Source organism: Helianthus annuus, chromosome 7, assembly GCF_002127325.2.
Source record: "Helianthus annuus cultivar XRQ/B chromosome 7, HanXRQr2.0-SUNRISE, whole genome shotgun sequence".
Lineage (NCBI taxonomy): Eukaryota > Viridiplantae > Streptophyta > Magnoliopsida > Asterales > Asteraceae > Helianthus > Helianthus annuus.
The window spans coordinates 99800370-99872458 of record NC_035439.2 but is presented as its reverse complement, the minus strand read 5'-3'; the positions used below and the strand labels follow the sequence as shown (position 1 = coordinate 99872458).

Below are 72089 nucleotides of genomic sequence, written 5' to 3'. Positions count from 1 at the left end.
TATATGATTATTTGTGATTTATGATAAATGTTATTTGTGGATATCTGATACTTGTTGATGGAGTTGTGAAGAGAGCGTTTGCAGGATTGTATATTGTAGTTTTCTCTTGGCAGATGCTTCCTAGACACCGGATTGTAAGCCCGCATCACTCATTTCATAACTCGCAATGATATCTGATATTTGCATCATTTTGAAGGTCTTTTTGTGAGATTATTGTATTTTTTTAAAAGATAAGCTGTGTTATTACTTAATTTTGTTGATTTGGTGTTGACTTGTGATTTGGGTTGTTGATGCAGGTTTCGGTTGTGGTGAATACAGCTTCGAAAGACAAAACACATGTCTGTTTCTATTTGCTAAATAATTTGATATGACTTGATTATCTAACTAAGTAGGTCAAATTTGATATGTTAGCTAATGAATCATGATTCGCTTCGGTCTGTAACTGGTTCAATTACTATTTCACAGTTACAGATTAGTAGTTTAAAATATAATTGTGAAGGATAAATTTAATGCACCTAGAATCCTTGCTACATGAAATTAAAATCTCAAAACTATCTTACTGTGTTTTGTCTTTTTAAGTGAAGAACACTTATTCACAACCATAAACTTTACTTAAGTTTACTTTATTCAGGCAACATATGTGTGTGATTACATTCTTGGTGGTAAACTTAATGGATGTCTTTTATTGTTTTACTTAACTTTGGCATGTCTTTTATTGTTTTACTGTACGCAACTTCATATATAATTGCTTATTTTTGCTTCTAGGATACCACGAGCTTTAGATGGTGTAAAGCTGGTAAAAAATATTTTCATTGAAGTGTCCCTTCTTGAGCACAATATTGTTTTATACATCTTCATGTCTGCAGTGACACATCATCTGCCACAAGTACACTTTTTGAGGGCACCAACTATCTTTCCAGTATCTTGTGAGAAATCTTCTAAAACTTTACGTTGACATCGAATTCAAGAGACTTGCCATGCCCAGTTCTATGATAATTGAACATCCGACATAACATCGCCGAACTTCTAGAGTATCTTCTGCAGGTTCCTGTACACCAAAATGCTTGGAAACAGGTACTTTAATTTCAGGTTGCTACATTATTATAAAGGTTGTTAATACTTTTTTTAAAATGCCCTAAGTTTAATAGTTTGATCGCACTGATGTATACTTTTATAAAATCTGTTTTATGTTTCAATTTATTTTTTTGTTTCGATTGATTTTGTAGTTGATTAAGATGGCGAATATCAACCATAGAAAATGACGTCGTGTTGAAGAAGAGAATGTAAATAAAGAAGAGATGTGTTACGAATTTAAGGGAGAATTTCATACAAAGCTGTAAGTTTAATAGATTATTATTTTTATGTATTTTTTACTTATGTTTATGTAATTCGAAGTGATGATGTGAAAGGAATTGAGCTCGCCAATGGCGGCGGATCCGCCGGAGAATGCCGCCGTGAGCTACGGGAAGGACCGAGAGGTTGCATTTGGATGTTTTTAGATAAGGTTGAAAAGAGTTAGATAAGGTTGAAAAGAGAGAAGGAAGAGAAGGGAACCAAGAAAAGATACAAAGCAGAGGCTCATCAATACACTATTATAAAGGTTGTTAATACTTTTTCTAAATGCCCTAAGTTTAATAGTTTGGTCGCACTGATGTATACTTTTATAAAATCTGTTTTATGTTTCGATTTTTTTTTGTTTTGATTGATTTTGTAGTTGATTAAGATGGCGAATATCAACCATAGAAAACGACGTCGTGTTGAAGAAAGAGTGTAAATAAAGAAGAGATGCGTTATGAATTTAAGGGAGAATTTCATACAAAGCTGTAAGTTTAATAGATTATTATTTTTATGTATTTTTTACTTATGTTTATGTAATTCGAAGTGATGATGTGAAAGGAATTGAGCTCGCTAACGGGCGAATCCGCCGGAGAATGCCGCCATGAGCTACGGGAAGGACCGAGAGGTTGCGTTTGGATGTTTTAGATAAGGTTGAAAAGAGAAAAGGAAGAGAAGGAAACGAAGAAAAGATACAAAGCAGAGGCTCATCTATACACTATTATAAAGGTTGTTAATATTTTTTTTAAATGCCCAAAGTTTAATAGTTCGATCGCACTGATGTATACTTTTTATAAAATCTGTTTTATGTTTCGATTGATTTTTTCTATTTCGATTGATTTTGTAGTTGATTAATATGGCGAATATCAACCACAGAAAACGACGTCATGTTGAAGAAGAGAGTGTTCTTACAATAAATGAACAAGGATTAGGTGTGTACCAGCCAAAAACAAAAGAAACTGAAGCGGCATATCAAACAATGCTTAGTATCATCCAATAACAGTTAGGTGGTCAACCTATGAGCTTATTTACTGCTGCTGCACATGAGATTTTTCGGTTGCAGGATGAAGTTGCCAAAGAGTTAGGCATACCCGTTCAATTTTAGCGTTTTTGGTTATGGGCGAAGAGGAAGAACCAAACATATTGTCTGAATTGTAGATGGTGATATTAGAATCGTGTATTTGTTTGTTTGTTGATTGAATGTTGTTATGGAAACAGGTGGAAAGAAGTTTTCCACAACTGTTGATTGAATGTTATTTGTATCCATGTATTTTGAATAAATTATGAAAATAAAACAGTGGTTTACACATCTGTTGACTTTGCTCAACAGATGTTTGAAGCCACTGTTGGGTTAAAATAGTATTAAGTGTTTTGTGGAGAAAAAGTGAAAACCACTATTACCTAAAACAGATGTTAGAAAATAAAACAGTGTTTGAAACCACTGTTGGGTTAAAACAGTGTTTTAACTACTTTTAAACCATTGTTGGGTTAAAACAGATGTTAGAAAAACTGTTTTAACTACTGGTTAAAACCCATGTTGCTTTAAAACAGATGTTAGAAACAGTGTTTTGGGTTAAAACAGATGTTAGAAAATAAAACAGTGTTATAAATAGTGTTTCAGGTTAAAGCAGTGTTATATAAAGTGTTTTGGGTTAGAAACAGTGTTTTGGGTTACAAACACTGTTTTGGGTTATAAACAGTGTTTTGGGTTAGGAGATGATGTTTCAAGTGAAGTGGTTGATGAATTTCAGAAGACAGCGGAAACGGAGTCGAAAGAGCAAACTGTATTTACCGACTCTACGAACATAAACTCTGACCCGAATTAAAAACAAGGCGAGTCAACGTAGACAGAGTCAACGGAGCATACTGAAAGCACAGGCTCTACCAACAATGGAGCAAGTTCAGCGGAGACTAAGTCAACTCATACAAAGATGAAGGAGCAAACTGAAGGTACCAACTCTACCAACAACAAGGCAAGTTCAAATTCAAACTCAATGCAAAATGAGTCAACACAACAACAAACTGAAGGTACAGAATTCACGAATAGTGAATCAAATTCAGATGTGAATTCAACACCAAATGAGTCGACACAAACAGAATCCAAGGAGCAAAGTGAAAGTACCAAAAATGAAGCAAATTTAGATAGTAGACACTCATGAAATAGTTTAAGGCCAAACTGGATTTTTAGTTAAAGTGTGTAATCGTATGCATAGTAGACATTCATAAAATAGTTTAAGGCCAAACTATATAGTAAAAGAAACCAATAAAGGGACACATGTCATTTATTGAAGCCATCTATTTTTTAGTTTTTTCTCTCTATCATACTTAATTATAAATAATTAATATTAATTAAAAGATAATTTAAAATTAAATTAAGATAAATTTAAACAATTCGTATAGGAGATAATATAATATTTTGAAATATTTATTAGATTTCAAAATTATTTATCCTGAAATTAATAAAAGACGTACACTAGATATAAACTAATATAATGTACATACTTTATTTATTTTTATTAAAGTAAAGTAGTTAAGAGTAGAATCTATTTTAAAAATGTTTATAAGGGGTAAACAAAAGCATTAATCAATGTTTATTGGTTCTATACTTTTATTTTCGTGTTCAATTCTCAGCTCAAATACGGTATTCACTTACGTGACATTTATAAGAACCATCACCGCAATCACCACATCCATCATATATCGAGTATATCCGTTAGTTTTTTTAAAGAATATATGTTTTTATTAGATTCATTCGGCCCGTGTAATAAATGAGGTTTTTTAAAGATATAATATTTATTATTATTTACTATACAAAATTACATTTATCCAACTCATGTAATACAACGAGTTTCTAAAAATATAACTTTTTTTTATTATGTGGTATATAAAGTTAGATTTATTCAATCCGTAGAATACAAAGGGTATATAAAGATATAACAAGATATAACTTTCTATAGATTGGTATATAAAATTACATGTGCTCAACCCATACAATACATGAGGTTCTTAAAAATTTAACTTTTTTACATTATTTAATATATAAAATTAAATTTACTCAACCCGTACAATACACGGAGTTCTTAAAGATATAATTTTTTATTATTTAATATATAAAATTACATTTATTAAATCCACGTAATAAACGAATTTTTAAAGATATATTGTTTTATTATTTGGTATATAAAATTACAGTTATTCAACCCGTGAATTACTCGGGATTCTAACCTAGTACTATATAATAAAAGAAACCACTTTAGGGACACTTGTCATCATATTAGACTATCTCTTATAGATAATTATTATTTTAGTTTAATCTCATCAAATTAATTATAGATAACCATTCTACTAAATATTATTTAATTTAATATCTTATATTATAGATAACCCTCCTAGTAAATATTATTAGTTTAATATCCTATGAATGATTAGTATTTAGTTTAATCTCCATCTCATTTATAATATTATTTATTTGAATATTTAATTTAATATCTTATATTATAGATAACCCTCCTACTAAATATTATTAGTTTAATATCTTATGGATAATTAGTATTTAGTTTAATATCCATCTTATTTATAATATTATTTATTTGAATTAATTATATTTGAACGTTTTTTTTAGTTTGGTATCAAATAGATTTTACGAAACTTAAAATAAAATTAACTAATATTATTTATCATTTATACATTTACGGAGTTTAAATAAAAGGTTAAATTTATTGAGACTTAGTTAACAAGTTTTGAAACAACAGAATAATCTATTTTTATCATGAAAACCAAACTTTGTATTAATATATTAAATATTTTTTTTCACTATACAAAATTACATTTACTCGACCCATGTAATACATGAGTTTTTTTAAAATATGACTTTTTATTATTTAATATATAAAATTAGATTTATTCAATTCGTATAATACACGGGGTTTTTTTAAGGATATATATTTTTTTATTATTTAGTACAGAAAATTACATTTATTCAAACCATGTAATGCACATATTTTTAAAGATGTAATTTTTTATTATATGGTAAATTAAATTACATTTATTCAACCCGTGTAATAAATGAGGTTTTTTAAAAGATGTATTATTTTATTATTCGGTAAACAATATTACATTTATTCAACTCGTGTAAGATACGTGGTTTTAAAGATATAACTTTTTAATTTGGTATATAAAATTACATTTATTTAACCCGTACAATATGGTTCTTATACATATAACTTTTTATTATTTAATATATAAAATTATATTTATTCAACCCGTACAATAAATGAGGTTTTTAAAGATACATTGTTTTATTATTTACTATATAAAATTTGTTTATTCAACCCCGTGTAATACACGGGGTTATAACCTAGTTTAATTAATAATTAATAATGGGTATCACTTATTGTAAACGTAGAAATATGTTTTTTCTATTTATAATAATAATGAATATCCAAATTTTTGGTAAGTCAAATAATCAACATCATATGTTATGCTAACTGATATAATTTCAAATTAAATTCATACATAAATTATCTTCAAATAAATTATTATTATTATCAATAATTTTAGTTTATGATTTTAGAATTCATCAATGTAATCCTCCTTTAATAACATGTTTTCTTTTAAATTTAATAATATGTTGTAGCTTAAGAAGAACTCAATTTAAAAATTCAATAAACGCATATACTTTTTCATTCATTGTATCTCTTATTCAGTTCCATTGTAATTCATGAGATAAAAAAACAGGTTTCTCTCTTGTATGTTTCGTGATGATAAAAATCAAAACTCTATCCAGATTGAGTTGGTTTGTTTTGAAAATAAACATTTTTTTTTTCACATGATCTGTACATGGTTTTTTCTAGGTTAAAAGTAGAAATTGACTTAAACCATTAATTTTTAATAAAAATGATAATCTTTTTAGTAGGACATCCATTGTTATCTAAAAATAGTTTTTAAAACTTTATAATTTGTATTTGTACTAATAGATTTGTAAAGTGTAACTTTTCATTATCACATGTAATGTAATATGTATTTATTTATCATAAATAGTTTTTACTACATCATTTTGTATAGTTAACATGGTGTAGTACGCGGGTCTATAAGTTAGTAAAATTGATTAATAACCAAATAAGTTTGCTTATATGAAATGTCACTAGATGCACATGCTTAAACAAAACATTATGTGACTTCTCAAAAATGACTTATTAACTTATATAAGTCATAAATGAGAAGTCAGAAATTCTGACTTCTCAAAAATAACTTCTCAACACACAAAACCCATCAAAATAAGTTAACCCAAACACTCAAAAAACAATTTATTAACTTTTATAAGTCAATAAGTCATAAGTTGCTCCAAAATAAGCTAACCCAAACACTCCCTATGTGATTGAAGCTTGTGCTTTAGAGCATTCACATCCAATCCACTAAAAATATACATACATTCCACTAAAAAATAACTCCTATATCAATATATTTCCACTAAAAACAAATACTTTTTCTCTCTCCTTTTCAATATATATTACATTTTCTCTCTGCTCCACTCACAACCACTTTCAATATATATTAAAAAAGTATAGGGGGTGAACAGTGTCCCCCCAAATATACAGATGAACAGTAACATTTTCTCTCTCCTCCACTCACAATCACTTTTTATACTTCTTATATTTTAAAAACTCCCCACACAGATTTTGGTGGTTTGGATGAGAATGCTCTTAAGTGTTAGAGCATTCTCATCCAAACCATCAAAATATGTGAGGGGTAGTTTTTATATTATAAAGGGTATAAAAAATGGTTGTGAGTGGAGGAGGGGGAAAATGTTACTGTTCATCTGTATATTTGGGGGGACACTGTTCACCCGGTATAATTTTTTTAATATATATTGAAAGTGGTTGTAAGTGAAGGAGAGAGAAAAATGTAATGATAATATTATTTAATTGAAAAGGAGAGAGAAAAAATATTTGTTTTTAGTGAAAATATATTGATATAAGAGTTGTTTTTTAGTGGAATGTATGTATAATTTGATAGATTTAATGAGAATGCTCTTAGCATGCAATATGCTATTGAGGTACCTTGCCTTCAATTATTGATATATAAATTTTCACATTGTCAGGACAAGATTATTTATCATTTTTGGAACTATATGCGCTGATTACATATTTATTTTGTGGAAACGAGTTGAGTCAGATAAAAAGGGGTTTGTTTATACATAGATATGCATGCCCAGTTTTCTAATACCTTAATGATATTCTCAATTACCTCAATTAGAAGAGGCTATAAACTTAGGTAAATGTTTGAAACTTAATGGTTTATATCCTTTGAGTATGTGGATGACGTCTTGATAGACTTTATTCTTGTCTTTCAATCTTGATTTGACGTTTTATGTCTCTATAAGGTTGGCATAAACCTTTACTTTGTCACAAGATGTTCTAATACACAATTTATCTTTTACATATGCATGTTGTTTAATGTTACTATGTTTTGTTTGACATATGAATGGTAACTTACAATACATATACATAAGGAATAGAAATGGTTTTTTATCTAAAAATTTATAGAAAACGTTTTGTACCTAAGAACCAAGATGATTGATTATTTGTCCTCGATTGTTCATCTGGCATAGTTATTTACCTAACACATGTTCGGTATACTTTCATGCATAGACTTTTAATAAGGCTACATTGTATGGTGACTATTCTTCCTTAAAGGATGATCTGTCACCTAGGTGTCACATCATAGTCCTCTTGAGGATGGTCCATACCACAAAAACAATGGAAATGGGAGGATGATCCTACCCCATCATTTTAGTTGTTTTTTTTTAATTCTCTTTTTTTTAACATTTAACAAATAAAATAAGAAAATATTTTTATTAATATTAAACAACATTACATAAACTTAAAAAAAACATAAACTTTAAAAAAAATCCTAATAACTTAAAAAAACATAAACTTAAAAAAAGCATGCCAGATCCAGAGATGCTGTAACGCAACAGCCTCTAGAATAATAGTGGGATGACCATGATCTCCCCGAGTATACTGACCTTGTCAGGCAGTAGGGCAGTTCTGTCACGGCCAGTGTATGCAAACAATGCTCCCGAGCATTCCTGGAAAACCATGTCTTTGTTCGTGTGCTTGATATAATTTTTGAACGTCGTTTGCGTTTGGTTCCCGCATGTATCTCTTGCTATATAATTTGATGACCCATTCGCAAAACCTATGCAAACATAGACGTGCGGTTCTTTCGGATATCTTTAAATACTCGTCCAATGCATCAGGTGCGTACCCATATGCCAGTTGGCGAATGGCTGACGTACAGTTTTTGTAAAGTAGTGAAACCCCTTTGCCCCCTAGCATCGTAACGCAGTGTGAAAAATGGATCAGACTGGGCCATGTCGTCTGCGATACGTAAAAAAGTCGACGACTCATTCGGAACCGACGTCGAAACATCTCGTCCGTGTACACGAGTTCGTCGGCAAAATAATCGGCCACTAGTTTATCGTGGGCGGCTATATATTTAAAACGAAAAATAAATCAAATTCATTATTAAATTTAAATAACCATACGCTAAACAAAAAATTAAAGTACCTTCTTTGTCTCGGTTTAATTTTGCTCTCCTAGTTTACCGTTGGGACGACGCTTCAGAGTTTTCATCCTCCGCCATGAAGACTTGAGCCGCATACATAATCATGTTTTCGAAAAATGCGTCATTCTCGCCCGAAGATGACGAATACCATGTCGACGAAGAAGATGAAGAAAGTGAAGAAGGTGAAGACATGATTAATTTTGAGAGAGAGACAGGGTGGTAGTGGGTAATTTTTTATAAAAAGGGAAGAAGGTTTTAAAAAAATTATAGAGAGAGATGAGGTTGTAGTGGGTGAAAAGGTGTGAAAAATTGTGTAAAAGTGGTGAATATTTATAATATTTGGTTGGATTTTGGTAAAAATTAGAAATATAGTCGTTTGGGTATTTTTGAAATTGAAAATTAATTTTTTTAAACGGTCATATACATGGGACTTCGCAAAATTTTTGTTTTCTTGTGCTTCGTCTCCAACGTCCAATACTCGACGGGGAGGACGAGGACGGGGGAGGGGCACGGTGTTTGGTTTGGCGCCGGCAAGGATGGGCCAGGGGACGTTCCCCATACCGATTAGCCTAACAGATATGCCCCATTCTCAAATGAAATATATATAACATATGTGACCTCATTGATGCTTAATGAATGATTTCTAAAAATCATAATGGTAAACTTGAATTAAAAAAGTATACATATGAAATATATAAAATCATTTTTATTTTCATCTTATCTAATTGATATATGCGTAAGTATATATATGTGCTAAAATATCTTATGTGTCAACTACCTAATTTTTTTTTTCTTCACATATGAAATTGTTTAGCATATTTCCTTTAATAAAAGCATCACTATGATATGAGTACTAAAATCAAAATTACAAGTTAAATCCTTAGATGAAAATATAGTAAAGTTGTTAAATAAACATTTTTTCATGAAACTTTAAGTTGCATGAATTCACTTATAAAATATCACACTTATTAATCTTGAATTCTTGATTTGATATGATTTCAGGTCAGGTCAACAAACAAAAACATGTTACAGCGGGTTATGTATCTGTTTGCTTGAGTTATCTTGATTTAATATTTCATAAACTGTTAAACAACTAGACATCAAAACACCTATTTTATGAGTTATGAACAAAGAGCCAAATGAAAACAAGAGGTGATTATATTAGAGTGTATATTGTATGCAGATTCAATTAGATTGTTATGCCAGTTGGCATAGCTGTGGTTGTTAGTTAGTTAGTTATTACTTAGTTGCTATATATAGATGTATGTTGTTTGATTCAAACTAACACAAAAATAATGGAATTGATGATTACCTACATTAACCTGATTCCCTTTATGGTATCAGAGCTCCATAGCTAGGGTTCTGGCGATTCTCCGTTCATTTTTCGACAACCCTCTGTTCTTCATTCAATGGTTATGCTTTGTTTTACAATCTAAATCTTCTTCTTATTTTAATTCATTCCTTTTGGGGGGTTTTTTTTTTGTTATATCAACGGAAATTTTGTTATAAATCCAACGAATCTTTTCCGATCATTTTCTCTGTTCTGACTGACTATTCTTCTTTCTCTATTATTTGTTCCAAATTAATCTTGTTATGGCCACCACATCGTCTTCCTCTTCCTCTGATGCAATGGCTTCCAATTCTTTGTTTGAGACAACATGAATAGACAATTTTACATCAAATTCAAGTGTTAATCTACAACATATTACAAGTTTCATTTCAATCGAGTTAGACAATGACAATTTCCTGAATTGGCAGCATCAAGTTCTTAGTGTTTTGAAGACTCTTGGTCTTTTGCAGTTCTTAAACCATGAAATTTCACCACCGATTGAATCTAAAGCACGAGAGGCCTGGAACAACTCTGACAGCAAGATTGTCTTCTTCATTGCTTCATCTTGTCTAAAGTATAAAATCATCTACAAATCCTTAGAAATGACTCGAAGACTAGTTTTATCAGAAATATTTCGTGAACGACAAGAGTTCTCGGAATGTTTTTGAGTAGTTAAAACCTAGGGTTCCTTTAATTTAAGGATAACATGGTGGGTAGAGGCTGTTATCGATGGAAATATGGTGAACTTGGACACTCAGTTACCAGATCTTTTGATCCGCATGCTTTACATGATCAATAGCAAGTTGATTTCTTGAATTTGGGATCAAGAGTTTTCATGACTGGTAAAAAGAAATATGATGGAACTAGGTCTAATTGTGTCTCAGGATTTTTAATGGATCCACCTCTTGGGCCCAACCCTCAATTTTGGGTCCAGCTCCATCAACTATTAATAATTCATTCACTACCAATTTTGTTGGGCCTGTTGTTCATAATGGGCCATCTGCTTCTGGATTTGGGCCTACTCATTTTGACACTTTGACTGGTCAAACGAGCTCTCAACATTTCGGTTTTGACCGCTGATTTATCTCGTATATGTGAAAAGCTGGATTCTTGGATTCCTGATTCAAGAGCTACTACGAATATGACTGCTGATTCTTCTATTGTCTATGATGTTGCTCCCTGCACCTGCTCTAAGGGAGTTGTTGTAGCTAACGGTATGGCTCTTACTATTTCTCGCATTGGCACTGTTATGGGTCATTTTCTGCTCATATATCCCGATTAATATTCTGACTCTGTTTGCTTTATTGTGACCAGGATACCGGATCAGGATATTGGTAACCTCTTGGCACGATATCCTGGTAATAACTAATTAACCCACATGCAGATTAGAAGGTGCAAGTCTCCAACGTTCAAGTGGACTTCTTCTCCTCAAGACGTGGACAATTCAGTTGGGTTATAGACGTTGAAGCCGGAAGACGTGGACTACAACGTTCACATATGGAATATTCACCGGATCCCGGAATAGTAGGATAGTTAGTTGCTTTCTTTTTACTATAAAAGGGGGTTGATCGGATCAGATTAGGGACACAATCATTCGCACACTCTTTCTCTCTACTTGCAAACACTCACAATGCACTAACACTTGTACTCGAGTTTCTTTGTAATACTTAGTTGATCTGCATCATATCCTACACTGTATCCTGATATTTGAAGTAATAGAAGAACAAGGCAGCTGCGATTGTCAGCTCCCGAGGTTTTGTGCCGGCGATCTAGATTGATCAAGGGCTTTCCTCGTACATCCCGTGTCACCCTTTACATTTTTTCTCATTGTTTGATCACAAATACAGCTTGATATCCTGAGCCGTATCCTGATAACTGTTTTTCCAAACAACTTAATTAGCATATTTTCAACACACTTTTTCAGCACACTACATCACTTAACTAATTTGATCACTTAATTGCTCAGGTATTTTTTGACCAAAACAGGCACTGCCTTGCTTCATTTATCTAATTATACTCTTACTCTTAGACATGTTATTGTGGTTCCTAGCTTAGCAAAGAACCTTTTATCGATCACGCAATTAGTGTTTAACCATCCTATAACTATTGTTTTCTCATACGTTGGTATGTCCATTAAAACTCTTGATGGACAACTCCTCCATCACATGTGTGGTAGAACGCATCAGCTGTATTCACTTGCTGCTTTCAAATATGTTTCTTGTGAGACTAAGCATTCTCAATTGGGCCATCCATCTGATGATGTTTTATCTAGATGTACTGCTTATAGTGTTTTAAAATCAATTAGATTTCCTTTTACATCTGTTCTATCCATTCTACTTTACCTTTACATATTATATATTGTGATATTTGGGGTGCCTCACTTATTATGTCTAGAGATGGATGTCGATATTTCATTACTTTCATTGATGATTTTAGTCTGTTTACATGGATGTATCCTTTGACTTGTCGTACTCAACCGGTCGGTTGTTTTCGACATTTCAAACCACTTGTTGAGAACCTCTTATCTTGTACCATCAAACATCTTCAATGTGTTGGTGCTTCTGAGCTCATTTGTGGTTCTATGGCTCGTTTTTTTAAGATTCTAGCATTACTTATCACAATTCATGTTCCTATACTCCCCAACAAAATGAGGCTGCTGAGCACCACCATCTTTCTAAAGTAGCTCGAGCTTTATTGTTTCATGCTCGGTTACCAAAGAAATTATGGTATGATGCATATGCCACTACTGCCTTTCTTATTAACCAATTACCATCACCGGTTCTTCATCACTAATCTCCTTATGGGGTCCTGTTTGGATCTCGTCCTGATTACTTTCTTCTTTGCACTTTTGGGTGTTTGTGTTATCCGTTTCTTGGTGATACTCATGAGGATAAACTCTCACCCAAATCTACTCCATGTATCTTTGTTGGCTATGTTCCTGGTCATCTTGGTTATCTCTGTTATGATCCTCATACTTCTCGTACTTGTACATCTGGACATGTTCGTTTTCATCAGATGATTTTTGATATTCCTATTTTTTCCACTTCTACTTCTTCTTCCTATATTTCTACTTCATCATTCTCTATTCCTCCTCTCATTTGTTCATTCATCCTTCTTCTCCTACTCCTATTCCTTTTGCTTCCTCTTCTTCCCCTTTTTACTTTTTCTTCTCTTCCTACTCCTATTCCTCCTGCTTCATCTTCTTATCCTTCTACTTTTTCATATTTTCCTCCTTCTCCTCCTCCCCCTCCTCCATCCCTCCTCCTCCTTCTTCTGTTCTGACTCACCCGATGGTCACTCGTTCTCGTGATCACATACGGGAGACTCGCCAGCTTTCTAATCATGTTCTAATTCATATATCTACTACTCCTACCATTGAGCCTTCCACCTTCAGATAAGCTCAATAGTGGTCTGTTTTGTGGGATACAATGTCACGACCCCCGACCCAGTTTCCTGGTTCGAATGTCGCGAGACAGAAAACCCGTGGTATTATTATTTACTTTGGCAGCGGAAATCTTAACAGGATCATTTAAAACTGAAAATGCCCAATTATTTATTTCAAGTTTCGGGACAAACCTCGTAATTTACAATAAAGGAATTTCACTAGGAAACCCCTTGGTTACAAAAACATGTTTATTTATTTACTAAGCCACTTTATACACGGCACTTTTCCTTGTTCACAGTAAATCACCTGAAACATGTTTAAAAAGATTTTATCAGCAGGGAAATACTGGCGAGTCATTCAATTTGCACAAAACGACACATTGCAAAGACTTAATCCCTGTAATTATAACTTTGAAAATAAATAGGGTTTTGGAAACAATTTGGTAAATAGAGAATGACTCACATTGCAAGTTTAACTAGATAGAGTTTTGCCTACTGATTAAGCTTGGTAACCTAGTTAAATAATGCAAACGAGACTAGGTTAGTAACTTAATACAACATTTACGATAAATTCACGAAATCAAAACCCTCACGACGAATGAAAACATATAGCCTGAATTCAGGCAGCACTTAAACATCCATCAGATCGGTTTCAATCGATCGGACATTGTATCGTAGCAGTGATCGAGTTATTACCCTGTAATTGTAGCAGCGTCTCGACCCTTAAACACTCGTATATCTGCAGCATTTTGACGTTTTGAAAGTAAAATTCGAACACAGAAGAAAGGCCATGCAACGTCCAATTTATAGCTGATTTTTTAGTCTGTCGCGGCCCGCGTAAACTCGAAGGGAATCCTACGCGGCCCGCGAGGGCCACCCTAGCTACGGCTAGGGCTGCCGTGTCATGGTGTAGGTCTGCCACGTGTTTGACACGTGGCCTGGATCGTTATCCGGAGTTTAGCCAACCTGTCGTGCCCCGCGAAGACTTTCCTTAAGTCTTACGCGGCCCGCGACAGATCATTAAATTTAGATTTTCTTGATTTTTCATAAGGATTAGGGTTTTAGGGGTCCAGGTTTCCACTTACGAAGTGTTTTGGGACATTTTTGCAGGTTCTTACATCCTCCCCACCTTATTTAAATCTCGTCCTCGAGATTTACTGAAACAGGTAAGGGTATTTCCGCTTCATCTCTTATTCCATTTCCCATGTGTACTCAGGTTCTCTTTTTGAATCCCACTTGACTTTGACCAGTACCAATCACTTATGTTTAAGGTGTTTGACCTTTCTATCTTCAATTTGGAGAGGTTTTTCAACGAATTTTAACTTTTTGTTTACCTCTATATCTTGAAGAGGTACTATCGGTGATTCATCAGATAAAACACTTTTTAAGATTGGATACATGAAACACATCATGTACCCCAGCTAATTCTTCTGGTAGTTGTAATTTATAAGCAACTGGTCCAATTCGTTGGGTAACTGTTAATGGTCCTATGTACCTTGGACTTAATTTTCCTTTCTTACCGAACCGAACTACCCCTTTCCAAGGAGAAACTTTCAAGAGTACTTTGTCTCCAACTTGAAATTACAGCGGCTTGCGTCGATTGTCTGCATAACTCTTCTGGCGATCTCGAGTCGTTTTCAGTCTTTCCTTGATCTGGGTTATCTTGTCGGTGGTTTCTTGTACAATCTCGGGACCTGATAATTGACTTTCTCCTATTTCTGCCCAGCATACGGGAGTTCAACACTTTCGTCCATATAGTGCTTCTAACGGGGCAGCATTTATGCTGGTGTGGTAACTATTGTTATAGGAAAATTCTATTAGTGTTAAATGGTCATCCCAATTTCCACCAAAGTCGATTACACATGCTCTGAGCATGTCTTCCAGGATTTGGATCGTCCTTTCACTTTGTCCATCTGTTTGAGGATGGTATGCAGTACTTAAATTTAATCGTGTCCCCATTGCTTCTTGGAAAGTTGTCCAAAAATGTGAAGTGAAACGACTATCTCTATCTGACACAATGGAGAGTGGGACTCCATGTAGGGATACAACCTCATCTACGTACAACTTTGCTAATCTTTCCATGCCAAAGGTCTCCTTCATTGGCAAGAAATGAGCTGATTTGGTTAATCGATCTACAATCACCCAGATTACATCGTTACCTTTCCTGGTTTTGGGTAACTTAGTAACAAAGTCCATTATTATTAATTCCCATTTCCATACAGGCATTTCTAATTGTTGAAGTAACCCTGAAGGTTTCTGGTGCTCTGCCTTAACTTGTGAACAAGTTAGACACTTAAAAACGTATCTAGCTATGTCCTTTTTCAGTCCTATCCACCAGAAGTTATTTCTCAAATCTTGGTACATTTTATTATTACCAGGGTGCATTGTATACCTAGATTTATGGGTTTCCTCTAAAATCTTATCTCTTAAATTTCCTTGCCTTGGTACCCAAATCCTTTTCTTATGGAATCTCCAAATTCCATCAATCCCTTGTTCTATTTCCTTTATCAGTCCTTTCATTCCTTCAGCATTATCCTTGATTGTTGTTTCCTGAACGTTCTTCAGTTGTTCCATTAAATCTAATTGGAGATTTAATGTAAGAGTACAAACTCGCCTTTGTTTTTCATGGTACTTATGACTTAGGGCATCTGCTACTACATTTGCCTTTCCTTCGTGATATTGAATATCACAGTCGTAGTCACTTAGAATTTCCATCCATCTTCTTTGCCTCATTTTTAATTCTTTTTGCCCAAATATGTATCTTAAACTTTTATGATCTGTATAGACTGTAAACTTACTTCCATACAGATAATGTCTCCAAATCTTAAGGGCAAAAATTATGCTCCTAATTCTAAGTCATGAGTCGTATAATTTTCTTCGTGCTTCTTCAACTGCCTTGATGCATACACAATTACCTTTTTGCGTTGCATTAGCACACATCCTAACCCCAACTTAGAAGCGAATCAGAAGACTTCAAAATCTTCAGTTCCGTCTGGTAAAGCAAGAATTGGGGCATTTGTTAATCTTTGCTTTAAAATCCTAAAGGCCTCTTCTTGCTTGGGTCCTAATTCAAACTTAACAGTTTTACAGGTCAACTTAGTTAATGGAACAACTATCTTAGAGAAGTCTCTTATGAAGCGCCTATAATATCCAGTTAATCCCAGAAAACTTCTAACTTAGGTAGCTGACTACAGGACCTTCCAATTTGTGATCGCTTCTATCTTGGAGGGATCCACGTGAATGCCTTTGTGATTCACCATGTGTCCTAAAAATTGCACCTCATGTAGCCAAAATTCATACTTTGAAAATTTGGTTTAAAGTTTTTCCTTCCTTAATAAGGTTAAAAGTGCATGCAGGTGCTCACAATGTTCGTTCTGGTTTTTGGAATAAATAAGTATATCGTCGATGAAGACAATTACGAATTTATCCAAGTACGATTTACAAATCCTATTCATCATGTCCATGAATGCTGCAGGGGCATTCGTTAGTCCAAATGGCATGACTGTAAACTCGTATTGACCATACCTAGTCCTGAAAGCAGTTTTAGGTATGTCTTCTTCCTGTACCTTCAACTGATGATATCCGGAGCACAGATCTATCTTAGAGAAGTATCTAGCTCCCTGAAGTTGATCGAAAAGATCATCAATCCTAGGTAATGGGTATTGATTTTTAATTGTAACCTTATTCAATTCCCTATAATCGATACACATTCGCATTGAACCATCCTTCTTTTTCACGAACAACACTGATGCTCCCCAAGGGGATGAACTAGGTTGTATAAATCCTTTGCTTAGCAATTCATCTAACTGCTTCTTCGGTTCTAACATTTCTGTGGGTGCTAATCGATAAGGTGCCTTAACTATTGGTGTAGTTCCAGGAATTAAATGAATTCTAAACTCTACTTCTCTATCTGGTGGTAATCCATGTAGCTCTTCTGGGAATACATCCGGGTATTCTGATACTATTGGAATTTCCTTAAGTTCCTTACTTTTAGTGTTAATGATTACCGAAATCATATACACTATTCCTTGTTTTCGTTCATAACTAGCAACTTTCATTACTGAAATGAACTTCATTGGTTAACGCGGCTTATCTCCTAAAATCACAATTACTTCTCCTGCGGGTGTATGAATTTCTATAGAATTCTTATCACAGAGGATTCGAGCATGGTTGGCTACTAACCAATCCATTCCTAACACCACATCTAATCCGGCTAAATTCATAGGTAGCAGGTTTGCAGAAAATTTATGGCCTGAAAGTTCTATCTTTTCTCCTTGAAGAACCTTATCTATTTTAACAGAGTTTCCATCTGCCATTTCTACTGTATAAATCTGCCTGAGTTTGGTTAAAGGTTGCTTAAGAGCTTGGCAAAATGAAGTATTTATAAAACTTTGGTTTGCACCAGAGTCAAATAATACTTTTGCGTAAACGTCATATACAAGAAACGTACCAGCCATCACATCTGGAATCAGATCCGCTTCCTGTGTAGTCAGCTGGAAGGCTCTTGCATTCTTCTTATTAGCTCTTTCAGCAGGTTTGGCCTTGTTATCAGCTGGTTTGACCAATTTTGGGCATTCTGGTCTAAAATGCCCAGCTTCTCCGCAATTGAAGCAAATCGTTGATTTCTTCCTGCACTCCTCCTCTCGGTGCCCCGGTGCCTTACAGAAATTACACTTCTTTTGACATTTACCAAAATGTTTCTTTCGACAGTTTCTGCAGAATGGAGGTGTGGAAGATTGCCCAGTTCCCTTTTTCTTGAAAGTACTATTAGTATTGCCCCCACGGAATCCTTGGGTAATTTTCTGGGCTAATTCCTTTGTCCTATTCTCTTCTCTTGTACGTACCAGCCTGTCGGTTAAGGTATTTTCCAATTCCACCGCATCGTCAATCGTGCGAGGTCTCACAGCTTTGACTATGTCGCGAATCTCGCTAATTAGTCCCCAAATGTAGCGAGAAATAAGTACCGGTTCTGGCGAAGCCAGAGTTGGTACAATTCTAGCATACTCGAAAAATTTCGAAGTATACCCCCGACAATCCACGTCCACCATCCGGTGATTTAGGAACTTATTTGTTATTTGTTCCTTTTCGAAGGCGAGACAAAATTTCCTTTCTATTAATTCCTTAAATTCCTCCCAGCTCATGGCATAAGCCACGTCATTTCCCTTAGCCTGCAGCACTGTATTCCACCATTCTAACGCCTCTTCCTTGAAAAGGTGGGATGCATACATAACCTTGTCTTCCTCTGCGCACTTACTGATTTTAATTACTGCTTCGGTTTTTTCTAACCAACGCAGTGCGGCAGTCGCCCCTTCATTGCCTGCAAATTCGACAGGCTTACAGGCAAGGAATTCTTTATAAGGCCAACCAGGTGTTGCAACTTTCATTTTCTTAAGTATTGGGGCTTGAACCACATTATTATCATTATTGCCGCCTCAATTTACACTGTTACTAAAATTATCGTCGCGAGTGCGTTTACTATGGTTGGCTTGGGAAGGTTCAGCAGGATTCTTAACGGCAGCAACAATTGCCGGGATAGCATTGGCTATTCCTTGAGCAACAATATTTTCTATATCTTGCCTATTAAGAAAATGGTCTTCATTATTTTGTTCAGATTGATTAACTTCATTTGCTGGTTGATTTTCTGCGTTTTCCATCTGAATCATTAACAATATATGCAAATTATTGTCACAGAATGGATAGCAATCAGACACAATAAAGCAATCACACATAATCACGTCAACACATATAGTCAAAATCGTCGGCCTTGCGACATTTATATTTATATAATATTTACGCATCAATACGCACCATCTATTTTACAAAGGTTTTATTTTTAGTTATTATTATACAATATTTTATTATTATTATATATATATAGATTATGATTTTTTTCCACATAATAATATTATACAAAACATGCAGCTTGGTTAACTGGCCCTTCAGAAGCGACGCTCCCTCTCGTCGTACTTCCACGTGATGTTTTCCCCCATTTCTCGAATCCGATTTCTCGCATCCACCAGTTCCTTGCCGTAGCGGCGTAATTCGGCAACGTTCTCCGAGCTCATAGGTGGGAATGGTGCAGGTTCAGGATCAAACTGGGGAAAGTAAACATTTGGGTTATTAATGAAGTTCTGAAACTGCCAGTCGCTTGTCCACCATTCTTCTAGCTGTCTTGTAACAGGTTGGGGGTTGACAATGGGGTTTGGAATAGCAGGTTCCAAATTAATTGGAAGTTCTAATTGGGCGGGGAAATTGAAAAGGGTTTCGTCAGCAGGTCCGATGAGGTCACAATTCGCCAGTTTCCTATCAAGCTCTTCCCAAGGTGGCATCTCCTGGGCTTGACCGGAACTCTCCCCTACTTCCTTTCCTTTTCCCTTTGGGTCCTCCATCTTTTTCACCTTTTGGGCAGCGGGCTTCTTCCTTCGTCCCCATTTCCAGTCCAAAAGTCTTCTCCTCTTCTTAGGTTTGGGTTTTTCCTGAGGTTGGGCCTGAAATACTAGGGGCTCCTCGGTATCCGCCTGATACCCGGACGAGTTTCCTGTTGTATCCATATCAGTTGTATGGATGGTAAAGTTTCGGAGTGCTTCCGACAGCTCATTCATGTTGTTAGCACACATAAAGAAACACACAAAATTTTTAAATTAAAATTTTATTTATTGTAAATTAAATTTTCACAGAATCACAAAGCGGCAATCTGAAAAATTAAGTATTTCTAAATACTTAATTGGCTTAAATCAGTGGCTCTGAAACCACCTTTTTCTGACACGACCCCCGACCCAGTTTCCTGGTTCGAATGCCGCGAGACAGAAAACCCATGGTATTATTATTTAATTTGGCAGCGGAAATCTTAACAGGATCATTTAAAACTAAAAATGCCCAATTAATTTATTTCAAGTTTCGGGACAACCCCCGTGTTTACAATAAAGGAATTTCACTAGGAAACCCCTTGGTTACAAAAATATGTTTATTTATTTACTGAGCCACTTTATCCAAGCTGGTAGTGCTACACGACACTTTTCCTTGTTCACAGTAAATCACCTGAAACATGTTTAAAAAGATTTTATCAGCGGGGAAATACTGGCGAGTCATTCAATTTGCATAAAACGACAAATTGTTATAAATTACAGTATTAAGGGCGATTACAATGTTTATATCAACCAATTACCCAACGGTATTTGTCACTCGACCGTATCTGTGACTATGGTCATATCACCCATTGGCTAACCCGTTGTCCAATGGTGACGGTTATCAAGTAATGTATATAAAACCCCACATACCGGTTGTAATTGAAGATTATAAAGACTTAATCCCTGTAATTATAACTTTGAAAATAAATAGGGTTTTGGAAACAATTTGGTAAAAAGAGAATAACTCACATTGCAAATTTAACTTGACAGAGTTTTGCCTACTGATTAAGCCTGGTAACCTAGTTAAATAATGCAAACGAGACTAGGTTAGTAACTTAATACAACATTTACGATAAATTCACGAAATCAAAACCCTCACGACGAATGACAAAGTATAGCCCGAATTCAGGCAGCATTTAAACATCCATCGGATCGGTTTCAATCAATCGGACATTGTATCGTAGCAATGATCGAGTTATTACCCTGTAATCGTAGCAGCGTCTCGACCCTTAAACACTCGTATATAAGCAGATTTTTGACGTTTTGATAGTAAAATTTGAACACAGAAGAAAGGCCATGCAACGTCCAATTTATAGCTGATTTTCGAGTCTGTCGCGGCCCGCGTAAACTCGAAGGGAATCCTACGCGGCCCGTGAGGGCCACCCTAGCTACGGCTAGGGCTGCCGTGTCACGGTGTAGGTCTGCCACGTGTTTGACATGTGGCCTGGATCGTTATCCGGAGTTTAGCCAAGCTGTCGCACTCCGCGAAGACTTTCCTTAAGTCTTACGCGGCCCGCGACAGATCAATAAATTTAGATTTTCTTGATTTTTCATAAGGATTAGGGTTTTAGGGGTCCGGGTTTCCGCTTACGAAGTGTTATGGTACATTTTTGCAGGTCCTTACATACAATGTGTTCTGAGATTGATGCTTTACATGCCAACCAGACATGGTGTCTGGTTCAAGCTCCCACTAGTGCCAACATTGTTGGTTGCAAGTAAGTTTACATGATTAACATAATCCTGAAGGATCTATGAGTCGATACAAAGCGGGGCTTGTTGCCAAGGGCTTTCATCAGACTTAGGGTATTAACTACACTAAGACTTTTAGTCTTGTGGTCAAACCCACTACTATTCGCCTTGTTCTTTCAATTACTTTCTCACGAGGATGGTTTATTCGTCAGGTTGATGTCAACAATGCATTCTTACGTTGGGATCTTTCTGAGAGTGTCTATATGACACATCCTCCAGACGTTAACTCATATAGACCACATAATGTATGTCTTCTATAGAAGGCTCTATATGGCCTGAAGCAGGCTCCTAGAGCTTGGTTTTCCAAGCTATCCACGACTCTACTTGCTAGTGATTTCTCCCAGTGTCTTTCAGATGTATCTCTCTTTGTTTACAGATAGGATTTGATACTCTTTTATGTCTTGATCTGCGTTGATGACATCGTTCTTACTAGGAGTTCTTCTGTTGTTGTTACTGGTTTGATTGGATGCTTACATTCTTAGTTTGTGCTTAAGGATTTGGGACAGTTGTCGAATTTTCTAGGTATTCAGGCTACCTTTTCTAAGGATTCATTACATTTGTCTCAGCAGCTACAACGCATTGTTCTCGTATATTGTCGTCCGTTATCTACTCATATCCCTTCTAGTAGACAACTTTCTCAGCACACTGGTGATCCTTGATCTTATCCTATTATGTATTGGAGCATTGTTGGTGCATTAGAGTATCTTGTCTTGACACGACCAAAGATTGCTTATGTGGTCACTTGGAGATTGACTTGCATTTTATACGTGACATGGCTTTGACGGGTATTTTACATGTTCGGAATGTTTCTACTACTCATCATATTGCAGATATTTTGACCCATCGGTTGTCTGGTTTTTTCTTCAACAGTCGGCAGTCCAAGTTTCACATGGATGCTGCTTGTTTAGCTTGAGGGGGCGTATTATGATGTAAATTGTATGCAGATTCAGTTAGGTAGTTATGCGAGATGGCATGGCTGTGGTTGTTAGTTATTATTTAGTTGCTATATATAGATGTATAGTCTATGATTCAAACTAACACAAAAGTAATGAAATTGATGATTACCTAAGACACAAAATAATTCCATATCTAAATCAAACGTGTTCAATTCCATTTTTAGTTAGTTGATAATCATAACTAACTTGTTGTATCTTTTCCTCAAGCTATATGTGTGTGCGCTCTCCCATACTGAAAGATATATAATGATTATTCCTTTTTGACAAAGTATGCCATGGACACACCTTTAGAATCTAGAACTAACTGAGATTTTAAAATTATGCTTCTTTTCTTTTTTGACTTTATAGTTGACAGACAATGTATATTGATTTTGACAATTCCTTCTTATTTTATTATAAATATACTTTGTCGGAATCCTAAAAGCTTACAATTTCAAAAATTAACCATAAGTTTGATCATATGATTGACAATGCATGGTTGCTTCACAATATAAAGTTACATTGTACCCCACTAATAATGCTCATGTTGCAAGTGGTCATGTTGCAACTGTAAAATTATTGCAAAATAATCACAATTCTTTTTACAAAACAATGTGTGGATACATTGATTTATAGTTGAAAAACTTTAAAATATTGACTAAAAGGATTCCAGATGGGGGAGCTGGACCAGACTTTATGTCATTGACATTAAAAGTTTGATAATTGTTTAGTATTTTTAACTTTTTTTATAACCAAATAGGTCCGCTGTCGGGATCTGGTTTCTAGAAAATGAAAAAGTACACTAAAAGAGAATAATAAAAAGTACACTAAAAGAGAATAATACTTTCTATGAAAGCAAAACATGTTTTAGAATTCCTTTTCTGACTTTTTAGTAATAATATATCAAAGGATGAGAACAAACCATGGTTTAAATCAACTAAGGATAAAGTATATTGTATACCTCAAAAAGCAAGATTAGAAAACCAATTTCAAGTCTAATAATAAGCACCAAAAAGTTGAATTGAGGAAAGAAAATATTGGGTTTTGTCAATCTCTCACGTTTAGTTTACATTTTTAAAAACGCTAGTTGGGATTTTAAAAAATTTATTTGTCAAAATCAGTCTGTAAACGTAGATGTCAGATGTTACTAACAAAAAATGGGTCGGGTTTATAGTCCAACTAAACCGTCTAAGAGCATTCACATCCAATCCACTAAAAATATACATACATTCCACTAAAAAACAACTCCTATATCAATATATTTTCACTAAAAACAAATACTTTTTCTCTCTCCTTTTCAATATATATTACATTTTCTCTCTCCTCCACTCACAACCACTTTCAATATATATTAAAAAAGTATAGGGGGTGAACAGTGTCCCCCCCAAATATACAGATGAACAGTAACATTTTATCTCTCCTCCACTCACAACCACTTTTTATACTTCTTATATTTTAAAAACTCCCCACACAGATTTTGATGATTTGAATGAGAATGCTCTAATGCAAAAGAAAAGAGAGCCTATAGGGATAAAACTAATGAGCGAATATTTACTTCATTATATATATTTAAAAAAAGAAGCCAATTAAACTAGGGTTGGCTCACGGTCCGATTTAAAGATTTTTATGTCAAATCGTGAACCAAGCCGTTAGTAACGGTTTTTTATTATCAAAAAACGATTCAAATTAGGGTTGTAAACGAACCGAACGTTTAGCGAACAGTTCATGAACCGTTCGGCGGAAAGTTCGTCTATGTTCGTTCGTTTAATAAATGAAGGAACATGAACAAGAAATTTCGTTCGACTAGTTAAATGAACGAACTTGAATACAAGTCTCGTTCGTTCAATTTGTTCGTGAACGTTCGGTAAGGTGTTCGTGAACATTCGTTCATTTGCATTCGTTTATGTTCATATGTTTGTGTTTTAATTAAAAAATTTTGTACTTTCATATATTTTATCTATACTTTTTATATTATTAAACTTATATTTATTTTATTACCCTAACAATTGAACTAGGAAACCTTATTTCACATTGTTTATGCAACATTTCCCTTTCATTTCTCATTATTTACATCGACGAATATGATCGACCTCTGTTCAACAATAAGGGATTCAAGTTCCAGTACTGCTACTCTCTAGGCCATCCACCTTTATCATTCGTCGCCTTCGCCAAATTTATTTGTGTTCGTTTGTGTTCGTCAACCGTTCATGAACACGCGCATTTCCTTAATGAATGAACATGAACATAAAATCTCGTTTGGTAAGTTTTCATGAACCGTTCGTGAACACATTTATTTCCTTAACGAACTCTAATAAAGTCGGTTTTAGGAAGTCAACCAAACTATTATATGTTATTGTATAAGGCTCCGGTGGCGGTTATACAGACAATGGATGGTATTAGAAGAAAATTTCTTTAGGGTGGATATGGTGTGAAAAAATAAATTTAAATGGGTTAAATGGGAAAAGATAGTCGCATCAAAAAAATTGGAGGATTGGTGTAGGGGGGATTAAGGAACTAAATCTTGCACTATTGTTAAAATGGTGGTGGAGGTTGAAAATGGAACCAAACCAATTATGGGTAAAAGTTATCGAGTCCATTCATCACAATTCAAGAGTGATGTCGTTGGTTCTGACTAAGAAGTCAAGTGTAGGAGTGTGGAAGAGTATCGTAGGAGTGGAAAAGGATGTGGTTAGATACATGGTAGTGGTGAAAAATAGTCTCCTTAGTAGTGTAGGCAAAGGTAACAAGACACTTTTTGAGATGACTAGTGGGCTAATGGTGGGTAATTAAAAAATCAATATCCATTAACCTACCAGCTGTCTAGGGACAAAAGAGTGAAAGTGGAAGATTGTTACATGAATAGTATTGGGGGTATTAAGTGGGAATGGGGTTAGGTCAGTTCACTTGGGAATGTGAAGGAGAAAGAGAAAATGGAAGCTCTAAACAACCTACTCTCTCAACAAACGGTATTAGAGGACAACAACAACTAAAGGTGGAAGGATGATAAAGATTCGGGATATTTAGTTCTAACAATGAGACGGGGTCTATCTCGATAGGTGGATATAAATTTGCTAGAAAACGGATATGTTTGGAATAAAGTGCGATGTTGAAGGTTTATTTCTTTGCATGGAGAGTGATTGGCGGCAAAATTCCAACTGTGACGGCTTTGGAAAGTAGAGGCATGACACTACAAACAATAACACATGAGTTATGGGGGGATGCAGACGATCAACCAATCATGTTTTGTGTCACACCCCAACCGATGGCGGAATCATCGGGGCGTGACACTAGGCGAATTAGATTGCTCAAGAGAATCCATAACAACTATAAAGCGACAGTATTTATTACATTTGTTATCCCATACTAACAATCAATACAATCACATAAGTTATCATAGATTTTTTGTCCTCTCGAACAATACAAATCCGACAACCTAGATTTTAGGTGAGTTTCTAGACTTACTAGTTTGATTTGATGTAGACTGCGACTAAACCTGCAACATACGTTAAAACAACGTCAATACAAAAGTATTGGCGAGTATACAAGTTTTGATAGTAGCGAGAAATAGATAAAAAGTGTTGCGAATTACCAAATACATAAACGAGATACCTCAACATATATGCATACAAGACAGAACTACCAGCTAAGTCTCTCGAGCTACGATTGCGATTGTTATTCATCCTAACTAGACCCCGTCGGGTTCTATAATACTATACTAGTTAAGGCGGGACTTTGCGAGTATAAGTCCTAACACATATGTAACTAGCATCACGTGTGAATATGCATAACAGTTATTCGCAAGTGATAACAGTTTGATTGAATAATTCGTTTTGATAAATTTAATTTGATAGGAACGTATGTTACACCCAAAATGCGATAAAAAGGGTTCGAGTATACTCACAGTCAGTGTTCAACAAGTAAACACAACTTAGTTGGATTGAAGGGAGCGCGCCAGAGATTAGCCTGATTACAGATTGATAGCGTAAGCATCGAACAGTGCGTTAAACGGTGGCGGTGAACCAAATGTCGGATGGCAATCCGATCGGACGGCCAGTCGATCGGGTGGCAATCCGTTTGGATGGCCATCCGATCGGATGGCCATTCGATTGGATTGTCACCTCGTTTTGTAAGGATGTGTTGGTGTATGATGGTTTGCCTTTTGAAGTTTTCGTTGTAGCATTTTGAAAACAGAGAAATATCTCTACCCTTTAGGTCGATCGATCGAACAGCGGTTCGACCGGGTGACGATCCGATTGGTAGGACACTTTAGTGAGAACAAGTTCACAGCAGTTTGTCACTCGATCGGATGGCAACCTGATCGGATAGCAATCCGTTAGAAACTGAGGTTCTTCGAAAATTGTGAAAAATGATTAAGTGTCGAAGATCCAAGTGCCACCAATCGGATGGCAATCCGATCAGACGGCAATCCGATCAGTGTTCAGAATCTTTGAAAGTTTTTAAGAAAAATGTTTAAGTGTGGACCAAGTGCAAGCCGATCGGACGGCTGTCCGATTGGGTGGCAATCCGATCGGACGGCAATCCGTTCCGATGGCCTGATTGTCTTGACACTTGATTGTTGTGAAAGTTTTGCGGTTTTCTCGAGACGGTATGACAACGTGCCAAACAACAGAAACCCCATCAAGACCCAAGTGACCCAATCGAACAGGAATCACCCTAGTCCGATCAGTCCACTGTTTGAGACGGTTGTTCATGTTTAACCCGAAATCGATAGTCTCTTTGATAGAACTCAGACCTTGAGCTGACACATCACTAAGAACGAGTAGAAGGTCAGAACGAGCTCCGATTCTATCGGTTTTGAGTGCATTGAGTGTAAAAGAGTTGAAAGAAAGTTGGAAAACCATCTTTCAATCCTTTTATCCATGAATATGTATAGATCTATGCGAAAGTGTTGTTTAATCTTGTGGAAATCCTTCAGATCTGAGTGGTTCTTGGTGAAATGAGGCCAACAGTTGAAGTTCATAAGAACTCCATGATGACATCATCCTAGAACACCTCAAACCACTGATTTCACGGTTAAAAGTTAGGATTCAAAGGTGAAGATGATGAAGAAGTGCGTGTAGATCATAGAAGTACAAGATTTGAGGTAGAAACTTACAAGAATCGCGAGAAATTGAGAGAAAATAGCCCCAAGGCGTGCTGGTCGAGTGGGAGCTGTCACATCACTTGAACAGTGATGTGACAAGGGCTATTTATAGGTTAAGAGGAGGAAAGGTGATGAAGTGCAACGGATCGGGTGGCAATCCGATCGGGTGGCTGTCCGATCGGGTGGCAATCCGATCGGGTGGCGACTCGATTGGATGGCAACTCGATCGGATGGCCACCTGATCGAATGGTCACTCGGTCGGTGGTCTCCGGCGAATAGCGTTTCGATGTTTCGTTCTGTTCATTAAGTTTTGCGATAATTTGGTCACACATCTTCATACCCACATTCATATATTTACTATAATTAGTCACATCGTATAAATATCCACGTTTCAAAGTCTGTGTTGCAATAATCGAGTTGCGCGTTTCGAATATGTGTTGCGTTGCGACACATCACGGCTATCGAGGAGGGTAGAATAGGTCCTCACTCAACGTCATCGTGAGTGTTAGTACGTGCGATGTGATGTGTTATAGCGATAAAGTATGCGTAATATGCGAAAATACTTCGAAATAGATATGTAAGCGATATAGTCACATTATGATCCGAATCTCTGGTGCTAGGCATAACGAGTATAATGAGTAGTAACAACGCACGCACAACCGGGTTGTTACATTTTGGTCCGATGCACAATAGCTGATTCGGTTTGGCATCATAGTTTCTATGGGTGAAGACACTGGTAGGACAAAGGTTCCACACAGTAGGGGAACTAATGCAAAGTGTAAACAGTTTAGGTCTGTCAACTAATACAAAGAAAATAATACAAGTCGTGTACTTACTAACTCTTTGGAGTATGTGGACCATGAGGAATGGAAATATATTTAGGAGCTGAACTGTTCCCATATGCAACTTGGTAGAAAGATAAAAGAGATGTTATTTGAATTGGTCACGCCGCACATGTCAAAATTTACGGGAATAACATGGAACGATTGGCGACACTTTAGCTTAGTGTTTTTAAATGTTTTCCATGTTGTATTTGCTATGTGGCCTGTTGATTGATTTAGTGACCGTTATAGCGTCTTGCTATGATGATCTTGATTAATGTTGATATTGAAAGTTCCTGTTACCGTTAAAAAAATCAATTTCAAATGTTAACACCTAATTTTAGAAAGTTAATCACATGGATATGTGATTAAGACTTACATGGCCATGCACATTTTATCCTAAAAATTTGTGAATTTATAGGATGGGTTAGACAAATATGTAATTATGACATGAATGGAAATAATTTGTGACATGGATGGGTGGTGAAGAGGTGTGACTACCTTTTTTATAAGTTCATGCGAGGTATGTCATGTTTCTTGAATCAATTAACATATGTCATATGGTTGTGGGGTGTGGGGATGGTGGTTTTGGTCATGGATTGCCACATGGGACATATTCGCGTGGTACACCATCCCCTCTCAACCCATGTGTGGTGAACATGGATTTATCCACGCAGACCACGAGCCTGCTTGAATAAATTAGAGGAATTTGATTGGTGGTGGATGATGGTGGGGGTCATGGACTATACAATATAGGGTGGTGGATGATGATGTGGTGCTGACATGGAGGGTGGTGATGGTGATTAGAAACTTCACCACACCACATAGCCTAACTCTCAAGCTTCATATATGTCATGCAGTAAATGTTCTTAGTTGTCGAGTCGTTCTTCAACACCTCCAAGCTGGGAGTTAAGTTGTAGATATCATGAAAAGTTTCTGAGAACTACCATATAGCAATCAAGTAAACAAATCTAAACCAATGAATCTCTTATATGAGATGCGTGTATAATGACTAATGTACATATGTTGAGAGAGGATGAAGTAATTTCCTATGACGTGAAAATTAGGTAAAAGCCGCCAACAGGCTCTACCTAATAAAGGAGGTCTATTCTATAAAAGTATTGTAAAATATATTTAAGAGATAAAAAAATCAGTAATTTATAATATACGTATACACATACGTAATGGTATTTTAATTAGAGGTGTTCATCGGATTAGTTAAACGGGCTTTGGGTTAATCCTGTTTCAAAATTTTCAAAGCAAACCAATAACCTTCTCGCGTCTTTATTCGGTTGTTTTGGTTCACGTTTCGATTTAAACTAGTTGGGTACATCGGGCAATGGGTTACTAAAAGTTGTATTGGGCTGCTACAAACTTTAACTAAGCAAAAGTTTTGGGATGTTGAACAAGATTCATTGCTTGAGACTTGATGTTAATCGAGAATTAGAGACATACCCACCCAACATAGTGATTGTTTTTTTTTTTGAACGGCCAACAGAAATTTTATTAAACCAACTAGCAAGAAGCTAGACACCAAATGTACACAAACCACCAAAACAACCAAAACAACCAAACCGAGCTATCTAAGACTAATTACATTACATAGCCATCGAAAACGTACACCATTCCTCCCAAGTCCACTGTAGAGATCTTGACCGATTCTTTATCCAATGATATGCCATGTTTTTTGCTTCCTCGATTACCTTCGAGATATTTGGAGATCCCCGGCCGTATAACACCTCATTCCGCATCCGCCAAATGCTCCACAACACCACCTGGGCGATAGCATTAAAGACTTTTTTCTTCTTTTTACATCCATGTATCATATTATGATGATCCAAGATATCCCTCAAGCTGAACGCAAACATAGACGGAATCTTGCACCATTGCTCAATCACTAGCCATACCGTTTGGGCAAAGTGGCAGCCAACAAAAAGGTGTTCACTTGTCTCCTCGTATTCGCCACACAGTAGACACATAGTGTCTCCAACATTGACGTTCCTAGCCGCCAAAGCGACCCTAGTTGGTAGTTTCTCCGAAATCGCCCTCCACGGTACAACCCCTACCTTTTTCGGGACAAAGTTATTCCATTCAAACATAAAATTCGGGACCGACCTCACTGCAATCGCTGAAGCTTTTTTGATGTTAGCGACCGAGAACGATACCGAGTTATCATGTTTCCAGTTCCAACAATCCGAGTCACCACCAACGATGTAATCGCACAACTTCAGTGTCAAATCCAATAGCTCTTCCTCCTCTAGGTCACTTAACCCATCCCGGATCCATACCCACGAAAAAATAACCGAGCCGGACCCCCATTGAACCCGATCCGAAACAGAGCATCTTTTGTTTTTTTCAAGAGCAAAAAGAAGAGGGCACTGGAGGTATAAAGGCTGATCACCCAGCCAATTATCTAGCCAAAATTCTGCCTTAGAATCACGTCCCACTTTACACCATATTGATCCACCGAGGTTAATGCCGAGACGTAAGAGGGGCTCTTGAATGCTGATAATATGTTTCCACATGCCTGCCACCGAAACTTTCGCCGGAATAGGGTTCCACGACCTATTATTATGATGAATCGACCAAATTACTCTTCTCCAAAGACCATCCTTATCGGATTTGAACCTCCACCACCACTTAGATAGCATGGCGAGGTTAGCGTCCCGAAGCGAACCAAAACCTAAGCCCCCGTATTCAATAGGTGCTATAACTTTTTCCCATGCCATCCAGCTCATGTAAGAGTTGTCATCCGAACCTCCCCAGAAGAAGCTCCTTCTTAACCTTTCTAAGATTTCGATGACTTTCAACGGCGCTTTGTACAAGGAGAAGAAGTAAGTAGGAAGAGAATTCAAAACCGATTTCAGCAAGGTAATTCTACCACCATAGGAAAGTTGTTTCGCTTTCCACAACGATAATCTGTTTTTGAATATGTCTATAACGGGCTTCCAGTTTCTCACAAGATTCATGTTAGCCCCAACAACTAGGCCCAAGTGTTTGAACGGAAATGAGCCTACCACGCAGCCCAAAAGACTTGCCATGTGCTGTACCTCCACCTCATCTATCCCGATCCCATACAAGGAGCATTTTGCAAGATTGACCTTCAATCCTGAGACCATATGGAAGCATCTTAAAATCCTGCGCAAGTTGATTACATTATCACCAGACCACTCCCCAACGAAGACAACATCGTCCGCATAGATAAGGTGAGATACCAAAGGACCATTATTTGTACACCTTAATCCTTTGAAAACTCCGTTCAACACGGCCTTCTTCATCATCCCCGTAAGGGCCTCCATTGCTATAACGAATAGAAAAGGCGATAGGGGATCGCCTTGTCTTAACCCCCGTGAGCACTCGAACTCCATCGTTGGGGACCCATTCACCAATACAGACGCCTTCGAAGAAGTAAGTGTAGCCATGATCCATCCTCTCCAACGTTGCGGAAAATTCATATGAGTCATGACCGAATCTAGGAAGTTCCAATTAAGAGAGTCGTAAGCTTTATTAATGTCTATCTTCAGGATCATGCCCGACTTCTTAACTTTTTTCATCCAAGCTATCATTTCGTTTAGAATCAATGGGCCATCCGAGATATTCCTTCCTGACAAGAAGGCAGATTGGACCTCCGACACGAGGTTACCGATCACCCTCCTGAGCCTGTTTACCAGCACCTTTGATATAGCTTTATTGACAACTCCGATCAAACTAATAGGGCGAAAATTGGAAGGGGCCGTAGGATCCTTTATTTTCGGAATTAGGGCAATGAAAGATGAAGCACAACACCGGTTAATGGATCCACTAGAATAGAATTCATTAAACAATCAGATAAAGTCACCTTGGAAGCTATCCCAATTCCTTTTGATGAACTTAAAGTTGAATCCGTCCGGGCCCGGGGCCCGATCACCCACACATTCCCATATTGCTTCTTTTATCTCAGTGACCGAAAAAGGCTGAATAATGGCATCCGCTTCGACAGCCGAAAGGGAAGCGAGTCCCAGACTGCTGATGGATGGCCTAACATTTAACGGCTCCGTGAATTGTTTCGAAAAAAAATCGAAGAAAGCCTCTTTAATGACCACCGGATCCGAGCACCAAACGCCATCAATCATGAGACCGTTTATGCGATTATTGCTAATATTAGAGTTAATGATATTGTGGAAAAATGCAGAGTTTTCATCTCCTTCCAAGGCCCACCTTGCTCGGGATTTTTGCCTACTATCCAATAGTTTCCTTCGATCCACTTCCAAGACATTATTAATACATTCAGCCCTTTCAGATAATTCCCTTACATCCAAAGTACGAGTTTCAGCCAACTTTTCCAGGTTACTGATACGATTTTTACTACTAAGATAAATCCCTACCGTTCTCACCCGTTCTTCCTTTATCCACGCTTTAATTTTATTTTTTAACCACCTAAGCTTCACCGAAAGAGCCAAATCCGCTGGCCCATTAAACGAGAATTCAATGCACCAATGTTTCACAAGGTCAAGAAAGCCGGGGATCTCCATCCAAGAGTTAAAGCACCTGAATGGGATATGACCAAAGTCCGATGGGGTAGTAGTTAGCATAAGGGGTCTATGGTCCGAAACTTCTCGGTTGAGTGCCAAAACCGATGCAGTTGGCCATTTCTCCATAAAGCCAAGACACACAAGAAACCGGTCTAGTTTACTTAACTTATCGCCACGATCAGAAATGTAAGTAAATCTCCCCCCACCCATTTGATACTCGGTTAGGCCCGCGGACAAAATAAACTGATTGAATGACTCAGCATTTGATGCAGAAAATTCCGAATTGAATCTTTCCGACTCCTCCCGAACTTCATTAAAGTCTCCCATGAATACCCACAACCCCTGGATCGAATTTTTAATTCCGAGCAACCTATCCCATAACAACCTCCTAACTGCAGCATCATTTGATGCATAAACATTCACCAGATTTATCTTGACTCCTAATTGAGGCAATGACCCCGATAGAACTAAAAACTGTCGATCCTTAATAACATAATCACATACAAACATACCCGGATTCCAGAGGCAAGCAAGGCCCCCTGATCTCCCTTCCGCGCTGACGATTTCCAGGTTAAATGCCGATCGACCCCAGAATCCATTGAACATAAAATTCGCCGAAGGACCTAGCTTAGTTTCTTGAATCGCCAGAAAATGAACTCCGTAAGAAGTTAAAATACCCCTAACCCAGTCAACTTTACGGGAATCCCGTACCCCCCTGAGATTTACCGATAGACAATTCATCTTAAACCGACAAAAACGCCTTCACCTTGAATAACATTTTTAGTTACTTCTGCAAATCCTTGAAGGTTCACCCCAATTTTAGATCCGACCTCAACAGTTGCCTGAACTTCCTCCAAAATTACCTGGCCAGAATCGAACGGGACCTGGCTCTGACCGGCTCCAGCTTCCGGTGACCCATTCAAGCTACCGGCTGCCATTCCACTGCCCGGAGCAGCCTCCTCATGCCGTACATTAACTTCTTCCATTGAATCTCCATACGAGTGAGAGACTCCAGCGTTAGGCCGATTTAGGTCAAGAGAGACATCACTTGGAGAAGATCCATGATAGAACCCTCTAATAGGTGGGCCTTGCATTGAGCCCGAGGATGGTGTGCTTTTATTTTCTCTGTTCCTCTTCCTAAGACCAACAATTGGAGTTGGGCCAACCTGATCCATATTATCTATTTTTTCTTTTCCACGATTCATAATATCCTGGGGCCCACTTCCGTATACGTCCGCCGCCTTTTCTACCGGATCCCCAAACCCATAATTAGATTCCTTAGGAATTGACGATTCCCCATGTACCTCATGCAAGGTCTCACCCGGCACCACCTCTTCCTCTTCCGAAGACTTTTCACATTCCTTCTCCGGCGACTGATCTGGTCTTGACCGGCTAGCAACCTCCGGTGACGGTTTGACTATCACCGGAGATCTAACTTCACCTTCTTCAGTCTCATTATCCTCATCACCATCAACATCATCTTGATCCGAGCCATCCGACGAACTACATCCTACCATCTCCGGCCTCCAAGCAGTAACTTCCTCCGCCACCCAGACTACAAATCTTTTGTTATCCCAATTCACCACCACAGTTTCTTCTATTCTCCTCCTAAGTGGAACCAACACCAATACCGAGCCTTCTGTATTGATAGCATCCACCCAAGAAAATGAAGACTCCTGAACTACCCTACCAAACAGAGCCCCTATCTGATCATACACCGAGCCATCTCTCAAAGTGACCGGAACCCCTGAAATCCGCAACACTACAATTCTATCGGTTGGCAAGTCTTCCCCTCTCCAAACTTGAAATTTGCTAAACACTTTTGACAAGCAATCCAGCTTATTATTCATACATTCCTGGACCCTCCCATTATTGCCCAAAGTGAGGAGGACACTGAGACCCCCGACATAGGATATTCCGAACCCTGTTAGTCCTTCGTTAGCGAGAATGTAGTGAAGATTATTCAAGGTATATAAATCCTTTACGACACCATGGATCGACCGATTCCTGCAGTGCAGGGGGTATTGTGAACCCCTTCCACCGAAGGATATTACTTTGGACCCTACATTGATTCCTTCACCATCACTTCTGAATAGACTAGCATAAGACCTTCCTTCCTGAACTGTAGCACCCCTTGACCCAACTCCCTTCTCTACCGGAGGAGCCCCAGTTGTTGGTTCCTTCGGTCTCCAAGCTTTTTCTCCCACTATCTTTGACGTGTAGATAAATCTCTTGTGATTCTTGTCAAATTTGGCCAAAGAAGCCGAGACCTTAGCCTCAAAGATTTTTACTTTATTCATCTCCATCAGAGTGAGATCAACATTTTCGACCCCTACATACCGAACAAAGCCAAAGGAATTACCTCTTTTGTCTTTCTTGCGGGCCACATATGCATCCGAGACATACCCGAAAGGCTGGAAGGCCTTCCACAGATCCATCTTCGACGTCCGGTCAGGCAAGTTTTGGATAAAGAATGTCATCTCCACCCCACTCCCCCGACTCTTCCTTTGTTTCCGATTATTGACCTCGTTCCAAGGCCCGTCTCCGCTTATATCATCCCCACACCAACCAGTGTCAAACTCCATTGAAACGACCTCACCCACCACTGAAACTTCCAAAATGAAACTGGCGATTCAAAACAAGAACCCTCCCCAAGCCCCTCCAATACAAGCAAACGAAGCAATGGCCACTCGACCCTAAGGGTGTTAATGGGATTCGAATCAGTCTAGCTGCACTATACTCAGATAGCCGCGACCAATATCAGACCCACTAAGCCCCGAAGAGACCCAGAAACCACTGCGGGAAGTGAGGGAAGAAGGAGGATTCGATTCTAGTGCCACGAAAGAAAAACGATCAGGAGGGGGGACGCTAGATCAAGATAGGAAGGAAGGTACAACCGATCTTCGGTCGATGATCGGGACCTCACTCGCTATTTCGGCTAGGCAGTCACCTGAAACCCTCCGGCGACTCTTTGTCTTCTAATATATATAATAAAAACTCCAACATAGTGATTGTGATTGCCTTGATTATATATTCATTTTGACATGTGTTTAAAGATATTATTTTGAACTTGATACCAACACATAAAAAGTAGAGGTGCATAGAGATCTGGTATGGATCTATACCCGGTCAAAAAATCAAAACTGGTATTTTATACCCGGTTATATCATACCTGGCAGAGCATAAGTCAATTTTATACTCTATGATTTGAAACCGGTTCTAACCCGTTTATACCTTCCACGAACCAACCTTAACCTGAAGAAAAAAAAACTGAAAAAGAACCGAAAAATCCAATCACTTTTTGTTCAAAACCCGGTTCTATACCCGAGCCGGTCATTGCAATACCTTAGGGGCGGAACCATAGTGTTCGGAGCCGTAGCACGGGCTACGGCTCAACCCCGTATTCTTAGTGTTTTTTTTCGGTTTTATACAAAGGATATCCCTAAAAAATACGAGTATAGAACCAGGTTTTGAACAAAAAGTGATTGGATTTTTCAGTTCAATTTTCGTTTTTTTTTTCTTCAGGTTAAGCTTGGTTCGTGTAAGGTATATGCGGGCTAGACAAAAAAATTACGAGGATACCCCTAACCAAAAAAATACGAGGATACCCCTAACCCAAAAATTGGATATTTGATACTAAAATCCTTTTTTCTTATAAACCCAAACATTTTACAACCCGAAAACTTGTAAAATAATTAAGCCCGAATGATAAAATAAACCCAAATTAACGATAACAGAATTGAAAAGAGACTCTAAATATAATTTACAAAGTTAACCAAGACCCAAAACAATATTATAATTGAATAAGTGATCTTCTTCTTATGGTGGAAACCGGAAAACATAGTTCTTTTCGTTTGGTTTATCGGGTAGTGAAGTTAGGTTTGGTTTTACCGGTTGCAACCGCAATCGTTGAAAAATGTTTTTCTAAATTGAAGTTTGCCAAAACCGATTTACGCAATCAAATGAGCCCGGAATATTTGAACAATGCTATGGTTTGTGCGATAAAAAAAGAAACTTTTGATAAAGTAAAAAGACGAGATAATTTACGAAATCGAATGGGCCCAGAATATTTGAACAATGCTATGGTTTGTACGGTCAAAAAAGAAACTTTTGATAAAGTAAAAGACGACGATATGATCGATGATTTCAAGCTATGAAAAAAAAATCAGGACAAATCTATTAGGTATTTGTTTTATTTTATTTATTATCGACTTTTTTATGATTACATAGTAAATTTTTTTTTTTAGAATACTCCTAAATTAAATTAATGATTAACTCCACCACTGCAATACCTATTTTTTAGCCCTTATAACAAACAAAACACAAGGGTGGTAAGAAATTTATTCCAAATTGGGCTTTTCCAAGAAATCCACAACCCACCTGAAGTGTTAGATTGGCCCAATTTGTTGTATTCCTACCGGTTAAGAGTCATGGCCGTGAAATTGGTCAAACCGTTTTGACCCGGTGGACTCCAACAAATCCGATTCTCCGACGAAGATGGAGTACAGGAATAAACTTGTTCTTGCTCCAATGGTTCGAGTTGTAAGTCATTTTTCCCTTCAATTTTGCGATACACCGGCTTTAATTTTTCTAGGGTTTTGTTTTGTATTGCTTTATAGATGTCTATACATATCATTTCTGGTATTCACAGTTGATATTGTTCCTGACTGTGTGTTTGTGTGTGGAGTTATTACAGGAATGATTTGAACGTTATTTGTACTAGATAATCATATCAAATTCTAAAGATTAAAATGTGCTTTTGTATCAAAGTTTGAAGCGTATAAGTTAATGTTATATTTAGGGGGTGTTTGGCCTAGTTTTTATTTTTTGGCTTATGCTTATATTTTAAACTAGCTTATAGCTTATTTTCTATCATTTGATAAGCTCTTTTTAATGTGTTTGGATTAGCTTATAGCTTATTTATATCATTTGCCCTTACACAAAGAAGGTTTCTTCAAATAAGCTAAAAAACCATCATCAAATAAGCTTATTCAAATTAGCTTATATAAGCTAATAAGCATAAGCTTAAAAAGCTAAACCAAACATCAAATTAAGCTTATTTTATAAAGAGTAAAATGCACGGATAGTCCCTGTGGTTTGGTGAAATTTCACCTTTAGTCCCCAACTTTTCAAAATTACACTCTTAGTCCCTGTGGTTTGACAAGTTGTTACACGAATAGTCCCCAAAGAGACGGAGGTTAGTTTTTCTGGTTAAGTAGGTGTGAAATGACAAGGACTATCCGAGTAACAACTTGTCAAACCACAGGGACTATCCGAGTAACAACTTGTCAAACCACAGGGACTATCCGAGTAACCTTCATCCGCTTTAGGGACTATCCGAGTAACAACTTGTCAAACCACAGGGACTAAGAGTGTAATTCTGAAAAGTTGGGGACTAAAGGTGAAATTTCACCAAACCACAGGGACTATCCGTGCATTTTACTCTTTTATAAAAAAAGCTATTTTAGTAATGGAGGGTGTGATAGAAATGATTATTACATTTTCAGGAGCTATTTTATTCTGTTGGACTAATCGTGTCATGGTTTAATAGTTAGGCTGCACGGTATGGCCGCCATTGAGCCCTCCACCTCAGCATTTTCTTTATCAATAGCGCCCTCCACACCGTACCATGGGCAATATTGGGGGGGGGGGGGGCTAGTGAGTGTCCGTGAGTGCAATGGCGAGCAGTAACGGAGGTTATGTGGGGCCATATCAATTTTTAACTAATAAAAGGGGGCACTGTTAGTTGTTTAGGGAGCTTTATCCCATTTCGTGTTTGTTAATGGGGGGGGGGGGGGGGCTATTGGTTGATGTTGGATGAGGTGGCGCATACGTGGCGTTGAGGCAGCGCAAGGAGCCCCTCCATTCCATACCCTGTGGCCTTAAGAGGGGTTAACTAGTAAGTTTATCTATGGAGACATATTTAATGTTAGAGCACCCACAATGTGGACTTTTTGCTCAAGTCCGGATGATGTGGTGGACTTGTGGAGGAGGTTTGTGGGTGGAAGTCTGAATTCACGGGCTTGTCCAATGAAGCCCAGATGGGGGTTTGTGGGACCCCTCACTCACACACACACATATAGAGAGAGAGAGGATCATGAGAAAACTCTTTCTTTGTGAGAAAACTGTCATGATTGGTTATTGTTTTTATTTTTTTATTTTATGGGGATTAGCTTTTAGGGTATAGTTTATTTGGGGTTTAGGGATTAGGTTTTAGAGTTTAGGGTTTAGTAATGGTTAAATAGAGTTTTCTCATGATCCCTAATGGGGAACACTAAAAAAGTGGGGAACCGAGGCGAACCGACTGAAACAAACTCTGATTGGACTCATTACAGCAGCATTGGAAACGGCTCGTCGAACCCTATAATATATATTTAGGGTTTAGCTTTTAGGGTCTAGCTTTAGCGTTTATCACGATCATAGTTATTAAAGGCGCGAAGCGCCCTCTAGGCGCATAAGCTCCAATTAGGGCCTAGGCGATAGGCGCAAAAAAAGCGTGGGCCCGAGAAAAAAAAGCGTACTTAAATAAAAAAATTAAAAAGTTCATTAGGGGAATAAAGTACTCAAAACCAAAACAATAATGTTCATACTAGCACTTAAAAGGTCTTAGATAACAAAATACTTAAAACCAAAATGTTCATAGCACTTAAAAAGTCTCAGATAACAAAATACATAAAACCAAAATGGTCAAACTTGAAAACAAAAGTTTCACTAAAGTAATAATGAGTAAAACTTGAAAGCCAAAAGAACTGAATAATCTTGATAACACGAACTGAATAATTATAATAATTCGAACTGAATAATTTTCTAATTCGAACTGAAAAATGTGATAATAAACTGATATCATCTGTTTAAAGTTAAAGCCCTATAAATACTGCAGAAAAAGTGGAAATTACCAATTAAAAATATAAAAAGCATAAATCATTAATTATGCATGGGAAGAATTAAGTTGCGCTATTATTACCTGGGAACTATAAGCGCAGTAAATGTGAATTGCCCAGAAAAAGCGCCTAGGCGCCAAAAGCGCTCACTTTTGATAACTCTGATCACGATGTGGTTCGACGAGCCGGTTCCAATGCCGCTGGAATGGGTCCAATCGGAGTTTGTTTGAGTTCGGGTCCCCACTTTTTAAGTGTTTCCCATTGAACACTTACTGAACGAACACGAACAAGACCTTGTTCGTGTTTGTTTGTTAAGAAATATATGTGTTCACGAATTGGTCATGAACACTTACCGAATGTGATTTTGTGTTCGTGTTCGTTTGTTTAGGAAAAATATAGAATTAGAAGAGAAACACATGTTTCAGTAAACCAATTTGGATTTATGAAAGGGAGGTCAACTACAGAAGCGATACATATTCTAAGGAGATTGATGGAAAAATATAGAGCGAAGAAGCAAGATTTGCATATGGTGTTCATCGACCTTGAAAAGGCATATGACACTGTCCCACGGCAACTGATTTGGGATAGTTTGGAGGGTCGAGGGCTACCTGGGAAGTATATTGACATAATTAAGGATACATACGATAGAACGGAAACTAGTGTCCGCACGCCTGTGGGGGATACAAACTCCTTTCCTGTGGAGGTAGGACTCCACCAAGGATCTGCGTTGAGCCCTTTTCTCTTTGCGGTGGTCTTAGATGAGTTGTCCAACTTGATCCAGGAGCCAGTCCCGTGGTGCATGCTTTTTGCAGACGATATTGTGTTGATTGCAGAAACTAAACAGTGCCTGAACGCGAGGGTAGAGGAGTGGCGAGTCGCTCTAGAGGGCAAGGGCCTAAGGATTAGTCGATCTAAGACTGAGTATCTACAGTGTGATTTCAGTGGTGTAGCTGATGACGATGACACCCAAATCACCATTGAGGATCAATTGGTCCCACAGGCAACTAAATTTAAGTATTTGGGGTCGTTTGTACAAAGGGATGGTGACATAGATAGTGATGTAACCCATCGCATACAGGCTGGCTGGTGTAGATGGAGGGCAGCAAGTGGAGTATTGTGCGATAGGAGATTCCCAACTAAACTAAAGGGGAAGTTTTACAGGGTAGCAGTTAGGCCAGCTATGTTATATGGAACAGACTGTTGGGCTATCAAGAAGACACAAGCGCGCAAGATGGAGGTAGCAGAGATGAGGATGCTGAGGTGGATGTGTGGACACACGAGGTTGGATCGAATAAGAAATGAGGTTTTTAGGGAAAGATTAGGAGTGGCTAGTATATCGGATAAGATTAAGGAGGAGAATTGAGATGGTTTGGGCATGTGAAGCGGAGGCAAATGACGGCACCAGTTAGAGTGGTGGAAACTCTTACTGTGGAGGGGAGGAGAGGAAGAGGCAGACCCAAACTGACATGGGAAGAGCAGATTAGGCATGATTTACTAGAGTTGCATCTTTCCGAGGACATGGTCCAAGATAGGACTTCGTGGAGGCGTAGGATTAGAGTTAAGGACTTCTAGAGGATATTGCAGTACGGTCTTAGGGGTATTTTAGGGACGTAGGTTTTTCTTATTCTTTAACTGACTTTACCAGCGATTGACTTCTTGTGTTTATGCCGAAATGAGGTTGTATGCTATTATACATGATTTACATTATACTGTGTCACTCTGATCACTTTCTTGGTATAGGTGACTGCTTTTTTTCTATATTCTATATTCTATATTCTATTTGTCTATATTCTTTGACTTGATGTGTTGGTATGTTGTTTGTCTTGGAGCCGAGGGTCTCTTCTGGAAGCAGCCTCTCTATCCCTGGGGATAGAGGCAAGGTCTGTCTACATCCCACCCTCCCCAGACCCTATAAGTAGCTTTGCTATTTGTGGGATTTACTAGGTATGGTTGTTGTTGTTGTTGTTGTTGTTCGTTTGTTTAGGAAATGCACTTGTTCGTGTTTGTTTGTTCATTGTAGGCAACGAACTAAAACGAATGTTGATGAACATAAATGAGCACAAACTAATGTTCATGATCATAAATGGAAACAAACAAACATAAACAAGCGTTCATGAACAGAATATATAATACATTAACACTAATCAAATATTTTATTTGTCGGAATTTTGAAGTATTTAAATAAAAACTAAAAACACTAATGAAATATCGAACGCATTCACGAACATAAATGAACGAACGCGGACTTTGTTCATGTTTGTTCGTTTAACGAAAGGAACAAAATTTCTTGTTCGTGTTCGTTTGTTTAATAAACGAACAAACACAAGGGAACTTCCCGCCGAACGGTTCACGAACTATTCGCTGAACGTTTGGTTCGTTTGCAGCCATATATATATATATATAGGTAAAGGGTACTGTACAAATTCCCTTATCGTACATTACGTACGCTATAATCTCAGCCGTCAGATCATTTTCCCGCAATGAAAATCGCATGTTGTTTTTTTTTTTTTTTTTTTTTTTTTTGTATTAATTTCGCATGTGATAATTTTGATGAAATAGCAGGTTGTTTTTTTGTAACAATTTCACATGTGGTAATTCAATTTCGCATGTGATAATTTTGATGAAATAGCAGGTTGTTTTTTTGTAACAATTTCGCATGTGGTAATTCAATTTCGCATGTGATAATTTTGATGAAATAGCAAGTTGTTTTTTTGAAACAATTTCGCATGTGATAATTCAATTTCGCATGTGATAATTTTGATGAAATAGCATGTTGTTTTTTGTAACAATTTCGCATGTGGTAATTTTGATGAAATCGCATGTTAAAAAACCAACATGCGACATTGATACAAAAAAACATGTGATTTTCAATGCGGGAAGACGATCTAACGGCTGAGATTGTAGCGTACGTAATGTACGATAAGCGCATTTGTACGATAACCAGCCCCTATATATATATATATATATAGAGAGAGAGAGAGAGAGAGAGAGAGAGAGAGTATTTTTAATGGGGTTTTTGGAAGTTTGTACATTGTGGAAAAAGGTGAGGGCTTTTGAGGAAAGTTCGGAAATAAGATGTGGCGTTTAGATGCCACTTTGTGGAGGTTTGTGGACTTCCCACATTGCAGGTGCTCTTATTAGAGTGGTTTAGGTTTCTTGGTTTCCAAAATGTTGGTTAGGGTTATTGTAATCATGGTTTTAAAAAACGGCTGAGGCGTGCGCCTCGAGGCGCGCCTCAAGGCGAAACGGCCAAAAAACGATGCTGAGGCGCGCCTCAGGGGGTTTCTACTGTTTGTGCGCCTCAGAGGAGCTGAGGCGCTAAAAAGGCTGCGCCTCAGGTGCGCCTCAGGGGTTTTAGATATTTGTTTTTGATGTTTTTGTGTTTTTGTGTCAATTTCAAGCAATTTCGGTCTTTTTTATGTGTGTTTTTGATTATTTTGATGAATTTGATGATGAATTTAGTTAGTATTACTATTTTTATAAGATATATAATATTTATATTTATTTTTAATTCCGCCTCGGGCTTACGCCTCGGTTCGCCTCGAGGCTTACGCCTCGTGAGGCAATATGGTGCAGACATTACATATGGGGAGGAGATTATTGATCATAAATATATAATATTTATATTTATTTTTAATAAGCATTAACTTATTTATTATTTTTCTTCGCCCTGTGTGTTTTGTCAGGGGACGTTGCCATTCCGATTGCTTGCAGCTCAATATGGTGCAGACATTACATATGGGGAGGAGATTATTGATCATAAACTACTCAAATGTGAACGACGCATAAATGGTATATTTAGTTTCAGTAATACAGTTCGTTTATTTATTTATTTATTTTTAACTATTATAGTTTTCTATCCACGTCTTACAAGATCATTGCGAACTCAAATGCACAAAGCTGTATGTTCCGGCCATCATTACATCTGCTTAAGTTGTAAATTACCATTTTAGTCCCTGTGGTTTGGCCAGAAATGCCACTTCAGTCCATATAGTTTTTTCTTTCATCTGTGTCCCGAGGGTCATTTTATCTATCTACTTTAACGTTAAGTCAGGGGCATTTTGGTCGTTATATTTATTCATTTTGTTTTTTCCTTTCGTTTACTTTATTTACTTTAATAAGAGAAAATAGTATGGAACAAAAGGAGTATGTGATTATACCTATTCAAAGTTTACGTACATTATCTAGGACGGAAGAAAACGTAGATGTTATCTTAGATTACAAATTGCTAACCTTAACAACTCGCTCAGCTTAAAACATAATAGCAGTCTCGCGTAAGTGTAGTTGTTTATCCCGATCAAGAACAATAAATTAATTACCTTAGTATACGACGTTAAGCATGCCACGTAGGACTAGCTATAATTTATAGCAATATTTATGACAAAAAGTGACTGACGTTTCTAATTTGTTTATACGTGCTAGATGCTATTGGTTCGACTGATATAGTGGAGAAGGGTACAGAGAATGTTGTTTTTAGAACATGTGATCAAGAAAGAAATCATGTAGTATTTCAATTGGGCACTTCAGATGCTGTTAGGGCTTTGACTGCCGCTCAGTTGGTGTAAGTTTCTTTATTTTATGTGTTATGCTCAAATAGTTTTATCCTGTTTCAGTTGTTTTATTCTATGAGAATCACCATTACAAAGCGCGAGTTTTACATGAAGTGCACCTGAGGCACACTTTTTTGGCAAAAAGTTGACTCTGAGGTGCGCGCCTCATGTATTTCCCACATTTTTGTGCAGCAGCAGATTGTTGTACAGCATGCTTTTCTGGTTGTACATGTATGCAATTTCAATATTAAAACATATATTAAGCTTATTTGTGTCTAAATATTGGGTACATTATGTTAGAAACCTATAGGAAATATATAAAAGTATAATATAATTATTTGCGTTTCGGTTTTAGAACTTGTTGCTTTTGTGCGCTTCTTGCTTTTTAAAACTAAGGTCGAAAGTTTGCCTTACATCCCATGAAGTTACATGTAAAGCCACCATTACTCTCCAAATAGACAAGGCTACTTCACATAGTTTTTTTATTTAAGTCGAAATTTGTAGTTGGAATAGGAAATGGAAATCAAATATCAGTTATTAAAAAGGCGGATGCATTCAAATGGTTAAAGCATTTATATCGTAAATTTTAGTTTCAAATGCAGTTGCAGGCAATTGTAATATAAATCATAGCTCATTAAAGTTTTGACAAAAAAATATGGAATTTATTTTCTACTACCGGTGGTGTAAAAATCGGGATTAATTGGTAATCGGTTGTCTACTGATTCGATTTCACCTAATCGGACCAAAAAATCGGTAAGCGGTCCTAATCGGTGCAAATCGGTCCTTTTGTTTTTAACCTGTTAACCAGAGTTCCACACCCGATCCATGGATCCATGAACTATTATGTCAATGTTTGAATTTTTAATTACTTGATTTGTTTTGTTAACATTTAAGTGTTTATGTTTAAATTATACTATGTGAACTTTAAAGTATTATATTGCTATCGATGAGTGTGTGTGTGTGTGTGTTAGGGGCGTGCATGGGTAGGTTTGGGTCAGTTTTGACCTAAAAGCATAACCACAACTGAGATGTCGGTTAATGATTAAGCATAACCGTAACTGATCGGTTATGGCAGTTATGGTTAATCGGTTTTGATGGTTATAGTGGTCGGTTATGAGTCGGTTAATCGTGAATTTGGGTCTAGCTAAAATTAGCTCAAAGAATATAATCGGGCATTATTTGGAACAAAATGTTTGGGCTTTAAATTTTTTTGCCACGGTAAAAATTGTTATTAGACATTTATATATATTACATAGCATTGTAAAATACATATAATCTATAAGATTATAGATTAACTGTGACTATACTAGTATGCGGGTTGGTTCGGTTATGGAACAATGGAAAACCATAACCGACCCATGTATATCGGTTTTCAGAAAATCGTTAACCGACCCTTTGGTTTTCTATGCGATTCGGTTTTTTTGGTTTGGTTAATTCGGTTATGGGTCGGTTCATTCGGTTCTATGCACACCCCTAGTGCGTGCGTTAGAATTCAGATGTTTTTAGTTTACTTTACTTTTTCAAACCCTTTTTTGTTTCTTAACTTTCAACAATAGTTTAAACCGTTAGATGTCAACTGCATTTCTTCACACAGGTGTAAAGACGTTGCAGCTATAGATATCAACATGGGTTGCCCCAAGGCCTTCTCGATCAGTGGAGGAATGGGAGCCGCACTATTAAAGAAACCCGACCTCATCCATGATGTATGCAAGTCATGATATTATTATTTTAATAAATATAATTGATAGCTGACCATTCAAAAACTCAAATTTTCAATCCAGATCTTGACAACATTAAAGAGGAACTTGTGTATACCAGTAACATGCAAAATACGCCTGTTAAGTTCAACTCACGACACTGTAGAATTAGCTCGAAGAATCGAAAAAACCATGGTGTCCGCTATAGCTGTCCATGGAAGGTAATAATAATATATTATTTATGTGCTAAAGTGATAAAATTCGTTGTTGATTTTAACTATTTGGTAATATAGTTTATATTTCTTGTTAAGTGACTTGCAGAAGAGTTGCAGATAGACCAAGAGATCCTGCTAATTGGAGTGAAATTGCAAGTGTTGTAGACGCTCTTTCTATTCCGGTCATCGCAAATGGTGATGTATTTGAGTATGAGGATTTTGAGCGCATTCGGGCCGTGACGGGTAGGGAAGCAATTATTTACTAATTCACTAATCAAGTTTGTTTTGTGCGAAAATGCTTTTGCTAATGACTTTTTGTTGCAGGCGCCTCGTCTGTGATGGTTGCTAGAGGTGCGCTTTGGAATGCTTCTATTTTCGATCCCGCAGGATCACCCGTTGAAGACGTAAAAAGAGAATATGTCCGAAAGGTATATGGTCAGATATTCACGTATGTTAACTTTTTTAGAAATTAAAAATAAAAATTAATCTGTTTAATGACTCTCGAACATAGTTGTTAATAGCGCTCATAGCAAGCGCTATAGCGGATAGTGTAGCGAAGCGCTCATTCATCTCTATCTGATTTCGGCGCCTCCATAGTAAATAGCGGGATTTTAGGTTTTTTTGTTTTAATATAAATAGCGATAAAATATATGTATACACCATCATCATACTTGGTAAATCCCACCAATAGCAAAGCTAAGGTAGGGTCTAAAGAGGGTAAGATGTAGACAGCCTTACCCGATAAAGTATATGTATAAAATAGCTGGATTTTAGGTTTTTTGTTAAATATACATATAGAAACACCGTATTTGGATATAAAATATTTCTAAAATTTTCTTCTAAGTGTATTGCTAAACATAAAATAGCGACCGCTATTTCATCGCTATTGCTACGTAGCGTATAGGTTGCTTGTCTCTGTCGCTGTTAGCTATTAACAACTGTGCTCTAGATTGATTTTTTGTTTATATATATATATATATTTGGTTTCAGAGCATTTTATGGGATCATGATATCAAAAGCACTAAGTACACATTGAAAGAGATGATAATGCATTATACTTCTTTGGAGCTTCCGGAAGGAAAGGCTGTGACCAAATCAGAAAACTTGGCCGATATCGCGTATGTCATAAGTTAACGGGTCAAAATTGTCACCTCTAATATCTGAACTATTTTTATTTTATTTTAATCCGGAAAACTCAGTTTGTGGTGTTGATCTGGTTAATTTCAGGCGTGTTTATGGGGAAGAAAAGTATTATGAATCTATCATCAACACAAAGCGATTGGGAGTTGCAGTTGGATCAATCCATGCTTTGAATGGAAAGATGGCAATTTGAGTTTTACTTTGCATTATGCGGTTTTAGCGCCTCTCCCTTTCTCTATATATAATGTGGTGTAGATTTTTTATTTGTAAATGTAAATTTTATGCTTCTAGCCTCCAACCTGAAGGATCATGCTTAATGCTGGCTTGAACTGGATTTGTAGGAGCCACAAATTTTGGTCAATTTATATATTGTTGTAGGTGACATCTTGGCTTGAGCTGGATTTGTAGGAACCACATATTCTGGTCAATGGGGACTTCAACCTTTTATATATTGTTACCAGTGACATCTACTCATCTTATGTTTTACATGTATTTTTATTTGTGTTTAAATATATATTCGTTGAATCGGACGCATGTAACTATCAGATATGTAGATTGCATAAAAAATTATATGCAAGTTGCATAAAAAAAATTAGTAACATAATCTTCTTACCAGTGTCGTGACTATGTGGGTAAGATACTAAGCTCCCCTGTTCTTCACTCTTTGTAGGTATTTATTAATCTAATTAACAAATTGTTATGTTATATCATTTACATGTAATTTGGGTAATTTTTTTTTTTCACATTTGATGTTCTGTTTTAATTTTTCAGTGTGAAAACTTTATAACTTTACGTTACATCTATCTAAAGTCGCTTCCATATCCTTTTCTAATTTTTGTTTGACGAAATTAATGCCCGGTGATTCGTGATCATGAGATTTGACTTAACTAACTGATGAATTGACAGTGTTTGTCTGTGTATTGATCCATCTCATGATCATCGCTAGAGAGGATTTGGTTGAAGATATTATTATAGTTTTTTTTAAATCTTTAAGTTTTAAACTTTTGGAGTATGATATTTTTACGGGTTATTGGATTTTAATAACCCTAAGTTTCATCTGTTGGCCGATAATAATCTCAATTCTAAAAATTCCCTCCAACGATCCTTACTTGTAAGAATTTGGCATCCATCGATCCTTTGTAAACTGCAGGTGCACTTAATTTAATTAAGGAGGCTACAGGTGCACATGAATCTATTGAGGAAGCCAAATTCTTATATATTATAAAAGGATCAATAGTGGCCAAATTCTTACAAGTTGAGATCGTTGGATGGAATTTTGAAGTTGGAATTATTATCAACCAACAAGTGAAATTTAGAATATTATTAAAATCCAATAACCCTATTTTTACCGCTAAATTAGCGTGTTTATGATTACTGTTGTTATTTTGAGATATAAATATTATAAGGGTTATTGAATTTTAATAATCTAAATTTTCACTAGTTGGCCGATAATAATCCTAACTTCAAAAATTCTCTTATCCAATTTGTAAGATTTTGGCCCCACCGAGCTATAGATTTACTCAGGCTGCAGTTGCCTTTTAACAGATTTGATAAATAAAGACTTGTGAAACTGAAATGTTCAACTTCTAATTCTTATTTCTTAAGATCTTAGGACCAAACGAGGATCAAGAAGTGACGCTAAGCGTATTTCAAGAAGTGACGCTAAGTGTATTTCAACAATACCTAGCAAATCTAAACAGGATTATCATGATTTTACATTTCATATGGAATCATTGAGCTGTAAAAATAGGCGTATGTAACTTCACTCTATTAAATTGGTATACATCTTGACCAACCCTAGACTTGGCCTTTCATGAACCTATAAAATGTTCATATATTTTCAACAAAATTTATAGTTTGTCAAAAGTTGTAATGAAAATGTTACACTATCATATAATTGATACCAATTGTGTATTATGTTACTTTTCAAAAAAAAATTGTGTATTATGTTATTGAGTCCTAAAACATTAAAGAATACATTTTATTGTCTTATTAACGTTATTATTTTTCTAACTCCTTTGGGGTACACAGAACCCATCCTGAATATCCCCTTCAGGATGAAACTTTGGCTTGGTAACGATGGCACGAAACAAGCCCCAATCATCCTGACCCCTCCATCTCGATTTATACCATTTTGCTCTTCACAATCCATCCTGGACCGACATCTCTTTCATCCTCATCCCCTCCATCCTAAGCGACGCTCATCCTGCATCCCAAAGACCATTCCGAGCACCTTGAGAAACAACAATCCAACAAAACATATAAAGTAAAGACGTTGACTAGATTTGGTTATATTAATGCATCAACCACTATTCAACAAACTCACCATGTGTTGACAACTCTCTTTCTCTTTCATGCATACACGGGGAATACACGTAAAACCCTACATGTTTTATTTTATATTTCTTGTGCAACTCATAACGGCTTATCATTTTACTACAAGTTGGATTAATTTATTATCCTTTTTCATCATTAATCTCTCTGAATAAGCACAACAATAAAACAGCCAAGTCTTCTTAGATTAATATAAGATACTGACTGACTCTTGCTATTTGGAAGTGTCCAAAATACTTGATATTTTATTGACTAATCTTCCATAGCAAATAAATATACGTGAACACGTATCATAATTTTGTAAGCCTAAGATTTCTTTTTCGGCATATTTTATTTCTTAATTTAAAAAAAAATAATAGTAATAAAACATATCCTAATCTTAAAAGGCCTAACTTTCATGTCAGGTAACGTCAATAGTGAACTTATTACTGCCAAGTATTTCTTAAGGGGACATCTTGTTGTAAGCGGTTCTTTTTCGGCATATTTCATTTCTTAATTTAAAAAAAAAAAATAGTAATAAAACATAGCATAATCTTAAAAGGCCTAACTTTCATTTAAGGTAACGTCAATAGTGAACTTATTACTGCCAAGTATTTTTTAAAGGGACATCTTGTTGTAAGCGGTATACTCCACAACTAAATAGTTGGAATTCAAATCCTAAAGAATAGAGCTTTTGATGTTTCATCCTACAAACCAAGAATTGTTGAAAAAAATAAAATTATTGCCCAATAGACTTTTTGAACGAAGATTTTGCTTGTTTAAGCTCTGTACTTTTTGAGCTTTGACTAATTTTCCAAGTAGCTAACTACTCGACTCATTTACACCAGAGTAAAGTTTATAAAAATTGCTAAAAAATGTAAATCAAAATCATATTTTTTTTTAAATAACTACGCCTTAAATAACACAATTAAACCCACAACTAGTAAAATTATACAAAAAAGAAGGCTTACCCAAAACAATTTGACTGTGTCCAAGGCACAAAAAAAATCCAAGTTTGTTTCAGCTTGTGACTTTCAACTAATTACGTTTCAAAGTTTTCATTCTTTTTAGGAATAATTGATTTTAATAATTCAAACTATTAGCCGTTGGTTAGGAAGGATCCCAATTTCAAAATTAACTAGTGATGGTCCTACTAATAGACAACTGTATTATTTAGGAAATCTCAACCAAATCTGTTATATTTGTTAATGTGAATATCTTCTCTAGGTTAGGAGATTCTATGTACATTATATATTCTATTGTTATGATCAATGAGAAGGCAAGCAGTTTATAATCTTTCATGGTATCATATACCTAGTCGGTCCCCCCCCCACCTTCTGTCTGCGCCGTTTCTTCCCTTCTCTCCGTCACCATGTCTTCGTCAACCCCTCACCCCGCAGTCACAGTAACATCCATCAAGAACCTCATCCCTGTAACCTTGCACATCGAAACGGGTCATTACACAACCTGGTCAGAGATGTTCAAAATACAATGCAAAGCACATCTCGTCTTTGATCATCTTCAACCCAAATCTGTTACCGAGACCGCGTCATCCTCTAACACGACAAAAGATAAAGCAAAAGAAACGACCACCTCTACCGAGACATGGGAACGTCTCGACTCCATTGTCCTTCAATGGATTTACAGTACTATCTCTACCGACCTGTTACACACCGTTCTCAAGCCTGATGCTACTGCTCACGAGGCTTGGACTACCATCGCCAATATCTTTCAAGACAACAAGGCCACCCGCACAATCGATCTTAACAACAAGTTTGCCAACACCCATCTAGATTAATTCCCTAATATGTCGGCTTACTGTCAAGCTCTTAAAGTGATTTTTGATCAGTTAACCAATCTCGGCTCACCCGTCACGGACGAACAGCTTGTCTTACAACTTTTATCCGGTCTGACTGAACAATATGAGAACACCGCTTCCGTTATCCAGCAGATAAAGCCCCTTCCGGACTTCTATGATACTCGCTCCCGGCTCTGTATGGCCGAATCACGCAAGCTCAGCCAAGCCCGCCACTCCGCCCAATCGGCTGGCACCGCACTTCAGGTCAGCGTCAAACCACAACAACGAGGCACACGAGACAGGTCTGATTCACGAGTTGAATCCTCTGATAGGGGGCGCGGCCGTGGCCGTGGACGGGGCCGTGGTCGAGGCCGGAATGGAACTGGCCGGGGCAGGGGCGGTTACCAGTCCTCATACGGTAAATGGCAGCCATCACATTTCTTCTGGAAACCCTCCTGTTGGCGGCCTCTATCCTTGGCCATACCCTCCTCCTTGGGCCGACCCATCTAATGGACCACAACAACAGTGGCCTTCATGGAATGGGTTGCCAAGCATACCCCCTTGTCCATACCCCACTGTGAGCAAAACAAACAACCAAGCAGCAGGCATCCTCGGCCCTCGCCCGACGCACTCTTTCGCGGCCACTCACACACCTACGGATCTCACTCAAGCTATGTACGCAATGTCATTCAACGATCCCTCTTGGACTATGGATACGAGTGCCACAGGTCATATGACTTCTAACTCTGAACTCGCGTCTGTTTTTAATAATTGCATTAATCGAAATATTATTGTGGGCAATGGTCAAACCATTCCCGTGTTTGGACAAGGCGACCTTACCCTACCCCTTCCCCTTCCCCTCCCACCTTTCAAATTGAACCAAGTGCTTTATGCACCTTCTTTAATTAAAAATTTTCTTTCCGTTCGTCGTTTTACTACTGACAATCAATTATCTATCGAATTTGACCCGTATGGTTTTTTGGTGAAGGATCTCAAGACTCGGACCCATATCCTATGATGCAATAGCTCAGGCGATCTCTACACTTTTGATCCATCAAAAGTCACCAAGATCACCTCTCCCACCGCTCTAACTGCAACTTCTCAAGACACATGGCATCAATGTCTCGGTCATCCGGGATCTTCTTTATTACATTCACTTAAAAAGTCTACTTTTATTAATTGTGGTTCTTTGAAAAACAATGTTTGTCAATCATGTATGTTTGGTAAACATATTATACAACCTTTCTTTTATTCTAATAATGTTACCAACGTGCCATTTGATATTGTTCACAGTGATCTTTGGACCTCCCCAATACTTAGTACGGGGGGTCATCGTTACTACATTCTTTTCCTTGATGATTTCTCCAATTTCTTATGGACCTACCCCCTCACAAATAAATCACAAGTGTTTTCCACCTTCACTACATTCTACAACATGATTTCCACCCAATTTGAACGTAAACTCAAACAATTCTAATGCGATAACAGCACGAAATACAATAACAATAATTTTCAACAATTTTGCAAATTAAATGGGATGCAATTTCGTTTCTCCTGCCCTTACACCTCATCTCAAAACGGAAAGGCCGAACGAAAAATTCGGTCTATTAACAATATCATTCGTACACTTTTAGCTCATTCATCCTTACCAAATACATATTGGCATCATGCCTTGGAAGTTGCAACTTACCTTCACAACATCTTACCTAGCAAAATTCTTCATAATAATTCCCCTACCCAAAAACTATATCAATGCATACCCTTATACTCGCATCTCCGAGTTTTTGGCTGCTTATGCCATCCTCTCATTCCCCACACTAAAATTCATAAACTTCAATATCGATCGATGCCATGTGTTTTTCTCGGGTACCCCAATAATCATCGCGGTTATAAGTGCCTCGACCTTTCTACACATAAAATTAGAGTGAATTGCAAGTTTTGTCCTTTGTCTTTAGGCCATTTTGCAAGTTTTGTCCTTTATGTTTAAATTTGACGAGTTTGGTCCTTTATGTTTGAAAATCAAGCACGTTTTACCCTTTGGGCCTTAAAAATCAAGCACGTTTTGTCCTTTATGTTTAAAAATCAAGCACGTTTTGTCCTTTATGTTTAAAAAATCAAGCACGTTTTGTCCTTAAAAATCAAGCACGTTTTGCCCCAAAGGGTAAAACGTGCTTGATTTTCAAACATAAAGGACAAAACTCGTCAAATTTAAACATAAAGGACAAAACTTGCAAAATGGCCAAAAGATAAACGACAAAACTTGCAATTCACTCCATAAAATTATAATAAATAGTCATGTTATTTTTGACGAAACAATCTTTCCATTTGCTAATCATCCAACCCCTTCCCCTCAACCCTATGACTATCTCACAGATCCTATTCACCCTCTACACCTACATAACATCCGCCCACAACCTACCAACCCCCCTATATCACCTCACGTATCCACTGTTGACCCACCCCACCCCTCTATATCTACCCCAGCCCCCTTGACACATGCTTCTGTGTCCTCTACTTCTCCTCATCCCTCAAGCCCAACACCCTAAAGTCCAACACCCTCTTCTCCACCCTCGGCCCACAATCCTCTATCAACCCAATCCTCTATCGGCCCAATCCTCCACCCGGTATCCACTCCTCTCTCCGCCCATACACCTCTCGGCCCAACCTTTAACCAAACCAGCCCAATCGCTCCTTCCCCCCTTTCGGCCCATACTCCCTTCGACACACACTCATCTTCTCTTGGCCCAACTTTCACTTCATCTTCATCATCTCCCAACACAGTCTCACACTTCTCGTCCACAACCACCTGTTCCCCACCTTCCCCCCCACCCCCTCCTCCCCCACACCCTACTCGCACCATTCGAACTCGCTCTATGGATGGAATTGTTAAGCCCAAACAAATTTTTAACCTTAACTCTTCCACCATTACTCCTATTCCCAAAAACCCAAAGGACGCCTTGTCTAGCACAGAATGGCATAACGCCATGACCACCAAATTTAATGCACTTATTAAGAATAAGACCTGGGTTCTAGTTCCGAGGCAACCACATATGCATGTACTATGTAGCATGTGGCTTTTTCGCCACAAATTTCGGTCTGATGGTTCATTAGAGCGTTATAAGGCTCGTCTTGTTTGTGATGGGAGCAATCAACAAGTTGGGGTGGACTGTGGTGAAACATTCAATCCAGTTGTGAACCCCACTACTATACGTACTGTCTTATCAATTTCCTTAGCACAATCTTGGCTGATTCATCAACTTAATGTTCACCAACGCGTTTCTTCATGGCAACCTCAATAAGACTGTGTACATGTACCAACCTATGTGTGACAACTGTCAAATTTGCATGCATCCGTACGTTTGATGAATATTGATTTATGCTTAATGATTGTGCTTAGTTTTAATTAATGGCTTAAACTGCTTTCTGATTTTTGTTACACGCATACATATGCATCACATTTCATACTGTCACTACATTCATTACATACAAACTTTAGTGACATATTTGATGCACAAAGCACAATTAGCACAGTGAGCGGATAACCCAGAAACATGCTGACAATGCCAGCACATAGACATACAGTATTTAGAGGACCGGTATGAACCAGAGACGGGGCACTACACTAGTAGGGAGTGTAGGGAAGTGAGGACCATTAAACTGCGTCACTAGGTGATAGTTAAAGTGCCGGGAAGTGTCTAAAACACACTCTAAATGCAGAATTCTGCACTTAATAACAAAATTCAGCATTTAATTATGCTAGTAATGTGCAAGAACTTGACAAAATGGTCCTGTATATTTTCCAAAGTGTCGGGAATTAAAAGTGTCACTAAAAGTTATATAAAAGACACATTACGGATTAATTAAGCACTTTAACGGGACAGTATCAAACCGAACAACCGGACATTACCCGGAACACCAAAATAATGCTAGAAGCTTTGTTTCTATTTTTCTAAGCTAGTTAGGGTCCCCGAACACCCTAACACACCATATATTGCATAACACACTTAAAACACTAAATAATCACTTAACTTTCTAACTAACCAACATAACTAACCATTACATTTCAGCTAAACCAACCCCCCCCCCCCTAAACCGGTTGTGAAGTGGGACCCCACCACTTGATTTTCTTGATTAGTTTAATGGGTATATAGAGTACTTAAGGAACACTTTAACTAGTGGTTAATGAGATGTTGGGGGATTATAAGAAGAACCAAGGGACTTGAACCATCATTCACATCCAACACACATCTCACTCAAACTCCTCTCTTCCTCTCTTCTTGTTTCGGCCGACCCCAAGAGCCACCATCATCACCACCATTCAAGCTTCTTCTTCCATTCTACAAACATACAAAGGTGCTACAAGGAGTACAACGGAGCTTGGTGTTCTCGGAAGTGGAAGGACCTCTCTTATCTTCTTTTATCCACTCAATTTCTCCACTTGAACTTCCCTAGCCTTGAGCTAGTGGTAAGAACTTGAATCCCTTCATTTTACATCTTATTTAAATGGTTAAAGCAAGATGCATGATGTTAATTTTGAAGAACCACAAGAATATAGCATGAACATAAGCTTAAATCTTAAAGAAACTGAGTTATTTATGTGTTGTTTAGCTTGTTGATTGTGATTATTCATGAATATGATATAGATTATCATATGATCTTGCTAGATCATGATTAAAAACATAATCTAGCAAGACGAGAGAATAGAAATGTTGTAGGATGATAAATCATCCACACATGAAACATGAACTTGGAAGAACAAAATTGTTTCTTGAAAAATAAAGATCAAAGTGAGTTAATAACCATATAGATCTAAAATTTATGAATGGTTTTCCAAAAGAACCAAGCTTGAAATATGATTTTTAGTAGACTTGGTTCTTACATAAACAAATACTATTTTTAAGGGTTAAACAAGTGTAGAAACACTTGTGTAACAAAAAGACTACATAAAGAAGCATTTTTAGAAAATGTGTTTGGAAGTTGTAAACATCCAACTTCTTTAAAAATGAAGTTTTTAAAGAAGTAAATACATTTTAAAGGATAACTAAACCCACTAAACACCCCACTAAGTTACTACGCGTTTTTATGAGAAACCAAGTTCATGTTGTTATGTAAAGTGCATTGTTTTTGCACTTGGTAAGTGTAATATTGGTTAGTGTCTTGTTGATGATTGTTTGGATGAATTTTTGAAAAGAAAATGATATGCTTATAAGCATGGACACCTGCATTTACAAAGGAATCTCTGGCGAAATTTTCTAATAATCCGACACTTAGAAAATATTTTCCTAACAAGTGTTTACAAATATATTTTTGACTTTGCTTTCTAAAATAAACTTCGCCATAGTTTTGTTACAAAAATACCAAGCATCGGAGGTTGGTTCTTGTAAATAAAAATAGATAAATATATATTTAGAATATATATTTTCTACTATGACACGTGTGTGAATATTTGTATATTTTGTGAACTAGTTATATTATTTTAGGGTAAAATAATATAACTTAACAAAACACCTTGACATTTACAACTCCAAAATAACACCAAAAATCACAAGGAATAAATACTTAAGTTACACATGTAATACTGTGAAACCGAACACAAAAACGTAACTTATGAAATATTCCGGGATATACCATTACACTATATTTTTGGTAAATATTATTTTGGAAATAAAAGAAGTGAAAATATGAATTTGTAAAATATTACCAAGAATATCATATTTTTTTTGACAACGAGAAAATATATTATTTTTGGGAGATAAAAATATATTTTCCTAGTATATTTAGAAGATATATAATTTTTGAGAAAAATATATATATTTTCTGAGACAATACATGATCGAACAAAATAAGTTTATATATATTTAAGTGAGACTTGAAAAATATGGTTTTGGAAATATATATTGGGAATATATTAACATATTTTTATTTGGAACAATACACCGAAATACGACACCATTACTGGGAAAGATATACAAATACAAATACGGATAAACATGTATGAGATACCCCCATCCTTGGGAAGGAAATACGAGTATAAATACTTGAGAAGTATTGTTACAAAATATTGTTTAACAATTATTCCAAAATAAAATATAATTTAAGGTTAAAATATTTATTATTTTAACTCGGTATTATAGCGAAGACACTTTAAAACGTAACTCAAAAACCTTCATACTAAGCAAAGGCACGTCCCATTCGTCTAATAGACGTTAGTACACTGTAGGTAGTCGTGATTGCTGAGGAGACTTGGGTTACATATACCGAAGACGCAATACTGTGAGTTCATGTCCCCCTTTTCTTTTAACTATTTTCAGTTTTATACTTCGGGGGTGAAATACATGTTACGACTATTACAGACATTTTATACATGGTATGATTAGCTTAAGGAGGGTTTTACTACTAGATCATGTGAATGAGTAGGGCGATTAAGGCCATCAATCCTCGTTGTAGGACCGAGGGGCATGAGTGATAGATCTATTTGGGTGTAGCGAGCCCCACCCCTGAGTCCGCTGAGTGGACCACGTGGTGACTATGTCTTCCAGCCGGAAGCCCGGTGCGAAATCTGCTAGGTTTGAGTCTTCCTGCATCACTTCACACATATCAATGGCCTTGCAAACCATTAGTGATCTCTTTTTCCTTATTGCTACATACCAGGGACTTACATACATACTTACAACGTTTCAAAGGTTTATACATACACACAAACAAACACATGAACTCGCTCAACTTTTGTTGATGTTTTTCAAACTACATGTATTTCAGGAAATTTTAATGGATCTAGCGGGCGTTGGAAGTTTTTATGCTGCGTTAAGAATAAAGATTTCATCCATGGTCTTTGAGTTTGGACGGTGTGTCTTATTCCTGGACTAGACATGTTTTCCAAACCTTGGTATTATTCAATAACTTTTGACGAGTCCTTAATGAACTCAAAAACAATTGTACGGTTGGTAAAACTTGAATTCGGTGTCTACGTTTTAAAACAATGTTGTTTTGTTTTGAACTTATTTTATGGATGACATACCTATGGTTTTATCATATAGTTGATGTTATGATTGAATGCAATGATATTAAGAAAGTCACACCATAATCACGCTTCTGCAAAAGTCAGGGTGTGACAGCTTGGTATCAGAGCTTCGATCGTAGCGAACTAGGATTCCTTCTTGAGTCTAGACTACGATCATTAGGGCTCTCACGAAAATGTTTTACGACATGTTTTCATTGCATACACAAAACGTCCAGATCCAGCGAACAAAAATTTTTACAAACAAAAAGGCACAAATACACATTTCAAAATTTATATTTATAATTCAGTCTTAGAGACAGAGGGAGGTTCAGTCTTAGAGGCTGCGGGAGGTTCAGTCTTAGAGAGTGAGGAAGGTTCAGTCTTAGAGGCTGAGGGAGGTTCAGTCTTAGAGACTGAGGGAGGTTCAGTCTTAGAGGCTGAGGGAGGTTCAGTCTTAGAGGCTGAGGGAGGTTCAGTCTTAGAGACTGAGGGAGGTTCAGTGTTAGAGGCTGAGGGAGGTTCAGTCTTAGAGGCTGATGGAGGATTAGCCATAGAGGCGGGGGATAATTAGTCTTAGAGACTGGGAGGACTGGTCTTAGAGGCCAGGGCGTTGGTCTTAGAGACCAGGGAATTAGTCTTAGAAACTGGGAGTTGGTCTTAGAGACCAGGGAATTAGTCTTAGAGGCTGAGAGTTGGTCTTAGAGACCAGGGAATTAGTCTTAGAGACTGGGAGTTGGTCTTAGAAACCAGGGAGTTAGTCTTAGAGACTGGGAAGGTTGTCTGGGAAGACTAGGACGAATATGTGGATACATGATTACATTATGAGATGTCTTTGTTTGCAATACACAAAGTGTTAAAGATTACTGTGAATATGCATGCTGTGACTATTATGTACCGGCACACACGTCACCTTCCTCAGGGAACGAAATGTCAGATGATGATGACCCTATGGCCACCGCCACAGATGATGAGACTATACCTGCGCTAGAGATATTTACGACAGACACTGAGAGTGACCCTGACATGCTGACCAAGGACAAGGACGATTTCCAACCGTCCGCGCTGCCAGACTTTGGTTCTGAATTACCCTTGATGATGGTTTTCTTGACGAGAATCTTCCTGTCATTCTTGATTCGGTCCACGACCACCTTACCAATTGGACACTTCGGTGGAGAGCACCTCCTGACTCCGATCCTCGACAGTGCGCCTCCTGTGGACATTCCTTCCGAAGGTTGGCTACTCAATGAATAATTGATGATGACATTGGCATGTTATTGATGGTCCTCCTGATAACACCTATGATGATTGAAAGTTTGACGAGCACGTTGTTACTAATCTCACTTCTTGAAGACCCCTATTAACAAACTATCCTTTGATTCTAGCATACATTCGATTTCAGACTCCTTCGAGTCTGTGGCATCTGCAGCCTTACAGACAGCCAGATTACAGGTTTCTAATACTGACGCAGACGACGACGCCGTTACGACTACTACAACTATCACCTGCTCGAGGCACCACACCTTTACACGACCCAGAACCTGCTTCTGAGCCAGCTCCGGTTCCTTTTGGGTCAGCTTGATGTTGTACCTGCTGATCCTGCACCCTTACTTGATCATGACCCTGTTTTTTTTTTGACTTACTAGACAATGCATCCCTTATACCCGACCCAGTACCTGCACCTAATGATCTTCCTATCAGTAGAGACGTTTGTACCTGCACCTTCACCCGCTGATGTTGCTCTTGTGAAGACCGACGTCCATTGCGCCAACGTGCCTATCGCTTCCTTTCAAAACATACCCGCACCCCGGGAAGGTACTTCAGGTCAGCACCCGCGTAATGATTCCTTTTGCCACAGCAGCATTTTCTACGACCTCGCAGGCCGCACCGTTCGCTACTTTCAACTCTATCGCGCTGGACGAGCCATTTCGATGGTTCCTATCATACACTATACTAATTTTAGACCCTTACCATCCCTCACCTTATGGAGGATACACACGGGATAAGTACACCTGGCACATCCACTACAGTTTGAGGTTATAAGCCGCAGAATGTTGGAGCTTGGGCTGACACCACGTCCTCCACCCTGTCTATTGCCAGTATACTTTCATCAAGATTCCTTTTGCGCACTCACATGCTGCTATTACACCTTTCCCAGGTTTTGATGCTCGTATCTTTACTGCCGAGCAGCAGATCAGTTACTTACTTCGATATTCATACAAGCTCGAGGAGGAATTCAAGCATGTTAACAGTTTACTTTTCTTTCCTTCTCCACCTCAGTCACCAGTATAGTTGGTTTCTGGATTATGCGGGTTGCATTACATTTGGGTAGGACATTGATGATAAGCCGAGATTGTGGAGACTTTTGAAGACCACATCTGACTACGTAATTTTGACACACTAATATATTTAATGGACAAGGGTAGGGTGACCCTGTGTCCCTGTTGATGTGATACATTTTGGAAGACAATACAATTGTGGCCAGGGAATAATGAGAAGTCAATCATCATTAAGCATGCGACAATACTTTGTGACCAATGACCAACAAAAGCTTAGTCGCTATGTCTTCATTAAGCGTGTTATTAATCTATATGTGTGTGCTATAATTATAATGCTACGTGCTTACTTGCTATGCTCTCATTAAACATAATTGCCAAATTACTTGGTTATACTATGATTATACTATTGCTTGATTGGTTGGTATGATAACCTAATATGTGTATGTGCATATGATCTCTAAACAACTATATGCACTCCCCGAACGAATAAGACCTGACCTAACCAATCTTCTTCTCAGAAGATGTCGTTACAAGGGAACGTCGATACCAACAACCCTCTGCCGACAACAGCAGAGTCAGAACTGCAAGGGCGCATCTCGCAAGCCATCGCACAACTCGAGGCCCTTCGCTCCAAACACGGCGGAGGTACCTCAGGAAATAACCACCCAGCGGCTGCACTTACGAGCAGTTCTTGAACTACAAACCTCGAGATTTCGACGGCACTGGGGGTGCCTTAGCTTTTGTGCGTTGGGTGGAGAAGACGAATTCTGTCTTACAGTTGAGCAAATGTGCCCAAGAACATCAGGTCACGTACATAGCTGGACTATTTGTAGATGGGGCTCTGTCATGGTGGAACCTTCAGGTTCAAACAATGGGCGAGACTACTGCGTATGCTTTGAGGTAGGACGAACTGAAGGAACTAATGCGCAAAAGATATTGCTCTAGGGCGGAAGTCCAGAAGTTGGAAACTGAATTGTGGAACTTGAAAATGGAAGGTCCAAAGATAGCTGAATATGTGCAGAGATTTGGCGAATTATCACAAGTTGCATCGCGTTTGGTGGAACCAGAATCTAGGAAGATCGAACATTTCATCGGGGGACTGGCACCTCAGATTCTAAGCCTGGTAACAACATCTAAGCCTTCAACAATCATCGAAGTAATCGACATGAGCGTGGCGCTCACTGAAGAAGCGATTAGACAAGGAAAATTTTCCACTCCGGAAGAGAAAAATGAGACTCCTGTAGAGTCATCTGGGGATAACAAGAGAAAACTCGTAAATTTCAAGAAGGTTACTCGGGTAAGTAACGAGAAGAAGGCCAAGAAGGGAAAAGACTACATGGGTATCCTACCTAAATGCGACAATTGTCTACGTTATCACGTCGGGCGATGTAAATATGGAAAATGTGATAACTGTGGTAAGAGGGGGCATCCCAAGGAAACTTGTAGGCAAGGTATTGAACGGGGAAATAAAGACCAAGATGATAGCAAGAATCACGAAGGAAACAACGACAAAGACAGGACGAGTGACAAGCAAAAACGTGCTCGATGTTGTCTTAACTGTGGGAGCAAGAAGCATTTCAGAAAATACTGTCCTAAGAAGAATCAGGCACAAGAATAAAAGCTTAGTAGCAGAGCTAGGGGACCACGCCAGGAATCCAAGCTTGGATATCGGTACATCCCATATTACTCAATGTTATGCGTCTATGCTGCTAGATACTGTTGCAAATTTTAGCTTCGCATCTCTAGGGCTTGAGAGTATACTTGGTTTAGTGGCAAGCAAGCTAGATAATCCGCACCCGATAGTACTAGCTAATGGGAAACGAGTAGAAGTCAACGATGTAATTGGAAACAGCAAGATAGAACCCGGAGAGCGTAAGTTTACACTTGATCTACTACCAGTTGAATTGGGAAGCTTCGACAAGGTAATTGGATGGATTGATTATCAAGTGATCAAGCGGAAACCGATATCCGCATCCCGATGTCGAACGGAGAAACAATCTCGACTCATGAAGCAGGGTACGCCTTTACAAACTACAATTTCTTGAAGGCACGAATATTGTTTGCGAATAGGATGTGTTGTTTTCTTGACTCATGTCGAGGACAAGGGAGTCGAAGGACCAAAACACGAAGATACTCCTGAGATAAGGGAATACCCTGGAGTCTCCCCAAATACTTGCTAGAAATACCTCCTCAACGACAAGTCGAATTTCGCATAGATTTGATTCCAGGCGCCGCGTCTGTAGTAAATGCACTCTAGAGACTTACACCTTCGGAAATGCAAGGATTGACAGTGTAGTTTCAGTAGTGGATAGAGAAGGAAGATAACAGACCAAAATTTCCGTTTTGGGTAACCCCAGTTCTGCTTGTCAAGTGAAAGGACGATGACTCTCAAATGAACATCAAACTACCAGAAGCCGGACGAGCTAGCCAACAAGAGTCAGCGACTCTTGCTAAGGATTGGCGAACTACTTATTTGACTAACTGCAAGGATCCAACCAGTATTTCCCGACTGATCGATGATCGAGTAGCTGTAAATTCAGGAACAAAGTATACCGGGGGAAAATTGTGGGACAATAACTTGTTTTAAACGTACACAAGAATGGCGTTTCCTACACGATGCACAGAACGATTCTACATCGAATACGAAACTCTGAGAATCTTGGAAACATGTACTTAGAACCATCGGGAACCAGGTCCAAACTCACAAATGTTGTTACTTAGGAACCACATCCGTTAACTCAAGCAGACACCATTAACCTAACATATATGCCAGTTCCGTTGACCAAACCGAAAGTACTTGAATTTCTTTTACTTCTAGCGAGTAGACGTTTGCATCTCTACTCCCCTTAATGGTAGTTGCATCACGTTAATTTTCTTTGCTGGGAGCGAACACACATTTGCTTCGATATCTGGTCATTTCTTCATTTTAGCAGATACTATTATTCGTTTTCTTGGAAACTTATTTGTCACACATGCACCATTTGCTATGCGTGCGACTTCATTTCGAATAAACGCTTCATTGAAGTTCAAATATTATGATGCTAAATCTAATTACTGGTTTGTGATTCGAATGACCTACATTATTGTGACTATTGACTCTTTTGCTATCAAGTCAACACACTTTCTTGAAACTTCATTTATTTCAAGTTACATTCATGGTTTATCTTTGTGACCATGCCGAGATTCCTTTGTGGATACATATGTTTATTGCCGGGTTACACTAAAACCCAGTTCAATTGCTTGAACTTATCCATTTCGTATATTCAGTTTAAGATGTCATATGATGTATTGAGGGCATCATATTCAAATATTTTGCAAAGGTCCTTTCGTTTTGAGTCGTGGTAGACTTGTCTGGTCTACGATTCCACTAAATCGTTGTTGGTTACGTCACTTTGTGGGGATACTTTCACAAAATTGAAGCTTGCGCTAAGTTGGTTACGCACCTCATACACGGATTTAATTGTTTATTTATGGACTTGCACTAAATCCGTTTTGTTTATCACAATCAAAACAGTCTCGACACAGTTATGTGTTAAGACAAGGGTACATAGATTCATTTCATAGCACGGTGTACCTCCTAACGATTCTTTCGTTATAAATTGAATACCTTGTAGTACTTATCGCTTTCTCACCGTCGATCAAAAACAGTGGCTCTTTGATGCTCCGTATTCAACTGAAAACCCTATGACACTGTGTAAATCAATCTTCTGGCTTGTTGCGGTACATGTTCATTTGATTCCCAACACGGTGAACTTGTTCAGTCACCACTATACTTGAATTATGTCATTATGACACCCTGCGGTGTCATTACAAACTTGTAACTTGTGCTAATCAGGGTTAACCGGTTCACACAAAACTGCATATACTTTCGTTTGACTTGTTATTTACACATTTCTGATGCAACTACGAATCAAGGCAATGATACACCAGATTCACTTGTATTTCATTCGATGTACTTTCGAAATTTAAGAATGCCAACACACTAAACCTTACCATTCATCTGTTCGGGAGTTGACAGATCATTTTACTATTACAATTGAGTTATCGATTTTGAATTCATATAGCGGATGCTATGGTTTGTGAAAACTCGTTGCATATTGCGCTCGATCATTTGAGCATCTTATTAGTCAAAACTCCTCTTTTGAGGAACCCCCTGCTAACAGGATTAAACTAGACTATACGTCAAATACGTCTTGTACCTTTGACATCAAAGACTAAAAGCACATGCCTTTTAACCATAGGGTTCGGGATGTTATATATTCTTGGACTCACCTAATGTGAGTGAGGTTTGTTTCGGTTTGGTGATTATCTACCTCGAAATTATTCATATACATACACGTGTGACGAAACCGTAAGGAGTTAAGGTAGTACAAATTTCGAGGACGAAATTTTCTTAACAGGGGGAGCATGTGACAACTGTCAAATTTGCATGCATCCGTACATTTGATTAATATTGATTTATGCTTAATGATTGTGCTTAATTTCAATTAATGGCTTAAACTGCTTTCTGATTTTTGTTACACACATACATATGCATCACATTTCATACTGTCACTACATTCATTACATACAAACTTTAGTGACATATTTGATGCACAAAGCACAATTAGCACAGTGAGGGGATAACCCAGAAACATGCTGACAATGCCAGCACATAGACATACAGTATTTGGAGGCCCGGTATGAGCCAGAGACGGGGTACTACACTAGTAGGGAGTGTAGGGAAGTGAGGACCATGAAACTGCGTCACTAGGTGATAGTTAAAGTGCCGGGAAGTGCCTAAAACACACTCTAAATGAAGAATTCTGCACTTAATAACAAAATTCAGCATTTAATTATGCTATTAATGTGCAAGAACTTGACAAAATGGTCCTGTATATTTTCCAAAGTGTCGGGAATTAAAAGCGTCACTAAAAGTTATATAAAAGACACATTACGGATTAATTAAGCACTTTAACGGGACAGTATCAAACTGAACAACCGGACATTACCCGGAACACCAAAATAATGCTAGAAGCATTGTTTTTATTTTTCTAAGCTAGTTAGGGCCCCTGAACACCCTAACACACCATATATTGCATAACACACTTAAACCACTAAATAATCACTTAACCTTCTAACTAACCAACATAACTAACCATTACATTTCAACTAAACCAACCCCCCCCTCCCCAAACCGGTTGTGAAGTGGCACCCCACCACTTGATTTTCTTGATTAGTTTAATGGGTATGTAGAGTACTTAAGGAACACTTTAACTAGTGGTTAATGAGATGTTGGGGGATTATAAGAAGAACCAAGGGACTTGAACCATCATTCACATCCAACACACATCTCACTCAAACTCCTCTCTTCCTCTCTTCTTGTTTCAGCCGACCCCAAGAGCCACCATCATCACCACCATTCAAGCTTCTTCTTCCATTCTACAAACATACAAAGGTGCTACAAGGTGTACAACGGAGCTTGGTGTTCACGGAAGTGGAAGGACATCTCTTATCTTCTTTTATCCACTCAATTTCTCCACTTGAACTTCCCTAGCCTTGAGCTAGTGGTAAGAACTTGAATCCCTTCATTTTACATCTTATTTAAGTGGTTAAAGCAAGACGCATGATGTTAATTTTGAAGAACCACAAGAATATAGCATGAACATAAGCTTAAATCTTAAAGAAACTGAGTTATGTGTTGTTTAGCTTGTTGATTGTGATTATTCATGAATATGATATAGATCATCATATGATCTTGCTAGATCATGATTAAAAACATAATCTAGCAAGACGAGAGAATAGAAATGTTGTAGGATGATAAATCATCCACACATGAAACATGAACTTGGAAGAACAAAATTGTTTATTGAAAAATAAAGATCAAAGTGGGTTAATAACCATATAGATCTAAAATTTATGAATGGTTTTCCAAAAGAACCAAGCTTGAAATATGAGTTTTAGTAGACTTGGTTCTTACATAAACAAATACTATTTTTAAGGGTTAAACAAGTGTAGAAACACTTGTGTAACAAAAAGACTACATAAAGAAGCATTTTTAGAAAATGTGTTTGGAAGTTGTAAACATCCAACTTCTTTAAAAATGAAGTTTTTAAAGAAGTAAATACATTTTAAAGGATAACTAAACCCACTAAACACCCCAATTTACTACGCGTTTTTATGAGAAACCAAGTTCATGTAGTTATGTAAAGTGCATTGTTTTTGCACTTGGTAAGTGTAATATTGGTTAGTGTCTTGTTGATGATTGTTTGGATGAATTTTCGAAAAGAAAATGATATGCTTATAAGCATGGACACCTCCATTTACAAAGGAAACTCTGGCGAAATTTTCTAAAAATCCGACACTTAGAAAATATTTTCCTAACAAGTGTTTACAAATATATTTTTGACTTTGCTTTCTAAAATAAACTTCGCCATAGATTTGTTACAAAAATACAAAGCATCAAGCATCGGAGGTTGGTTCTTGTAAATAAAAACGGATAAATATATATTTAGAATATACATTTTCTACTATGACACTTGTGTGAATATTTGTATATTTTGTGAACTAGTTATATTATTTTAGTGTAAAATAATATAACTTAACAAAACACCTTGACATTTACAACTCCAAAATAACACCAAAAATCACAAGGAATAAATACTTAAGTTACACATGTAATACTGTGAAACCGAACACAAAATCGTAACTTATGAAATATTCCGGGATATACCATTACACTATATTTTTGGTAAATATTATTTTGGAAATAAAAGAAATGAAAATATGAATCTGTAAAATATTACCAAGAATATCATATTTTTTTTGACACCGAGAAAATATATTATTTTTGGGAGAGGAAAATATATTTTCTTAGTATATTTAGAAGATATATAATTTTTGAGAAATATATATATATTTTCTGGGACAATACATGATCGAACAAAATAAGTTTATATATATTTAAGTGAGACTTGAAAAATATGGTTTTGGAAATATATATTGAGAATATATTAACATATTTTTATTTGGAACAATACACCGAAATACGACACCATTACTGGGCAAGATATACAAATACAAATACGGATAAACATGTATGAGATACCCCCATCCTTGGGAAGGAAATACGAATATAAATACTTGAGAAGTATTGTTACAAAATATTGTTTAACAATTATTCCAAAATTAATTATAATTTAAGGTTAAAATATTTATTATTTTAACTCGGTATTATAGCGAAGACACTTTAAAACGTAACTCAAAATCCTTCATACTAAGCAAAGGCACGGCCCGTTCGTCTAATAGACGTTAGTACACTGTAGGTAGTCATGATTGCTGAGGAGACTTGGGTTACGTATACTGAAGACGCAATACTGTGAGTTCATGTCCCCCTTTTCTTTTAACTGTTTTCAGTTTTATACTTCGGGGGTGAAATACATGTTACGACTATTACAGACATTTTATACATGGTATGATTAGCTTAAGGAGGGTTTTACTACTAGATTATGTGAATGAGTAGGGCGATTAAGGCCATCAATCCTCGTTGTAGGACCGAGGGGCATGAGTGATAGATCTATTTTGTTGTAGCGAGCCCCACCCCTGAGTCCGCTGAGTGGACCACGTGGTGACTATGTCTTCCAGTCGGAAGCCCGATGTGAAATCTGCTAGGTTAGAGTCTTCCTGCATCACTTCACATGTATCAATGGCCTTACGAACCATTTGTGATCTCTTTTTCCTTATTGCTACATACCAGGGACTTACATACATACTTACAACGTTTCAAAGGTTTATACATACACACAAACAAACACATGAACTTGCTCAACTTTTGTTGATGTTTTTCAAACTACATGTATTTCAGGAAATTTTAATGGATCTGGCAGGCGTTGGAAGTTTTTATGCTGCGTTAAGAATAAAGATGTCATCCATGGTCTTTGAGTTTGTACGGTGTGTCTTATTCCTGGACGAGACATGTTTTCCAAACCTTGGTATTATTCGATAACTTTTGACGAGTCCTTAATGAACTCAAAAACAATTGTACGATTTGTAAAACTTGAATTTGGTGTCTACGTTTTAAAACAATGTTGTTATGTTTTGAACTTATTTTATGGATGACAAACCTATGGTTTTATCATATAGTTGATGTTATGATTGAATGCAATGATATTAAGAAAGTCACACCATAATCACGCTTCCGCAAAAGTCAGGGTGTGACACTATGGGATTTCGTCATCAACAATATCCTGATTATGTGTGCTTGCTCAAGAAATCCCTCTATGGTTTGAAACAGGCTCCTCGGGCATGGTATCAACGTTTTACGGATTTCGTTCTATCATTGGGTTTTCAACAAAGTAGATGCGACAATTCTCTTTTTACTTACCGTCACAATGGAGCCACTGCCTATCTGCTCATCTATGTCGACGACATCATCCTCACGACATCCACCGACTCTCTTCGCATACGTCTTATGTCTAGTCTTTCCGCTGAATTTGCTATGAAAGACCTCGGGCCGCTAAGTCATTTTCTGGGTATTCATGTTCATTGCCAAGGTAACCATATGTTTCTCTCTCAATAAGTTACACGAAAGAGATCATTGATCGGGCTGGCATGTCCTCTTGCAAATCAGCGGCTACACCCGTTGATACTAAACCAAAGCTCGGTTCTCAATCGGGTGTGGACTTCGAGGATCCGACACTGTATCGAAGTTTAGCAGGAGCCCTTCAATACTTAACGTTTACAAGGCCTGATATTTGTTACGCAGTTCAACAAGTTTGTATGTATATGCATGTGCCAAAAGTGGACCATTGGAATGCGCTTAAATGAATCATATGATATCTTCAAGGTACATCATCTCATGGGTTAACTATAGGTGCATCTACGGATTTCTCTTTACGAGCATACACTGATGCCGATTGGGCAGGGTGTCCGGATACGAGGCGTTCCACTTCAGGATATTGTGTCTACTTAGGTCCGAACATCATATCATGGTCGTCTAAACGTCAACCCGTTATCTCTCGGTCTAGTGCTGAAGCGGAATATAGGGACGTTGCTAATGTGGTTGCTGAAATATGTTGGCTTCGTAATCTTTTACTCGAGCTACATAGGCCTCTTACTACTGCTAGCCTTGTGTACTGTGATAATATCAGTGCGATTTACTTGTCGGGCAACCCAGTTCAGCATCAACGCACTAAACACATTGAGCTGGATATCCATTTTGTTCGTGACCTGGTTCAACGCGGTTCGGTTCGGGTTCTTCACATCCCTACGTGGTTTCAAGTAGCTGACATTTTCACGAAAGGCTTGCCTAAGGTTCTCTTTGACGATTTCAGGTCCAGTCTAAGCATTCGACCTCCTCTCGCTTTGACTGCGGGGGTGTAATAGACAACTGTATTATTTAGGAAATCTCAACTAAATCTGTTATATTTGTTAATGTGAATATCTTCTCTAGGTTAGGAGATTCTATGTACATTATATATTCTATTGTTATGATCAATGAGAAGGCAAGCATTTATACTCTTTCACGTACCTTTTCATATATTGTAAACCAATGGATCTTTACTAAACCGAAAAGTATAAGACGGCAAACAAAAATTAAGGTTTTGTTAGTAAAGGTTCATTAGTTTACAATATGTGAAAAGATGAGACCACCACTAGTTTCTTTTTAAGTTGGGACCATTGCCGACCAATGGTTAATTGTTTGGATTATTAAAATTCATTATTGTTACTTTTATTCTTGAATAAAAAATATGAAATTGGTTGTTTATAAGAAATAAAAATAGAATAAAAAAAAATCTAGCTCCAAGTTAAGGCGTACCATCATACGGATTTTTTGAAAGAAATAATTACTCTATAAGTTTACTAGGTTAGAACCCCATGTATTACACGAGTTGAATAAATATAATTTTATATACTAAATAATAAAAAAAATATTTCTTTAAAAACCTTGTTTATTACATGAGTTGAATAAATGTAATTTTATATTAAATAATATATATATATATATTATTTAATATAAAATTACATTTATTAAACTCATGTAATAAACAATGTTTTTAAAGAACTCGTGTATTGTACGGGTTGAATACATGTAATTTTATATACCGAATAATAAGAGAGAGTTACATCTTTAAAAATCCTAGTGTTACACAGGTTGAATAAATGTAATTTTGTATACTAAATAATGAATTTAGTTGTATTTTTAAAAAATCTCGTATATTACATGGATTGAATAAATCTAATTTTATATGTCAAATTATAAAAAAATTTATATCTTTATAGCTTGTAAAATATTTTTTTTTATTTTAATAAAACTATAGCAATAGCCTACTAAAATTAAAAAGAATGAAATGTTCGTTAATACGGTTTACTGTTTTTTTTTTAAATATTGTCGTATGAAAAGGTTATAGTTTTTTGAAAATAATGAGGAAATGGGTTTATAAGACCACTCGTAGTGGCTGCCCAAAGGGGCGTTTTTTGTGCTCAATCATGCCCAATCTCACCGACCAGCCACTACGCATGGGCGTGTTTGGCCTTTTTTTAGTTATGGCGTGTTAAAAATCACGCTGGTGGGGGAATTTCTTGGCCAATCACATTTGAGCTTCAATTTTTTGGCCAATAAGATTTTTTAAATGTTTTTTTTTTATTTTATTTTATTACAAACATAATGCCCCACAATCTCCACATCCCCACTACACCCCTTTTGTAAAAACGCCCAATAATATCCCATTGCTGACTGGGCTGCCACATGGCGCAAAACGCCCTAGGGTGGGACATTATTCACCCCAACGACTACGCTTGGTCTAAGTCACATTATATTTTGCCATTTTCCTACTTGTTTCCCTTGTTTCCCTTGTAGGAAAAATTCATCCTACAAGATAGCCAGGATGAAGAATTACGATGGAGAACAAGACATCAATTTATACTACAAGAGTGGTGTTCCTGGAACGACAAATCATTCTCCGAAAATCGAAACTGCTTTCAGTGTTAAAGATTCTTCTGAAAAGAAATCATCCCAGGGATCAAGCAGCACAAGATTTTCATCATTTGATCCAAATATTTCTGTAACAAAGAATGGTAGAAAACTTCAGTGCAA

At 37.3% G+C, this 72089-nt stretch overlaps 2 protein-coding genes across 3 annotated transcripts; one reads left to right on the top strand and one right to left on the bottom strand.

The window, feature by feature from the left end:
• Positions 1-32458: 32458 nt before the first annotated feature.
• Positions 32459-33886, bottom strand: LOC110866714. The gene has a single exon (XM_035974945.1). It carries the CDS (start codon positions 33884-33886, stop codon positions 32459-32461), a length of 1428 nt encoding a protein of 475 aa, XP_035830838.1.
• Positions 33887-37492: 3606 nt separating this feature from the next.
• On the top strand, positions 37493-48094 carry LOC110868125 (tRNA-dihydrouridine(20) synthase [NAD(P)+]-like). Of its 2 annotated transcripts, none has more exons than XM_022117214.2 (9): positions 37493-37687; positions 43713-43818; positions 44449-44587; positions 46171-46279; positions 46358-46494; positions 46595-46731; positions 46813-46916; positions 47479-47606; positions 47716-48094. In XM_022117214.2, exons 1-9 carry the CDS (start codon positions 37643-37645, stop codon positions 47819-47821), a joined length of 1011 nt encoding a protein of 336 aa, XP_021972906.1. In that variant the 5' UTR covers positions 37493-37642; the 3' UTR covers positions 47822-48094. The 2 variants fall into 2 exon arrangements, with proteins under 2 accessions (XP_021972906.1, XP_021972907.1); XM_022117215.2 differs by having other exon boundaries at positions 47479-47625; positions 47716-47852.
• Positions 48095-72089: the final 23995 nt, after the last annotated feature.

Bases quoted from the DNA above. Each gene is read 5' to 3' on its own strand.
- LOC110866714 (XM_035974945.1), bottom strand. From the start codon at position 33,886: ATGAATTGTCTATCGGTAAATCTCAGGGGGGTACGGGATTCCCGTAAA.
- LOC110868125 (XM_022117214.2), top strand. From the start codon at position 37,643: ATGGAGTACAGGAATAAACTTGTTCTTGCTCCAATGGTTCGAGTT. The intron at 37,688-43,712 runs GTAAGTCATTTT...GTGTTTTGTCAG, and splicing joins TTGCTCCAATGGTTCGAGTT to GGGACGTTGCCATTCCGATT. The intron at 46,495-46,594 runs GTAATAATAATA...AGTGACTTGCAG, and splicing joins GCTATAGCTGTCCATGGAAG to AAGAGTTGCAGATAGACCAA.